The 72089-nt window shown below is 34.7% G+C and overlaps 3 protein-coding genes and 1 non-coding gene across 4 annotated transcripts; 1 reads left to right on the forward strand and 3 right to left on the reverse strand.

Annotated features, from left to right (window-relative positions):
* Nucleotides 1-21550: 21550 nt before the first annotated feature.
* On the forward strand, nt 21551-29524 carry LOC133305864 (COP9 signalosome complex subunit 6a-like). Its single transcript, XM_061506108.1, has 9 exons — nt 21551-22034; nt 22344-22432; nt 23834-23927; nt 24223-24284; nt 24385-24463; nt 24888-24980; nt 27010-27110; nt 28010-28065; nt 28885-29524. The coding sequence occupies exons 1-9, from the start codon at nt 21734-21736 to the stop codon at nt 28964-28966; spliced, it is 957 nt and encodes a 318-aa protein (XP_061362092.1). The 5' UTR covers nt 21551-21733; the 3' UTR covers nt 28967-29524.
* A 707-nt stretch (nt 29525-30231) lies between these two features.
* On the reverse strand, nt 30232-39847 carry LOC133305859 (ankyrin repeat domain-containing protein 2B-like). The gene is made up of 9 exons (XM_061506101.1): nt 39734-39847; nt 39589-39652; nt 38353-38501; nt 36176-36385; nt 35946-36094; nt 35658-35823; nt 32387-32479; nt 30761-30900; nt 30232-30595 (listed from the first exon to the last, which is right to left on the reverse strand). The coding sequence occupies exons 2-9, from the start codon at nt 39623-39625 to the stop codon at nt 30496-30498; spliced, it is 1044 nt and encodes a 347-aa protein (XP_061362085.1). The 5' UTR covers nt 39626-39652; nt 39734-39847; the 3' UTR covers nt 30232-30495.
* An 11626-nt stretch (nt 39848-51473) lies between these two features.
* On the reverse strand, nt 51474-61753 carry LOC133305855 (ankyrin repeat domain-containing protein 2A-like). The gene is made up of 9 exons (XM_061506096.1): nt 61641-61753; nt 61401-61460; nt 60154-60302; nt 59303-59512; nt 59073-59221; nt 58781-58949; nt 54479-54571; nt 51953-52092; nt 51474-51808 (listed from the first exon to the last, which is right to left on the reverse strand). Exons 2-9 carry the CDS (start codon nt 61432-61434, stop codon nt 51709-51711), a joined length of 1044 nt encoding a protein of 347 aa, XP_061362080.1. The 5' UTR covers nt 61435-61460; nt 61641-61753; the 3' UTR covers nt 51474-51708.
* Nucleotides 61754-71723: 9970 nt separating this feature from the next.
* On the reverse strand, nt 71724-71828 carry LOC133305872 (small nucleolar RNA R71). The gene has a single exon (XR_009750817.1). It is a non-coding gene; the product is annotated as a small nucleolar RNA R71 (small nucleolar RNA).
* Nucleotides 71829-72089: the final 261 nt, after the last annotated feature.

A 72089-nucleotide genomic window follows, 5' to 3' on the forward strand; every position in this document is an offset into this window, starting at 1 on the left:
CAAAATAGAGTATAGAGTAAGCAAACTTCAAAAATGGAAACCTCATCATAGAGTTATGACACAACCAAAAGCAAGAAATGTGCTATATTCATTCCAACACTTGTCAAACTTGTAAATTATCTTAGAAGTCATATATCTAATCACATAATGTTAACTCAACATATTGTTTTTCAGTAGAAGCTCTATCTTCCATATTTGTATAACACCTCGCAATTCTAAATCAAATATTAAAATATTAAATGAGAATTAAAGGGAAGGATTGTTGAAATCCTGAAAATAAGGCCAAAACACAAAGAAATGGCAAAATGGTAATTAGCCAACACGCAACCCTAAGAAGATACAAATTGAGTAGAAGGTCTCAAATTATAAAAATAACCCTGGAAATGGATTCAGAATAAAAAATTGAGTGGTTAGGCAAGATTCATAAAATTTAGTGAATAGTGTTTTTACCGGGTAAAAATACTGCGGTACAGTTGAACCGTAAAGCGTGCCGATTGAGTTTTGAGCTCTAAGTTTTGAATACAAGTTATAAATGGTTTATAGAACTAGGGAATATGATTTCTGATAAAAATTGATGGAAATAAGTAAGTTTGGGGAAGCGTGCCAACGGCTCGCGCAACAGCTTAAAACAGCATTTTCTCTGAACGACCGAAAAACTCCGGATTCATCTGATCAAGGGTAATTAAAGGACAATGGTTAATGTTAAAAATTAGAGTTTCTAAATAGGTTATGAAATTATGGACGTTTAGTGGAATCGGAGGGAGTTTTGAATTAGTTTTAAATCGCGTGAGGTGGCGGTGAGGCCCTTAAGTCACTTAAGACACATATGCATATGCACTATTCATCATCTCCCACCCTCACTCTCTCTCTCAAAACTGTGACTTTATCTCTCCTCTCACCATATCTCTTTCAAAATTTCTTTCTTCCATTACTCACTCCATACAACTCCGAATCAAGAAAAGTTTGTGAGCAAAGTTGTTGAAAATCATCATCCGAACACAACCCACCGATTAGTTTTTCTTGAAACCCTTTTATTTGAGAGGTATGGGGAAAAACCAGCCACGAAAATTGAGAGGATTTTTGTGATTTTGGAGTTGTTTGCTTAAGCTATTGCTTGGAGATCACTTGGAGGAGTCTTGTGACTTGATTGTGGGTAAGATTCAACACTTTTCATAGATTGATTTGATGATTTAATTTTATGAAAACCTAGAGCTTGTATGCTTGATTTATGGAGTTAGAGAGCTCAAATGGAAAATGTTTGCACATGAATATGTCTTAGAATGATGTGTAGGAGCCATAAATGCAATAAAAATTATTGGTGAAAAATATGATTTTTAACTTAGGAAAATTTTGATGGTGTCATGACTTTGTGTTTGGAATTGTTGTTAGGATTGTATAATGAGATTGTGGTATGGTTGTATGTTGATATAATAGGATTGTATGTGGTGTGGAGTGGTTAAAATTGATTGAAATTCCTTGGTGTGGCATTGGATGCAATTTGGCCATTTAGGGAGAATTAGGGATTTGATGTTGTTGACATTGTTTGAGTGATGTAGTATGTGTTAAATGGTAATTAGATGGGTTGTGTGGTGGTTGGAAGATTGAAAAACCAATGGAAAAATATTTGGTAGTGTTGAGTGGTTAAATGGGACATAGAGCAAAATATTAGGCAAAACGACGTTTGAAAGACGTAAAATAAAAAGTGGCACTTGATATGGCCTTTTGGTGACCTAAGGATGCCTAAGAAAATGAGAAAGAAAATTTAGAAAAATAAAATGTAAATTAACACCTTGTTGGCCGAACCTACATAGTGTGGGGGGTGATTTTTGACGTTTTCGTATTTTGATAGATTTGACGTATATTGATGATTCGTACATGGTTGTTGTAGGTTGTCGTACGTTGATTTGAACCCCGAACCGTGAGTTCGGTGGATTGCCCTTGGTCTTGGACCAAGTGGGATTGAGGTAAGTAAGTGGAACTATGCTTGTGTAATTGATAACTTGCATGAGTTGCATGAATTTTAAGTAATTGGGAATGTCCTCTGTGTAGGCCTTTCTGCTGTATAAAGAGCTCAAAGAATATATTATTGGCAGCTAAGTGAAGAGGACTATACAGGTAACCTCTTGGTACTAGGGCTTGATCCCCTTGTGTGTTCCACCATGCCCGTTGAGGGTGATGGTAGGAAATGTATGTAAGTAATGTAGAACAACATGATCATGCATTTAGTATATATGTTGGTACATAGGTACCGAGTCTCTGGCCAGTAGACAGTTTTGCCTTCAAGCGTTTCAGACTTCCACTGGATAGGTCTCCGAGAGGGAGTTCCAGTTGACTTAGAGCCTGTTTAGATCCTCTTATTTTTAAGCTAGAAGCTACTTATAAGCTAAAGCTAAAAAAGAGCTTAAAAAAAGAAGCTAAAAGCTGTTTGGAAATTACATAAAAACTTTAGCTTAAAAATTACTTAAAAGCACATATTTTAAGAAAATTATCTCTCTCTCTATCTTTATCACTCTTCATTTTAAAAAAAACACACAATTTAAGAAAAACAGATAAGAGCTTAAAAAAAAGCTCCTCCTAGGAGCTTTTAGTTTTCAGCTTTTTTCTTCATTATTAAAAAAAAAGCTTTTCGTTATAAGAGCTTTTCCCAAAACCTGTTTGGCCTAACTTATGCTTATAAGGAGTTTCTAGCTTAAAAAAAAGAGGATCCAAACAGGCACCTAGGGACGTGGTGTGTGATCCGGATAGGGCTCTCGGGTGTATGTGGGTGGGAGGGATACCTTGGTTGGATGTTCTTGGAACACGCCTTGGATGAGACCCGTAGGCTTATATGCCGAGCCATTAGGCAGGACGTTGCGTGGTATTGGTAGCTACCATTCCAGCTTCGTCATATTTTGTATCCCTATATCCCCCAGTTTCTCTAAATCCCTAGCTATATCCCGTTTTTTTAAAGATGTTATTGTATATTATTTATATGCATCGAAGTGAACCATTGAGCGGAGTTTTCTCTATAACCTCTGGGTTACTGAGATATATTCGTATATCTCACCCCGTCTTGGGGGCTTTATTTCAGGAGGTAGCAGTGGCACAGGAGCGGCGGGAAAGAAGCCCGTAGGATGAGTGTTGGAGGACATTTTTATATTTTTCATTTTGATGGTCATTGGGCCTAGGCTAGACTTAGGGCATGAACATTCCATATGTATGTAGGAGGAGATTCATAATCATATTTGTTCATGTCATTTTGCCTAAGCCTAGTTGTATATGTCATTTAAAGTTCATGTTTCAAGTTGTAATTTAAAGTTATGAAATTGTAAGTTGTAATTGTACATGGATACTTGATGTAATATCATGGAAGGGCCTTAGGCCTATTTTAGGATTATGATTATGTGTATGATTAGAAAATGCATGTAAATGGACTTTGATGATTGAAACGTATTAAGTATTAATCAAGTGAGCAGTATGATATGAATTGTATAATAACTATAAACTGAGTTGGGTTGTAAGTGCCCCAAGGCATTTTTGGTTCTTGTGTGTGCCACCCATTGATTATTAGGTACATTAGAGGTCTTAGAACACATTTTCAATTTGGGAATTTTGGAAAAACAAAGAAAACTCTAGCGAATTTTCTGTAGAATTGGCAGAATTTAGGCAAACTTAGGGAGAGCATATCTCCCTTCACAGAGGTCCGATAGGGACGTTCCATATTCCATTTTGAAGCTTGAGATGTACTCTATCTTGTGCTAAAATTTGATAGAATTATGGGTTGAGCGTAGTCCTGGAGAATGCAAAGAGTGAAGACTACCCATTTGCTCATTGCACTTGTGGCAGTTCTGGACCAGTTTTGGGAAATTTATTCCTGCTTCGTTTCTTAGTAAAATTAAGTGTATGATATGTCAAATTGAAGATTTAGGTGTCTAGTTTGTTGTATAAAAATTTGAGAGCAATTAGTTGAGTGTATTTTCTGCAGTAATTCGTGGAGTGAGGGATGTTTGGAGCTATTTTGGGGTTGACTGGCAGTTTTGCTTGTCCAACTTCAAACGGCGATATCCGGAGCAAACGAGATCGAAATAACTCGTGTGATAGCTTCCTAGAAAGGTAATTGAGTTTAGAATAACATTTCAAAATATGGGAGGCTTGTAGAATGCGGTTTGTCCGCAGAAAAAAAAGACCGAACCATGTTCAGATAGGTAGAAAACGTAAAATTGAGAAATTAGCTAAGTGGGTTTATGGGAACCCCTTAGTGACTTATAGTAAGTAAAATAAGTTATAAAAGTAGTCTAAATAAGTATTCTGCAAAGAGTTTACAGTTACGGTCACAACTTTTAATTATTACGCTTTTTATTGTTTTAAATGCTCGCGTAATAACGGAAAAAGTTTACTCGCATTTTTATAAATGAATTGCTGTGATTGTAACTGCGCTTAATATCATAATTAATGTTAACAATACTGATGTACAACGGACTGTTACAATTTGCATGAAATATAAATTGGATATAGTATATCTGGAATCAAAAAATCATATTGGTAATTTCAGAAAAAGGTTAAAAAAAACATCTTATTTCATCTTTCCAAATCTTCATGTGATGGTCGATGCTTATAATGTTAGCTTTTTTACCATTTTGATATAGAATGCAAGACATATTACCCGTTTAATTCGTTTGACAAATAATTATTTATCAATCTAATGAGAATGAAACTCGCATGAGGAGTGTGTGTGCATCTAAGTTGCACATCACCCCATGTGTGACTTGTACAAAAACGAAAATATGTCTGCTATGTATCGCGCTTTGCAAGACGCGTATTGTAACACCCCGTATATATCCGGTAATGTTATCATATCATCTCGTATTAAGCGCGCTTAATTAAAATTGCGGAATATTCTTTTTCTTTTCAATTATGACGTCATTATTCTTACCAAGTTGAAGTACTTAATTCAGTTCCAAAACATTGCCTGTATGTAAATGCAAAAGACAAACATCTATACTGAAATAACCTCATAACATAATTAAGATCATTAACTGAGTCTCTAGTCACGACACTACTACATGTAAGCCGGACAGCTCTAACAGTTTGTACAACCCAAATCTAATCAACAACATAATCCAATGTGGCATGGACAATCCCCATGCTCGCCAAATAAGGCAACAAGGCCCAAGAACAGTCTCAACAATAACAACATAATCATAAAGATAACATAACAACATCCAGCATATAATCATAACAGCAGACATCTAACTCAGGTCCGGCCTCCTGCCGCTAGAGGTCTCAACCCCAGCGTTACTTGAACCTGAAATGTGTGCCCCAAACATGGGGTGAGATCTCTAAAAAGAAATCTCAGTAAGACAAGGGGTCCTTAAGGACTCTTCCTCCCCAAGCTCACTTGCAAGTATAATATAAGTTCAAAAGCAGTAAATTCAATGCATGTTCATGTTAAGACATTTATATCATGATAGTATAATCTCTTGCTCGACGAGCTAGATACTACAACTCATTAATCATGTGATGTATGTAAATGCGGTTCGACTGGCCAGGTAACAGGATAGGGATTATGCACGTCTGCGACCCATCTAAACATAAGAGTCGCAGTCATATGCCTTACACACCAGAGTCGCTGTCTGATCGTGTAAGTGACAACATCACTTTCATACACTACATGTCTTACACACCAGAGTCACTGTCTGATTGGTGGTGGGAGGTAATCATGCGCTTAATAATTTATTTCTTTTAAGGGTTCCTTTTATTTAGGGTTTATTAAGTCTCATCAAACGCATATGTATTATTATCATGCTAGTCGTAACCTATGTCAAACATCTATCGGATTACACTAGTCGTATTTGGACGTGCACGATAATACATACAAACGTGATTTGTCCAATTCATGCATACTAGTCATTTAATAACATAAAAGCATACATCCGCGATACACTATCTCATGCATACTAGTTGTTTAAAAACATACAAGCATATAAAACAATTTTATTTGAGACGGTCATGGTGCTCGTGCATTCGTCCATCTTGCTTCTTAAGCCACGGCTCCTTGTCGTCTAAACGCCACTAGCCTAATTCTCTAATTACAAAATAATTAAAGAAACTCCAAAACATCTTTGGAGGGACAAATGAATATACAAAATTTAAAATTCAAATTACATCTTTAATTTAAAAAGAGCAAAATTACACCTTTAATTTAAAATTTAAAATTTAAATTCGGGCACCATGACCATCCCCTTCCCTTTTGCACCTGAAAAGTTAGACAACTTGCAAGCACAAAATATTATATTAAACATGTTCTCACATATATCTTGATAATTTAACAATTAAAATATGAAAACAATAATCAAAATTTCAAAATCTCCTAATTTTCCAAAATGGCCGAATCTTGTATCATTATACATAATTCAAATCCTTTTAAATTCTTCCTCAAAGAACACAAAAATTAAACCATAAACACAACCATATCACAATATGGCCGAACCACATATTCACATGTATGAGAAATTTTATCACAAAAATTTATGCTATGATCATGAACAATTCATCTAACCAAAGCCCAAAATTATCAAGATCACAAAATCAAGATCAAGAACCCTAATTTTATTCATGTGATCAAGATATGCCATGAACATTTCATGCATCTTGAAATAAAATGATGGAGAAAACCAGGCATTTGAATATTCACATCATGGCAGAATCATATTCCTTTTTCAAAAAAATGTTTCTTTTGAAAACCTTCACAAAGAATTATAAAGAAACTAAACCATGAGTACACGTAGATATATGAACACCATAATCATATTAATCAAGTTCATAAAAGATAATCTTTAACATTTTAAAGTATTGAAATTTATATCCACATGCAAAGAATCAATCTTTAACCTCTTTAAAGAACTTTTGACCGTGCGAAAACAAATTTCACAAACAAAGTACCATCACCCGCCAATAGTAAAGCAACCGGGCTCTGATACCACTTGAAAGAAAAATGGCCATGAAGGCCGTAGGCATGTTAGGATGAAAACAAAATTTTTCAAAAGCGGAAACACACATGCCAATCAAGATATGTACTTTAGGACATAATGATATACCTTATTCGTGATTAAAACTCCAAGGTGATCAATGTAAAGTTTGAAAGGGTTCAAACCCTCTAATGTTGATCCACACCACCCTACGTCAAGATGCAAGAACCCTTCTTGAAAAGCCACCAATTAAACACCACAAAGAAGGCTGGCTAGGTGTTCAATAGATGAAAGAGGAGGCAAGGTTAATGTGTTTAGATGAGTGAAATTTTCAACTTAAAACTTCACAAAAGTGGCGCATGGAATTGATGAGAAGTGGCTAGGATATTCTTCAAAACTAGATTAAGAAAAACCTAACAAAAGGATGACCAAAGGAGATGAGAGAGTCTAAGCATTCAAGTCAGATTTTTCACTTAAAAATCTGATCAAAGTGGCGCACACCAAGGGAGAAAAAGGTGGAGTTGTTGCAATTCAAATTTTCCCAACAACCTATCTTTTAATCTTCATGAGACTAGGTCTAAACCTTGTCAAAATTCTGACCTAATGACCATCATATGGCTAGCCATATGGTGTGCCCCTTTGGTCCACAATGCAGTCCAAATACATTGAGTAGTTGCATTCAAATTTGAACTAACTTACTCACTTATTCTCTCAACCAACCAAATCTGATTTGGAACTTATTTGGTGGACTAAATGACACTCATAGCAACCCAAATCAGCGCCCCAAACAACCTTGGATGATGCTCAAATATCTCCTCTTGATACTAAGGATCTGTTCCAACAAGATCTTATCTTATCCTTTTGTTATAAAACAACTTTTCATAGCCAATTCAAATTCAAATTCAAACATTTAAATTCAAACGTTCAAACATTTAAATTCAAAATTCAAATTTAAATTCAAAATTTAAATTATGAATTTTAATATTTGATAATTAATTTAACTAATTAAATTAATTAATAATGTCTTGGACCATCCAAGCCCATTACAATTACCATGCGCCCTTTCACTCTTAGGTGGGCTTCCAAACTTCTTATTGGGCTAACAACCTTTATTAGGCCCAATGCCTTTAATGCTATATCATCAAGATAATAAGGTGTTAGTGTGTGACCCATTAGGCCCAACATAGCCACTGACATATATGGGCTTGGGCCCAACCAGCCCACAACCCATTTAATGACAACACAAAGCACTAGCAATGCTTTGTTGCCCCAGAGCTAGTTAGGTTAATGACATGATCATCCTATTACATATATTTGGTTACCGTATGTATTTCCTTTCATCAAGGTTACCTTCCCATTAAACCTAGGGTGAGGATACGTATCAACCCTTGCGGTTTAGGGTAAGCTTTAATTCGAAATAAGGAATCTTCAATTTACTGACTCTAAAGGCAGATCATCTCATGATCTCTTTTACTATGCATAGATTCCCGAGTCCTGTAAATGTCATCCCGAGTTCTCCGGTTTACAGATAACCTAATCCCTTACAGAGATTTGACGATTTCCTTCAGCTTATCACCCTAGGCATGTGCTCTTTCAGGACATGCCCAAAAGTATACCTATGAGTCTCCATGTTTCAGGCAGACTAGGTATACAATCAAAACATGACTTCTAGAACACAGTCTAGGTGACAACTTATGGTCTAAGGAAAGACATACCCAAATACTAAGAGACTGCTCTAATGATACTTTTGTAAGATTTCCTCATAGGATCTATTTGTGGGTCTGTTCAGTGCGAGCTATACCCTTATAGGTCCAACCACGACTTTAGCTAAGACATCGCCATATCTGTAGCTCATGAGGTCTTTACCTTGTATCCGAATACAAGTAGATAAGTCGTGCTAGTCTTACCCGAGATTACTGATCCCCATTCTCAGTGTCTCTAGACTAAGAACATAAAATTAGGAATAAACATCTGGTATCCTTAAATCCTCGTGATCGTGATCTCATCACAGATACTCAAGAGATACCTATTTTATTCCAAGGGGTTTATCTAGTTACTTATATAATCTATTAACAATAATATTGAGACAAAATATGAAACAGGATAAAGAGTGCTTATTATTTATTTGCGACAATATAAAAAGGTCCACATATGTCCTAATCTAATCAAAAGATTGTCTCTAGGACATCCATATACTAACATCCTAACCCTCAAAGTCCTATAATTAGAGTGGCCAATTCTAATCAGGATATGGATAAATTAACATAGGAAGAATAAAACAAACTAACTAATTAAATTATAAAAACAATACAGAAAATATAAAGGATTCACATCGGGTTCGTGATCCCAACTACAAAAAGAAATTAGCCAGCTTTATTCATGCCCGACTTAAACAAATTAAATAAATAAAAAGTTTTCATGAAAGCAAGAAAGAAGAAGATGGAAGATCAATGGTCTTCGGTCTTCAACTCCTTCGGAATCCTGATCTCCAGCGTGAGTTTCCAAGAATTCTCTCCAGCTAAAGATGTCTGTCTCTAGGGTCTGAGTCTCTATTTATAGAGTTTGTGCCCTTGCTTAGAAATCTTGATCGAATCTTCATCGTATATCTTGATCCAATCTCTTCTTGATACCATCTGAGGTATGAATAAAAACTATCCCGCACCTCCCGCGCTACTAGCGTGAGTCCCGCGCTAATAGCGCGGTTGGCAAAGTTGGCTGGCACTGATAGCGCCACACCCGCGTCAGTAGCGCGGTGCTTCAGATTTGGGCTTCTTTTTGTCCTGTTTTCCTACAAAATTAGAAGAAAATCAGTGACAAGATATCTGATTGAGATTTAGCAATTGAATAATAATTCTAGCCATTTTTATCAAAGATTGATCAAGCTTCTTTATCTTTTTGGCTTAAAATCATATATATGATGGAGGCATATCAAACAATTCCCAGATTTGAACGTTGCTGTCCTCAGCAATGTACTAGATCAAGTAGAAACAAGGATGAATTCTGGGAAGAGAAAAACATGAAACACAATTATCTTAAGAGATCAGACTGCTATGCATGTATAACTTCCTTGTTAAAAAATTCAAAAAATGCTTTTCAGTTTTATCAAGAAATTCATATCATAACTTGAATGTTCCTCACTAGATAAATATATAACTCTCATCATTCTAGTGTTTGATGGTTTCACACTCATTCCATCAGTGTAATAGTAATTCTATAGGCTTGATCATATTCTCAAGTCCCTAAGATTGAGGGACCCATCTGACATGCATAAACTGATCAAAAGGTCTTTGATAGGTTATAACTTGGCTTGGTTTGGGGGTAAGAATATTTTGGACAAAGGCTGATTAATTTGAGAGACTGAAATACTAAGATTTTTGACAATACTTCCTTCTCAGTCTTTACTTCTGCCACTTTTCGTCATTTCGAGATTCTCATTCCCCTTTTCACTACCTTTTTCTTTTCTTTCCTTGTTTGCAGATGATTTCTTTCTTTTCTCTTTTGAGTTGCAATTTTGCAGACCATTCTTCTTTTTCCTTTTGAGAAGTACCTTGATTCTTTTTCTTTGAATCAACATTTCAATCTCTCTCAAGGTGTGTCAATGGAAACAGGGTTAAGTAAATTTCATCAAGTTTTTGAATAAATTGGTCTAAGGCTCAAAAGGGCTTAACAATGGACAAATTCTACTAAGTAGGCTATTTGGCTCTAAGTTAACAAGAATAAACATGCCTTTATCATGTCAGTAATGCATGCAAGCTAGAGAAACAGTTCAAGTTCTAGAAAACTACTACAGTGAGGCCTCTTTGAAAAAAAAAATTGTTTAGGCTTAATCCTCACAGTTATAATTCAAACAAGAATCCAATTTCAAAATTTCACATCAAGCATTATCTAAAAATTATTCATCAAAGCAGTTATTCAAACGAGCAATCATCACTCTCAGATTATCTAAAAATTTAATGCTCCACATATATCACATGTGCTTCTTATGATTGATTCTAATTAATTACTGAGTTGGTTTTTGCAAAAATCTAGGAATGCTTGTTTAGGAAATCATTAATTTTTTTGTATTTCTAAAAAAAAATTGAATTAAAAATAACAGAAATAAATAAAAAATTGAAAGGTTAAGATGTCTCCCCTTTTTAACAGAAAAATTTTCTGTTAGACGTCTTTGTTGTGCAATTTCGTTGTTAGCAAGTATCGCATATGGTATGCGCTGAATTCCCAGATTTAGAATGTTGTTGTCCTCAGCAACAACTAAACTAGTCGAGTGAAGCTACTTCTGTGCAGGTGGAACACACACACTTGTTAAACGTCAAACAGCATAATCAGAACAGTAAAATGTACAAAGAGAAATAACCAAAACATAATTTCCAAATAACAGAAATAAAATACTAAGTCAAAGTAAATGGTGAAGTGTGTGACATGGACTTTTGACTCTGGCGCTGATAGCGTGGATTTCGCGCTGTTAGCGCGGAGCTACTGTAAGATTTTGACCTTCTGGCACGGATTTTGCGCTGTAAGCGCGAATATTTCAAGGGATTCTGGCGCTAAGAGCGCCATACTGGCGCTGTCAGGGCGGATTTACTGTCTCTTTGCAGTCTTATAGCGCTACTAGCGCCAATTCCCAGATTTAAAACTTTTCCATATGGTCACTAATTCACCAATTACTTGACTTGTTAAAATTAAAACTACCTAGTAAAGATAAAATGAATAAAACAGAAAAATGACTATTGGGTTGCCTCCCAACTAGCGCTTGTTTAACGTCACGAGCCTGACGTAACCCTTGTGATTATGGTGGTTGGAAGCATGTTACCATTGATGATCCAGTCTTCTTGGTCCAGTATTGTGTCCTTCCATGATCATATGCAAGTGGATGAGGAGGAGGGTTCTCAAGAACTGTAAACTTAGTTTTCACATATTTTTCCTTACTCTTGAGCTTTTCCATCTTCGCCTTTGACTTGCTTTCTTCATGCTGCTGATGCACTTCATTCTTGTTCCTTTCCTCAACCTTTTTCTCTGCAATATAGTTAACTTGATCTTTAGGTTGAGATGCAAGTAATGAAGCTTCACTTGTAAGTACCTTGATTGTTGCTTGCTCTCCATCCACGCGCGTTATTAACTCACCCTTTGGTACATCGATTAGCGCTCCTGAGGTTGCTAGGAATGGCCTCCCAAAGATCATAGGCACACTGGCATCTTCATCAATGTCAAGAATAACAAAATCAAAAGGAATTAGAAATTTGTTTACCTTGACGAGCACATCTTCCACAATACCATGTGCTTGCTTTGTTGAGCGGTCGGCCAGTTGAATCTTCATCCTCGTTGGCTTTACTTCATCAATTCCCAGCTTCTTCATCAAGGTGAGGGGCATCACGTTTATACTGGCACCAAGATCGCATAAGACTTTCTCTATAGTCGTCTTGCCGATGGTGCATGGAATACTGAAGCTCCCTGGATCCTTCAACTTTGGAGGCAAGTTTTTTTGTATGATTGCGCTGCACTCTTCTATTAGTGTAATAGGTTCATCCTCTCCTTCAGGAACTTTGCATACGAAAGCATTTTCTCCAGAGCTTCTGCAAAAGGAATGTTAATTTGAGATTTCTTAAAAATATCTAAAAATTTAGACATTTGCTCTTTTGCTCATGTTGCTTGCTCTCCATGGGATATGGAGGTTTCTCAAAACGTGATAAATCCCATTGCTTCTTCTGAACGACAGGAGGTTGCTCTTTTGCTTTTTCCTTGCCTTCTTGAGTGTGCTCATTCTTGCTTGTAGGAGCTACCACTTTTTTTAGATCCTCGTTTTTAGTAGTGATGGCATTGCACCCTTGGTTTGATTATGGTATCACTAGGGAATGTTCCTGTACTTCTCTCAGCTAATTATCTTGACAAATGCCTAATTTGAGTTTCCAGATTCCTTATAGATGCTTCGTGATTCTTGAAAGCGGATATGGTCTCTTGCATGAACTCATTGGTGGTCTTTGTCAACTGTATCATCGCTCTCTAGCTCATATGGTTGAGTTTATGGAATTGGAGGAGGTTATAAATAATCATTGGATTTGTAATCCAATCTTGTCCTTTGAACTCTCCTTTGGAAGTTGTTCCCTGGAGCATTGTTCTGGTTTCTCTGGAAGTTCTACAGTGGTTTTGGTTCATACCAGACTCCGTTAACTTGTAATGCATCTTATCCTACCAAGGTTGTACACTCGTTGGTCTCATGCTCTCATTTGCAATACTCACAGTTAACTGAGTTAACTTGAGCTATAGAAAGTTGCATCTTGTCCAACTTAGCATTCAAACTGGCGATCTGTTGAGATAGGATCTTTTGTTCAGCTAGCAATGCATCATTATTTTCCAATTGCAGAAGTCCCTTCTTTGGTTGAACTGGTTGAACCGCCATTGATGCGTTCTCATTACTTGCCATGAAGTCTATCAGCTCTAAGGTTTGAGCTAATGTTTTCTTCCCTATGGTTCCACCGGCTGCACCATTGACCACCATTCTGGAATCTGGTGTCATTCCATTGTAGAAGACTCTGACCTTCTTTTCGTCTGGCAAATCGTACTGGGAGCACTTTCTGATCAGTTCTTGGAATTTGGTCCAAGCTGCGCACAACGTCTCTCCTTCCTGTTGAGTGAAGTTGGTGATTTTATTCACCAACCTCTTGTATTTCTCCCTGGAGAAGTGCTCTGCAAAGAATTTGGCTACCAGATCATCCCATGTTCTGATGCTGTTGGGAGCTTGTCTATCCAACCATATGAGAGTTTTCCTTGTTACAGCAAAAAGGAACAACCTTAGTCTAATTGCATTGTCTGATACCCCATGATTCTTGCTAGTGTCACAGATTCTTAGAGATCTATCCATAAAATCATGGGGGTCTTCATAATCTTCTCCGCCAAACAGAGTTTTCTCCACAAATTATATCAGTGACGGATGGATGTCAAAGTTGTTGGCTTCGATTTGTGGTCTGACAATGCTTGAATTCGGCCGCATGAAAAGAGGAGCCAGGATTGACTCTATTAATTCCTCCTATGGTGGCGGTGGATTATGAGTGGCCATCTCAGGTTCTGCTTTCGGCTCTGAACTAGAGGATTCCTCTTGCTTCCTTAGTTTGGTTAGCTTCCAGTTCTTCTTTGCAGTCTTCTCGATTTCTGGATCAAACTATAAAGGTTCGCTGTTAGCTTTACCCCGCATAAAAGAGAGAAATCGAATCAGTAACAAAATAAAAAGAAAAATTCCAATCTCAAAGATCGAAAGTTAAAACTAATATTGGCGTAATTAATCCCGGGCAATGGCGCCAAAAACTTGTTGCGAAATCGGCAAGTATACCATTTGTTTCAAGTAATAAAAGTGATAAGTAAAGATCGTTCCCTCGAGGATTAATGCACCAAGTACTAATTTAACTATTTCCCTTAAATTGGAAAAGAAAATTTGTTTGATTTGTGAAAGTGATTGATTTTTGGAATTTTAAAAATAGAATTTAAAAACAATTAATATTAAAACGCATGCAAGAGTATCAAGAATAACAAGAAAATATGTGATTGAGTAAAAATTGTAAAAAGATTATAGCCAGGATGCACTTCACCTCCGATCCTCCCTTATATTCCTATATTGTATTTTATAATTAACTAATTTGTTTGCTCAGACAATTCATTTTTCCCTATAAAATAGTTGAACCCTAATGTCTTAGTGATTTCAACCCTTTAACCCAATTAGAATCCTAGTGTCCTAGTATTCCCTCTTGAATTAAGCATTAAGGAAATGAATTAAAAGTCTGCAATCTGTGTAAGTCTATGTCTAGGTCATGCACAAATTGTTATTCTACCCTTGTCTAGATTAAAACTCCAATATGTCTATTGTGAGTCCTAACCTTCAAAGCCCTACAATTAGAGTGGCCAATTCTAATCAGGATATGGAAAAGTTAACACAGGCAGAATAAAACAAACAAACTAACTAAATTATAAAAACAATACAGAAAATATAAAGGATTCACATTGGGTCCGTGATCCCAACTACAAAATAAAATTAGCCAGACATATTCATGCCTGACTTAAACAAATTAAATAAAAAAAAGTATTCATGAAAGCAATAAAGAAGAAGAAGAAAAAGATGGAAGATCAATGGTCTTTGGTCTTCAACTCCGTCGGAATCCTGATCTCCAGCGTGAGTTTCCAAGAATTCTCTACAGCCAAAGATGTCTGTCTCTAGGGTCTGAGTCTCTATTTATAGAGTTTGTGCCCTTGCTTAGAAATCTTGATCAAATCTTTATCGTATATCTTGATCCAATCTCTTCTTGATACCATCTGATATATGAATAAAAACTATCCTGCACCTCCCGCGCTACTAGCGTGAATCCCACGCTGATAACGTGGGGGTATTGTCTTTGATACAGGAGCTTGGCGCTACTAGCGTGAATCCCGCGCTGATAGCGCGGTTGGCAAAGTTGGTTGGCGCTGATAGCGCCAGTTCCATGCTAGTAGCATGGAGGTTCTGTGTTGGAAAGTAATTCTGGCGCTGATAGCACCACACCCGCGCCAGTAGCGCGGGGCTTCAAATTTGGGCTCTTTTTGTCCTGTTTTCCTACAAAATTAGAAGAAAATCAGTGACAAGATATCTGATTGAGATTTAGCAATTTAATAATAATTTTAGCTCTTTTTATCAAAGATTGATCAAGATTCTTTATCTTTTTGGCTTAAAATCATATATATGCTGCAGGCATATCAATAATCTTCAAGCTTTTAGGTGCTTGGAAATCTTACAACCATCAAGTTTCCGGGTATTTGGTAACCTTACAACTTTTACCAAATTTACGGTATTTAACAATCTTCAAAAACTTTGGGCCTTTCTACCCCTAATCACCCAATCGCAATATCATAACGATATATGAATGGATATACACTTTCAAAATATGGATAATACAAATTGAATCTCTATGCAATACTCTCAAAGTGTCCTTAAGATGCGTAACGATGATTATTTTGATGTTGTAAAGTCGATGGGAATATATATGTAATATTTTCATTGAAAACTATAAGTTTATAGCCATTACTTTTGTTTCTGGTGCAAGGAGAATCAATTTTCAGCCTTCCCAATATGAGGGAAAATATTCCATTAGAAAGGAATCTATTCAAAACAAATAGGAATCGATTCTCAACCTTACAGAAGGTTATGAACTTTGACCAAAATCATCTTATTTTCAATCAAACATATATTTCAACACTTAAAAACATAAAATGACTCTTCAAAAAATGTTAATAAGATTAAAACATATTCAATTTATAGTTGAAAGCTTTTTCCAAAACTTTGATGCAATTTGAAATATGCAACTTTAAAAACACTTTGACCTCAAGCAATACAATTCAACATATGGCTTTATAGGTGTAAGACATAAAAGTATAATCTAATAAGATCTTGGACTTTACTTCTTATCTTGATTCTTGGACCTTATGCTTCTCATGACTTTTGCACTTGATTTGTTGGATTGATAATACTTAGTACTTTGTTTCACTTGACATAGACATTTGATTACCATGACTTGTTATATTTAGCTTTTCTCGAAGGTTCTCCATAGTTTGTTGTCTTTGATCTTGATTTTGCTCTTTTCATTCTTTCATATTGCTCTTGGTTCATTGAAAGTTTTCTTCAAAGCTACTTGAGTTCTTCCCACTTTAATATGTTATTAATATCCATGTATGGCTCCATATGCATCTTCAATATATACACATGTTTTATACTTTTTCCTCTTGATCAATTCTCTTCTTTTTGTTGTTGCCTCTTTATTATCATAAAAACATATTTTTTTTTTTGTAAATTCATAAAAACATATTTTGTATCTACATAGAACATTATAATTAATAGGTTATGTTAGTAAATTAATAGTTAATAATTTATTATATTAATTTAATTAATTAGGTTATGCGTGTAGTGTAATTAATTAGTGTAGTATTTTTTTTGGATACATGATGAAAAAATAAAAACAGATAAGAAAAAATAAAAAAGAACAACCTAAGCACAGAGCCTAGGCCAGTGAGTTCCCGATAAGTTACTCTGCAAACGATGCAAACACTCATGAGGTGGAAGATCTAGAAGCTGAACATTCCAAGAGAAGTTGCTAGCATAAGTAGCTAGCCAATCGGCCACTCCATTCCCTTCACGATAGATATGAGAAATAGTAGCATTCCAATCCTTGGCCAGAAGCTCCCTGGTACGACTAATCAAACCTGGAGATGGGTGAGATTGGCTACACCCCGTAAGGACCAGTTGTTGAACTAGTTGAGAGTCTCCTTCTACCCACACATTTCTAAAACTTTACTCTAAGCTACTTCTAGACCCACCAATAAGGCCTATAATTCTGCATTCAAAGCTGTTCTGCTACCCAGATTCTTACAGAAACCAATAACCCAATAACCCGAGCTATCTCGAAGGACAACACCACAGCCTGAATGTAATCCATCATTTGAACTAGCCCCATCAACATTTATCTTAATGCAATTCAAAGGAGGAAATGACCAAGCTATAAGTTTCTCCGTTCAAGTTGTCGACTCCACTCATGTCACCGAGAACATATCTTTAGCCAATAGAACACTATCCTTATAAGTCATAGCAGCGCGCAATATGCCCAAAGGACTATAGCTCGAACCATTAAAAACAAAATCATTTCTGTATTTCCATAAAAACCAAGTTGTAATACCGAAAGTTAGCTGCCATTGTGGATAACAGCTCCAACGATTGGCACCGTTGATATTTTGCAGAATCCACTCTTGAAGATCCAAATTCACAAAATCATGCAATTGGTTTTGGTCTACAAGTAACTCCCAAACCTCCCTGGAAACTTTGCAGTCCCTGATAGCATGCAAAATCGTTTCTCTATCAAGGTTGCATCTAGGACAAATCTTGGTTGATGAAATTATGCACTGGAATCTTCTATAGTTTGTCATGAGCTTATTCCTCAATACTAACCAGAGAAAAATTTGAATTCTCTTTGGACCATCCCATCTCCAAATACACTCCCAAGGAATGCTGATATTTGTGGATTCATTGTGAGTAAGAACCCTATATGTTGTTCGAACGGAGAAAAGTCCATCAGAAGATTCACCCCAAATAACTCGATCCTGGCTATCCATCGATAGGGGAGACACCATATTCATGATACGTCTAATGATATGACCCGGTAACAAGTATTGGAATTGATCCCAGGCTCATTGACCAACTTCATCAACATAATCTGCAACTTGAAGATTTATAGCCTCATTGGGGACTTGACCCAAAACCTGCTCAAGAAGAAGACCAACCCCTGGAAGCCACGAGTCTAACTAGAAGGAAGTTCTCTCACCATCTCCCAAAAGAATGCGACCATGTTTCAGGATAAGAGGCCAATAATGAACAATACCTCTCCAAAGAGCAGAACTATTCTTTGAAGCCTTAGTTTCAGGGAGAAAATTTGAGCCCATATATTATTTCATTTTAGGATTTTAACCCACAAAGCCTCAAGATTGGTAAGAAGATTATGACCAAGCTTCATGATAAAAGTCATAGTCATATCTCTCACTAATAGATTAAATAACTGAATAGTGTAGCAATTAATTTAATAATTTAATTTGTATTTTTGTATTGATTAATTTACTAATTATTGTGAATTAGGGATATGACATCACCTTTCGAGTTTCCTTATTAATCTCCTAATGGATCTCCTCACAAGTTATATATGCATTCCCCATAATCGTATTGACCCTGGCCTGAGTGACCTTAGTGGAGACTTTAGAGGACAAACTTGTCTCGACACTTGCATGGAACGAGTTACCTGATTGTATCATAAATGTTCGATGAGCTGCTGACTATGCATTCCTTATACGTTGCTCGTCTTCAACACAAGAGGTTTGTATAATAATCAACAAATTATTATAATTATTGATATTAATGAGAAAATAGTTTTTTAATTATTTTAATTTATGATTTATATTGTATTTTTGATTTATCATTTGCTCATCTGTGCGTGATTGGGCTAGAGGATGTGCATTATTTTGTTGGGTCTTCCAACAAATTGTGAACTCGTTATTGGCAAGACTGGTGGTCATGGACCTCATGGTGTTGGTTATCACAATCTTGATTGGGATAGACCCTAACTCATCATGTTAAAGGGGATGATGATTTGCATATTTGACGGGCCTATTTTATACAACAATGGTGCATAGAGATCGGTTTAGGATTTGCATGAGCACGATGAGTTGTTATCGACTTATTCTTTTTACATAAAGTGGTATAGTTGAATCACCCGATGATCGAAAATTGTTGAGGAAAAAGTTTATGGTGCACCTAGACCATCACGGTCCTTCAATTGAAATTTTGACATTTGCCTTAAAATATTTTTAATCTTTTTTCTCTCTCCTCTCTCATCAGCTTTTTATCTCTTTCTTACTTCTCCGCCCCACTGAATATTATGTGTTAGAGGAGCATTAAGTATGCTCTCATTATTGAGGGCACGTTGCCACATTCATCACCATGTTAGGTGAACATGGATCAACAACAAAATCATCTGATGAGTCAGTATCCAGAAGTAAAGTCTACTTCATCCATATCATTATCCACCACCTACACAGGATCGTCTTGTTCTTCCTCGGATGTGATTTAACTTAGAATTGGTGGAGGTGGAGGTGTCAATGAGGAGACATATCTATCTTCGTTATTAAACCACGACTGCTTATTAATATCTATTGATTGAATTAAAGGCAATGAAGACTCATAAAAGAGTGTTGTTCACTAGAGTTCACTTCGACATACAACTTTTGAATTTTCTCTACAACTGGCTCATAAGTACATCCTCCATCCACATTACAGCATCATCATCGACAACTTCCATACCAATAAATTGCCCATCTACAGCATCATGTCTAGCCGTCAAACGAGAAATGATTTGGCTGTCTTGTAACCCCAATTTCTTGTTAATTGTCTTCTTGAGAATAATGTAGCTACATTGACAACTAATACAAATCATTCTTAAATCACCTTACAAAATCATACCTTCAGGACCAAAATAATTTCTACTATCGTGGTATACAACCACCATAAAAGATTCAAAATTTGAACTTATATTTCGGATACGTGGGAAACAATATTGATTATTGGAAAATTAGAGTGTGGGAAGAGAGAGATATAGGTGGGAATGGGTTTACTTTTTATTTTCTGGATTACGGCCCATCACTGCCGCCCCTCAAGCCCACGCCCTAAGAAACCTTGGGAGGATGTAAATCGCGGGATGTGCACATCGAGGCAGGAATCGAACCCGATGCTTTGGTGTATTTCTACCACAAGACCTTAGGCTTCGACCCTTTCCACTACGTTTATGCCGGGGGGCAGGTGGGTATGGGTTATTGAATGAGGATGTTGTGGGAGTGAGTTCATATAAGGGAAGAAGGAAAGGGTTAGGTGGAACAGACGAACAAAATTATGTCACATGGTAATATCGCGTGAGTCTTGCTGAGTTTGGTAACATAATTAGGGGATTTGAGATGTCAAGTAGAAAAACGACTACTATTTAGCCATGTGACAAAAGGATGCCAACAAAAATTATGTCCTATCACGTGGCTAAATTGAATCCTATTAACCCAATAACGAGATTCAAACTTGACATTTTAATGGATATTATTTTCACCTTGATAAATAATTAATATTTTTGCCACACATGACCAAAAGAATGGTTGTCAACCCATAGATATGAGTATGACCTCTGATGCACGAACATCTTCTTTGAAAAAAAAATGCGTCCGTGTCGGATACTGACACGTTCCGACACGCAGTTAACATTTTCCGGCACGTGATCCACGTTTCTGACACGTTTTTATTTTTTTTATTTTTTATATCCAAATTTATTTTATTTTATTTTAATTAAATATGAAAAATTAATTTATAAATTAAATATTTTTTGTTATGAAATTTGACGAGAAAAATTAACAAGGAATGATTTTTTTTTTTATATTTATGTTATGAAATTTAAATATTTGATTGATTATATAACTTATTATGAGCTATTATATGTATTAAATAGAAACTATATTATATATTAAAAATATTATTTAATAAAAAAATGTGTCATAACATGTCAAAATTTAATATTTTTTAAAATTAATATATCGATGTATCATATCAGGTCTCACGTCGATCTAAGTGCAATGTAGGATATGACATTGTAAAAGTTGTTCTATAACCTACTTTTCAAATACGTTTTTTTTTTCTTATATAATTCTGAACCTATTTTAATTCAGTAACTATACTCTTAATATAAGTATATAACCTATGTTAAAGGATAAAGACGAGAGAGTGAGTATAAGTATTAATAAAGGGTTTGTTTTTTATCATCTTATTTTAGATAACTTTATCTAATCTTCATCAAAACGACATCGTTTTATTATAGAAATCATGGTATTTTTGTAATTTTGATTTATTTCAGGGTTATAATAGTCTTTATCACTTTAATTTTTTAATTTTTTAATCTCGAAACGACATCGTTTCAATAAATATTAGATAAAATCATCTAAAGTAATACCTCGAAAGTTTTTTGCCATTAATAAATGCAACTTCCTTCGTTTGATGTTTGGCTCGTAGCAATACACAAACACAATAACAAGAAAAGAAGAATAACACTCACGAGAAGTGGCGTGTTCACTATGATATGATACGTACTATAGTATACTAAACTCTTCCATGGACAAATTCTGAAATCCGAAGAAACCCTAATTCCCATTCAAGCTTTAAACCCTAAAACCCCAAATTCATCACAATCCTTTGGTTCTCTGTGACGATGGCTTCCTCTTCGAGTAGCGGATTGACATTCAAGCTGCACCCTCTTGTGATCGTTAACATCTCGGACCATTACACGAGGGTGAAGTCTCAGATGAACCCAACCCACGCACCTCACAACAACACTACACCCAATGGCGGTGACGGCGTCGTTTCCTCCCTTCCGCCGCCGCGAGTCTACGGTTGCGTCATAGGGGTGCAGAAGGGTCGCACCGTCGAGATCTTCAACAGCTTCGAGCTTCTCTACGATCCTTCTACACATTCCCTCGACCGTCCTTTCCTCGAGAAGAAGCAAGAGCTCTGTTCAGTATTCCTTTTTCAATTCCATCTCTCTGTCTAATTATTATTTTTTCTTCTTTTTGTTTTTTGTTTGAATTTTTGTGCCATGTTTAATTTTATTTTTTTTGTTGGGGGTTTGAAAAATATTTTGATCTAACAGTGGCATCGTTTGATTTGTAATTTTTATGCAAAGTTAAATTCTCAAGTTCGGTTAAAATGAGAATTTCTCTCTCTCTCTCTCTCTCTCTCTCTCTCTCTCAAAGTTATGTTTTAATTTTTATTTTTTTAAAATTGGGTTATTGGTTTTTATTGGAAGCTGATTGATTTTTCAGATAAGAAGGTTTTCCCTCATTTTTACATACTGGGATGGTATTCGACTGGGAGTGATGCAGAGGAATCAGATATGCATATTCACAAAGCTGTAAGTTTGCGTTATTGCTCCTTGTCTTAATTTAAGCACACCCATGATTGTTTTTTCTTCCTTTTCCTTTTTTGTTTTTGGCACACAAATTTGTTCCGTTGCTTAAGAGTTTGCAGTCATTTGCATTTAGGGATGTTATTATATATTGTTTTGTGTTGCATTTCTTGCTGATAATCTTGTCGTAGGTGAGGGAGTATTTGTCTTTGGTTTGAAGCTTTGAGTGGATATTTTGTTTTTGAAGCTGTCAAATGCTTAATGCAATTTTGTGTTTAACATGGGCAGTTTTAGGTGCCTTCAAAAGGCATTGGCACCAATCTGCTTTGTCATGTTAGTTTGGAGAAGATGAATACTGTTTGGGTTTTAAATATGTTTCCAAGATGTTTGATGCGGCAATGTTAACATAAGGAATGCTTGTTGGAGTTAGTATCGATGAAATGAAAGTGATAACACTAATGTGTTGCAGTGGTTCTGCATTGTGAGATAATATATATATATTTATATATATATATATATATATATATATATATATATATATATATATGAGTAAAGCCCCTTTTGGATCCCTAATAAAAAATTCGGCTCCCCACTTTAGTCCCTTACAAAAAAACAAATAGTCCTGAGGATCCTAAGAAATTCATAGTGGACCTAAATAGTTAAAATCGTGGTCCCTCACAAATTCAAAAAAGACCCACATTAATCCCTCAAAAGGACTAAAATGGATCCAATCTGAATTTCATAGGACCAGATGACTAATTTTTTTTTGTAAGGGACTAAAATGAGGATCGTATTTTTTGTTAGGGACCCAAAATGGGCTTTATTCTATATATATATATATATATTTGCTATCCTCACTGTGAGATATTTATTCAGCTAATGCTAAGGTGTTAACTAGAATTAAAATTTCTTACCGTCTTGGCAAGAGATTACCTTATTTATCTTAAGCTAGTGACCATTTTGTTTTTCCTTCTGATATGTTTTCTATAGTGCTTTAGTGGGTCTCTATGGTCTATTATAAGACCTTAGTGCACACTATTGTTACAGTTCAATCTAGTTTCCTTTTTTTTTTTTTTTTTCTACTATTTTCTACAGGGTGATGACATTTTCCTGGTTTAGATTTAGTTTACATATATATTTACATTTTTGTAAATATTTTATTTGGGTATCTTTTATTTGGGTTCATCTACCACAGACCCCAATTAATCTGGGATAAAGTTGATGTTGATGTTGTTGTTGATATATTTACATTTTTGTGCTTTTGATCATTTGAAATTCTCTTCCAGTGATTATTCAGAATGAGAATGCATTCAAGTTACTTTAATCTCTCTCTCTCTCTCTCTCTCTCTCTCTCTCTTTTGTAAGTTACTTTAATTTCTGATTCTATCTGATACTCTGCTTTAACAGTTGATGGATATCAATGAAAGTCCGGTTTATGTTCTTCTCAATCCTTCAATCAATCACTCTCAGAAGGATCTCCCAGTCAGCATTTATGAAAGTGGTATGTAATCTCCAATCTCCATCATTGTGTTTTTTTTTGGGTAGTTCCATTATTGTGTTATTTACTGTGCGATCATTCTACTTATTTTCGCAATCTCCAATCTACCAGTCAGCATTGTGTTGGTTTCTATTTATTTTTTAATTTGAACTTTCCGGATCTATTCCTTCAAAAGCAGAACCTTGTTTTTTTTTTGGGGTATATATTTTGGTCATTTTTTTTATTGTCTTTTTACATGCTTATTGTACTGAGGAAATGAATTCTGTGTTATTGCTGGTGCTTGCTATTACAACTACAGAACTGCATGTCATAGACGGGATTCCACAGCTTATCTTTGTTCACTCAAGCTATACTATTGAGGTTGGGTTTTTATGATTGCTGCCTTTCTTTTTCACATTCTAAAACACTGTTGCTCAATAAATTGACTGATGTGGCCCCTTCTCCTCTTGCTCTGCTGAAGACTGTTGAAGCAGAACGGATCTCAGTTGATCATGTTGCTCATCTTAAGCCATCTGATGGTGGTTCAGCAGCTACGCAATGTGAGTGCTTTTCTTGACTCTTCTTTCCATTATGGCATTACTCTCTTCATTAAGCTATTTTTGGAGAAGGGAAACAATTTTGGTTTCTGTTTTTATGATGCCTATGTTGTATTATTTTATTGAACTTTACATAGCGTGCAAAAGTTTGGATAAAGGGGGAGAGTTATGTTGGGCAGTTAACAGCCAACATGAAATTTTGTGAGTCTTACAGGACATGGTTCAACAAAGACCAATGAAGGTTTCAGTGAGAAAAATGGATTAAATTGGAAGATATTTAAACTAAAAGGAGTAGAGGAAGACATTAGATTACTGAATTTTGTTTTCTTGTTAGAGTATTGATTAATGCATGCAGCTGACTCTACCTGGTGGGATGAGGTTTGGTTTTTGTAGTTGTATCTAATTAAATAATGTTTTATTTTTGCAGTGGCTGCTCACCTTACTGGTATACACAGTGCCATCAAAATGCTTCATAGCAGAATAAAGGTGCTACATCACTATCTTCTTGCAATGCAAAAAGGTACGAGGGTATCCTTTCTGCAAAACTAGCATTTAATGATGAGATACTGTTTGTTATTAGAAATCTTTCCAGTTTTATCAACAATATTATTCTTTTGATTTGTGAACGAACGCCAATCTATGTAGCACCGATACTGACACAGGACACGTGACACGATACGACACGACACTCTGACACGTTAATTCTAAACAATGTTAGATTTCGATACGTTAGGACACGCTTTGATATTAAATAATATTTTTAATTTATGTAGTGTATATTATATTTGATATTCAATAATTTAGCAAAAAAATGAAACTAAACTTATAATATTCATCAATTTTGCAAAGAAACATAAGATATTCCAAGTATTTATATTAAACTCAATAAGATGAAAATCGTAATTCAACGAATCTAACAGTTAGAACTAAAAACTCAATGCAACGCAACCTTTGAACCTTTTTTTGAATTTTTATAACGCGTGTTGGAGTGTCGAGGATTGTCGAGAAGTGTCGGACACGACACGTAAGGATTTTTGAAGTGTCTGTGCTTCATAGATGCCAATCCTTTTAAGTTTCTATTCCTTTACTAATACATAATGTTTAAACAGTTAAATAAAAGCGAGAATGAATTATATGCGTAATAATAGTTACATGTGTGACAGATTTTTGTATTTAGAGTTATTTTTCTGTTATTGTGAAGACGTGACTTTCAAATAAAATCTTGTTAAGAATCACTTCAACCGAAAACCTTAAGGTGTTGGGTGAAGATCTTTTTAATAGTGTATATTATTCTCTAACACACCTCCTCACGCAAGAGCCCCTTGGGCTTGAAGCTTGGATATTACACAGGCTCAATTTTTGGTTTTACCTTGTGTATATTTTAATTCCACAAGTGGAGGGCAGTGAGGATCGAACTTGTGACCTTGTGGTCACTGAAGCTCTGATACTATGTTAATAACCACTTCAACCCAAAACCTTAAGGTGTTGGGTGAAGGTCTTTTTAATGGTTTATATTATTCTCTAACATAAAATGTAAAGAACCAATTCAACCTAAAACCTTAAGGTGTTGGGTGAGAGCCTTTTTAATGGTTTATATTATTCTCTAACACACACTCTCATGCAAGAGCCCTTTGGGCTTGAAACGTGGACATTACACAGGCTTAATTTTTGGTTTTACCTTGTGTTTATTTTAACTCCACAAGTGGGGGGCAGTGAGGATTGTACTCGTGACCTTATGGTCACTAAAGCTCTGATACCATGTTAAGAACCAATTTAACTCAAAACCTTAAGGTATTGGGTGAGGGCCTTTTTAATGGTTTATATTATTCTCTAACAAATCTTTACATTTAATAACAAGCTCAACAAGTTTGAGATAAGATTCTGATAGAAAACCCTAATAGATTGATGATAGCTGAAGTCACAGTACTAGTAGAATTTTCTTTACATCTATCTGCCATCTATCTTCGCACATGCCTACTATTTCCTCAGTTATGATATACACTCTAGACCACTTGGTCATAGAAGCTTTGATACCATGTTATGAACCAACTCTCCCAAATGTTTAAGTTGTTAGGTGAAGTAACATGAATAGTTTTATATTATATATTTTGTAACAGTATTGATGAGCACTCAATGAGTTTTTTAAACTTTGAAAAAAAAAAACCCACTTCTATATACATTTTTGTAGAACTTTTTTCATGAGCCACACTTTTTAACTTATGAGAAATGTACCAAAACTGCTTTTTTCCCTCTAAACTTTATATTAAAAAAATTTAGAAATATATTTTAAATAATAAGTTTCTTTTATCTTAAAGAAAGAAAAACACACAAACAAATGGGCCCTAAGTCATAAATCCAGCTTCAGCTGCAAGGTGTGGTTATAAGTATTTATGTTTATATTTATCCAAATCACAGTTTCAAAACAGATAAATAGGTGTTCGGTGATTCTGTGGGCAGTATTTCCATTTCCTGCTTCAACCATAAATATAAGTGGCGTACATATATTGAAACCCTGAAATAATATCTACTGAACCTTTGTGTAAAAGCAGGCGATGTTCCTTGTGAGAATTCACTATTAAGACAAGTGTCAAGTCTCCTGAGAAGATTGCCTGCTATTGAATCTGGGAAATTTCAAGATGATTTCTTAATGGTGAGTTTGTTCAATCACTCTGAAAATTAGCTTTTGCTAGTGATGGGAAAGGAGTGTCTTATGATCGGTTCCTCCTGTGTATGGTTTTTGTGATTTGTTTATTTGGAACTATTTGTGCATACATCATGAACTGTGATAAATCACTTTTCTTGCAGCTAGAGAGTGGGCTTGTGGGTTCCTAATTATAAAATATAGAGATATTTGGAAATACTGAATCCTATGTGGGTGCAGGTCTTTATTTATATTGAGTAAATTAGGTTAGCAGTACAATGTAGTACAATATAGTACAGAGGATGTAAATATCCTCCGCACATTAATAATGTGGGTATACAGTTAACTGTGAACACTCTACCACAAGCTAAATCATCAATGTTAATCATGCCCAACTTGTTTCAAAAGTTGTCAACCTTGTTCCCATTAAGTGCTTACTGAAGATGTTTGCTATCTGGTCTCTAGTTCTGACATGTCCAGTGGGTACAAGTCCTTGTTAAATCTTTTCTCGAATGAAATGGCGATTGGCTTCTAAGGGTTTTGCTCTTCTTGAATGGAAAAGGACTGAATATTATTTCTGAATTGTATTACAGTACATGATTTCATTCTAATATATAGGCCTAGCTAATTGATTACTTGCCTAAAATAATTTCTAATCGATGGTACTTCATGGTAATTGTGCTATCTAATTTGTTGAAAGGAATTAGACACCTGCACAATTTTATAAGAACACTTTGTACAAGGAATTTGTTTGTTATTGCTATATAATAATATTATAGTTGTTTGTGTTAAGGTTTCATGTTGCTGCAATGTAATATCTTAGCTGGGTTGTGAGCCTAATATTAGAATTAAGGTAATATAAATGCTTATGTGAAAATTTATTTAGCTTACAATATCTTCTCTTGTAGGAATACAATGACACCTTATTGATTAGTTACCTTGCTATGCTGACCAACTGCTCAAGGTATGGCATACTTGCAATTGTTGCCTTGGTCCGGTCTCTTTTTGTTTCTGTAATTTTGGTTGAACTTTTTTTTATAACCAAAAAGCTCCAAGTGTTCTTTTAGCAAAAATATCTTGATTTTCAAATGTGGTGGGACCATCTTTGATAGTTATATATGGAAGCAAATTGGTAGAATAATATTTCAAGATTGCAGTGTTTTTCTTCCATTTTACTCTGCTCCCATTACCTATACCTGCACACATTCCCTAGGACAATCAGAAGCTTCTTCAGTCAGTGGTACTTACTAGGGGAGGAAGTTTGAGTAGAGTCTTCAATTATATCTGAATGTATTCTAGTATGCCGTTATGCTCAATCTTGCATCATAAATTCATGAAGCCCCATCTGCTGTAAATCCTTCTTTTTAGTCTTCTCCCTCGATCCCCCTCTAACAATCTTAAATACTTTTTCCACTTTTTCCTACATACAAGGCATTACAGCCTTCACTCATGATCTCATCATTAATCTTATCCACACTAGGATGCCCACTTATCCCTCGCAACATCCTTATTTCTGTGGCCTTAATCTTTTTCTCATGGATACTATTTGGGTAAAATGAGTAGAAAAATGTTGATGGGTTAGGACTGGCCAAAATATGCACACATATATCTTTTAAGACAAAATGTTGATCAGTATCGTCATATGATTCCCCATATGTCTCTCAAGATATGCACACATATATATCTTTTAAGACAAAGGAATGTGAACACTATTTCAGCTCAGTAGTGTAACCTTATATCCATGTTATTAACGTTCTTTTTTCTTTTCTCTGTCTTCCTGTAGTGCAATGAATGAACTTGTCGACAAATTCAATACTGCTTATGATAGGCATAGCAGAAGAGGTGGACGAACTGCTTTTATGTGAAAGCTGCTTGGTTGCTTATTTCTGGTTGTCTTGCTGTAGACAGCCTCGAAGCACTTTTCCTACTTTGTAGGAATAGATTTTTTTGTTTTTTTCCCCCTTTGTTGCTTAGGCATAGGTAATTAAAGCTTATAATTGCTTGGATTTGAAGAGAATAGAGAGTAAAAAAAGAGTGGAAAGTCAAAATATTACCATGCCCCCTCCATCGAAAAAAGGAAAAAAGTATTTGTTTTTGCATTTCTGTAACAAGTTCTTTGCAAAGTTGAGGGGGACAAAAGAGTTCAAGACGTGATGTGAATTTTCAATGTGATTCTTTGTTGAGTCGCCATCCTCATCCTTAGTTTTCGTGCTTACTGGGTCCGAATTCTTTTGCATTTCTTGGAAGCACAGAACTTTTACCCGGTTAAGGGGATCATACGGTGGAACAATTACTTGTTACTGCATTGAGTCAATTTGTATTTATTTTGCTAAACAAACGATATGATAGTCATTTTTCTTTTTGTTGAAATCGTGTGCGCACCAACACCTAAATGGTTTTAAATTTGATGTAATAATTATTCCATTGGCAATTTTTTTGAAATTATGTCTGATCCAATAAGTGCTTGGTGTGTGGAAGTAGTTGTTGTGTCTCTTTTACATTATTATTTAAAAAAATAATGTTAAATTCTTATTGTGATTAATTTCTAGAAATTGATCAATAACAAGTGATATTAGGAAGTTATCAATTTTGTAAAATTAAAGTGACTTGTGAAGTATAGCAATTATTAGGAAATGATGGTCTAATGAGAGGAATGAAAGTGATTGACACGAGTTTTATAGAATTTGAAAGTGAAAACCACTATTTTTATTTGGTGTAAAGATAAACCGGAAGAAGATAGGATTAGATGTTCATTTTAGTTCATGTTTGACTTGCTTAGTTTTGTTTTTGCACGGTTATATTAATTCTTTCGAAATAAATTTGAATTTATCCTAGACTCATGGAATTTGATGCAGTTTGATCGACTGAACCATTTTTCAAACAGTGAATAGAGTTATTCAATGTCCATAGGACAGGGAGAAAAAAGTGATGTGAAGTACGTTGGGTGAGAGGGAACACGTTGGACAACCTATATCGAAAGGGGGGAAAACACAAAGTCAAGATGAGGAGCATTAATCGGGAACCTAGACTACTAGATCAAACTTTTCAAAACCATGAACCAAATTTTTTGACTCCCCTGTTTCTTTGTGTTTCAGATAAACGTGTGACTACTAGAAATATAATTTTGAAATGAAGCAATGTAGTTATTGTATAATTTGAGTATAAAATATAATAATTATATCATGGCACAGGCTGTAGAACAATCCGTGCATTATAAATCACATAGATAACAAATTTACTGGGAAATGACATCCAACACACTTTCAAAGGAATATGGTTTAACACACTAAACGCTTGGAAGAAACCAGAAGATAAGTAAAGTCATGCCTCATTTTACACCCCCGTCTCTCCCCTTTTACTTGTTGGTGACCGCATGCCAACATGCCCTTTCAAACTAGAGGAAAGCATCTTTCTCAAGCAGCTTCAGGACATCATTTTGATTGTTTAGCTTTGCAACATCTATAGGAGTTTTCCCGTCCATATTCTGGAGGGTACTGCAAATTGAACGAGGGAAACAAGAATAAACGATGTATAATTAAAACAAATTAAGCACAAACCACTATATGCTTTAGGAAGGCATTCGTATGAGAACATTTGGAGCTTTTCAAAACAAATAAGCTGAAAGGAATACTAACAAATAAGCTGAAAGGAATACTTACACTGCAGCACCATTTTCAAGAAGAAGGGCCACACACTCCTTCCTGCCATAACCAGCCGCATAATGAAGAGCTGTGTTCTTATTCTTATCCAAAGCATCGACTTTTGCTCCAGCCTCGAGGAGAACTTGCACACACTTCACCTGGAATGATATCAGGAGCATCTTTTCAGCCATACTTTCTTGTTAGAGCCAAGCTAGAGTCCTAAAATTCTAATTTCTGATGATCTTTCTTGTTGCTTATAGCACGACACCCTTGAAGGGAGAGGGCTGGATAAAACTAGTAACTAAAATAACATCATCCACTCTCCCTTACCCCATCATTGCCACTATTCACCATCACCACTACTACTATCACCGTGATTAACACCAGTGCCATCAATGCCTTTGCCTACACCATCACTACCAATGTATTTATACAACTGTCACTGCTATCTTCACAACCACCACCCACGGGCAAAAATAAGAAACTTCATTATTTATACATCCAATTTTAAAATAATGGTGACACTTATAATTTTTTCAAAAGGCCTAGATGATATTTCCAAAGATAAAAATTAAACAAAATTTTAAATTTATTTCATTATCGCTTTTAAGAAAAAGGAAACTTTCATGCTAATCCCAGCTTTAAAATTATGGGGAAAATATAACTTAGAAATTACTTGCTCCAAATCGTGCTTTATATTTCTTCCTCAAAAGGTAATTCTAAGTTCTAACCAATTAGATTGATCTATATTAACTTAAACAAATCTAATGTTTTTTATAGAAAAGAAATTTTATTTGAGGAGCCAAAAATACCAAATGTTCAATCTCTCAGCATACCAAAATGTGAAACTCTCTTGAAAGTTGAAACAGCTATGAACTGAACACCAAAGAGACATCCATAAAAATGTTCACCATTCCAACCAAATGCACCAAACAAGATTTTTAGAATATAAGTGTTACTTATGAGTAGGGAGTCATGTTATGTCTACAGTCTTATTGGGTTGGCCTGGTACTAGTACACATACCCAAGCACATGACCTAGAATATTCATATCAATAGGAACATTAGCTTAGTATTTATAAAGTATGAAGACTCCAATGTGGACTCCACTGGCTTGCATGGGAGTCTGAGGATTTTGTAGGAATAAATTATGGACAAGTATCATTGCTGTATCTTATATCACATCTGAATATCAGTCTAATTAAATCGATATCATACAATTCAAAGTCTTTGTCTGTTTTCCTCCTTTTCCAACTAATCTATATATTTACAACATAGCCAAACACCAAACAGCAACAAAATTTTAGCCTCATTGTTTTCACCAAAATCTTTACACCAAACCATAAAAAAAAAAAATCAATTGTTGAATGAGACAGTCCATGCTTACTATGAACCTTAAAAAGTTGTTGTAAGTAAAAGTGGCTGCTTGATATTGCAAATATATACGTGTTCACCATGGTGGGGAAAAAAATCAAGGCTATTGAATCGTTAGTAAAGAATAACATCTTGAGCCTTAATGTGTTCTTTATTTACTTCTCACCATGTTTATAAAGAAAACCCTACCCAGCAACATAAGTAGAAATTCTAAGAAACAAAGAAGAGGTTTAAAAGATGACAAAAGCATTTTCTCTGAATAGTTGCATACCTCTCCATATCCACAGGCAAAATGCAAAGCGGTTCTTCCCTCTAAATCTTCTTCATCCTTGTCAGCACCAGAGGCTAGTGCATTTTTCAAGCCCTAATAGATTGGTGTAAAATTTCAGCTCTCAAATATTTCCTCAAATCATAACCATAAACATTAAAAACAATGGCTGAATTTAACTATTGGAGAACTAGCTACATGAAGGTTAACAATCAAAGTATCAAACCAACACTTGATAAATAAAAAATGTTAATTCTGTTTATTTTTCTATGCGTTCAAAGTTCAGAAAAGAAAATTAAGCATTACAACCCATGTATAGGACATGCAATTGCTATAATAAATGATTAATTTCCATTAGTTTGAAAAGCGATTCTTGTATGACTAATTTAAAAGTTTTTAAGCCTTCTAATTCTAGAAATGATTTCCCAACTTACTACTAAACTTCCTGTTTTCCAAAACCTAGTAAGACAATTTTTTTGAATAAAAGGAGGAATTTGGAGGATAAGGCATCCCCGTAGACCAAAAAAAGGGAATAATAAAAACACAGCAATAAAGAGAAAACACTTATGGAGAAAAGCTGCCCAATTAGCTGCTCAGCTAATGAAATGTCCTTAAAAATACAAGTGTTATTTATGCTCCAACCAAATGTACCATACAATAGCATGGATTGCATGTTGCCATAAAAGTTTAGCCTATTTACTTCTGCCAAACCCACTAAACCTAATCAACTGAAAAATTGTTTAAAGACCTAGGACAACACATTATTAACCAAAAGAGCAGAACAACCTTTTCCATAAAGAGAAAGCAGTAAAACAATGTAGGAACAAATGAGGAACTAACTCTGAACAAGCACAAGAATGAACCCTTATATGGCCGGCAAAATTGCAAAAAGTCGCTAGTGTTAATTTTATAAAGAATCGTTGTCCCAATAAAGAACTTGACATTAGAGGGAACTTTGGACATCCAAAGGAGTTTAGCCAGATAGAAAGCAGCTCTATTCAATGAATGAATTAGAAATTGGGAAAATAATTTGCAAGCAAACAACCCAGAAGGGTGAAGAAACTAAATCCTATGTTCCAAATTAGAAGAAAAATGAATAGTGTTAATGACACTCAAAGAGACTCTAATTCATAAAATTCCATATTATTTAAATTAAGAAAATAGAGGAAAGAATCTCTAAACAAGCATTATCCTATCCATTGGTCCTCCCAAAATTTAACATGAGAACCATTACCTACCTTCAAGGAAAGCAAATAGCTAACGGAAGCATATCCCTCTAACATAAACTTCTGGGAACTTATATGAGAAGCTCAGATTGCTGAACTGATCTCCAACCCATTTTCAATTAAACCATACTTAGCTCGGTGATCTGACACCAAAGGGAGTAAGGTTCAAATCCTTTTCATCTTAGGACAACAATAAATCTCTCCATTCACCAGATAAACATGTCTATTCTCCACTACACCTGACCATATAAAATACATCATAATCTTCTCAATTGTTTGGATTCCTCCCACAATGATATGGAACAAAAATAAGTAGTAGAGACTCGTTATGGAAAGACAAGACTCAACAACTGTAACGTGTCACCCGAAAAAAAATAAGCTCCCATCCTATTTTCAAGGCACTAATCTTTTAAACAATTAGATCCCAAATAGAACCAGCTATAGGTCTACCATCCAAATGGACTCACAAATAAACAAGAGGCCACACCAAAATCTGACAACCAGCAATAAAAGGAAAAGAAGAGAATTCAAGTATCTACACTAATACCAGCTAAACCACTCTTGGACAGATTATTTCAACACAGATGTTATCTCATAAAGTGTTACGATTGGGATTGGGATTGGATTGTAATATAGCCTTAATTAGGGGCCAAGTTAGGTAGAATGATGGTTGTGACAGTTGAAAAACAGTTAGGAGTAGTGACGGGGCAGTTTCCTTGTGAAGCTTATACATTGGTATAAAAGAAAAGAAGGAGGGCGGGGGTTACACTCCTCTGTTAAGAGAGGTTAGAGAATTAGTGAGTGACTGAGTCAATCTCAGGGAGAAGGGAGCATTTCCCTTTGAAGAGGTTCTCCTCTTGTAATCTTTCTGTAAACTTTCAAGGATAAAAGTGTTCCTCTCTTATTCATTTTCCTATCTTTCCCTTCCCCATTCCCACCACTGCTGTAGTTTTCAACTTCTGATTTCCAGAGCCGTAATGTAAAGTTGAAAACAGAGAGTGCTTTCATAAAACTATGTCTATCCTCATATAAGAACAAGATGGTATCAACTATCAACAACAAACTTCAAATGAGAGATCACTAGCACATCTGAACCCACTTTCACTCCTTTTATGAAATCTCTCGCAACTGCTCTAGAAATTAAACAATTATCAAACTCATGGGAGCCTCTTATACCAAGTCAAGAACCAATTCTCCTATAATAAGCTTAAGCTATTAGCTGCATGCCCAAGAATGGTTTTTTTTCACTACAATAAATCAGCCTCTTTGATATGTTGCTCATGGGAGTCTAGGAAGTTAAGTCAGTTTAAAAGGTTTATTTGTGGTCTCAAATAATCTTCTATAGTTGGGTTCAAAAATTTTAGAAATCTGTGTCTAATTTGGGACAAAAAGACTTTACAGATCATTATATTTTTAGAGGCACCAACATAGTGTTACTATAACACTTGTGGTCTTCGTGGATCATATTGTTATCACAGGTGATGACTAGAAGGGTATTTTAAACCTCAAAAGCTATTTAGGTCAGCATTTCCATGCCAAGGACCTTGGTAAGATTATAATTTTTGGGACATAGAAGTGGCCGGATCAAACTAAGGATTTTTTCTTCATCTGAAGAAAATGTGTTACTAATTTATTAGAGGAAACAGGTACTCTCCAAAGCTAAACCAGTAGTTACTGAATCCTAATTTGAAAATTCATCCCAATATAGAATGCTAGTTGGAAAACTCATTTACTTGATTGTGACTCAACTAGACATAACGTATTAGACAATCCATATAGAATCCAAGAGTTTCAATTCCAATTGTTAACTCATTACACTCCAAGTCTGGTTTCATTGCTTCAAATTCCCTATGAACTCAATATAATTCGTGTATTCCACATCAGAACCTTCTACCTAAAAATGTCCCGCATCTGCATATCTACAGAATTTGTCTTTCACTGTTTCATCTCAAATAACTTCAATCATAACCAAAAATTCACAATGTCTGTCAAAAGGAAAAAAAAGGTTTATAAGCAAATGCATGTATACAAAAAGTGATATGTTGTACCTCCACATCACCAACACTAGCAGTACGATGAACAATTGATTCATCTTCATTTCCCAACTCTGTCTCATCTAGTCCAGATTTTTCAGCAGAAGCAGTAGCATCTCCAGAATTTGCAACGCCCATGGCTTGTCCCAACTTCTGCAAAACCTCCTCATCATTCCAGTATCTGCATGAAAAGTATCACTTCAGAAAGTATATCCATATTTAATACAGCAACATATTATGGGGGAAATATGGAAATGTCAAGACTGTAAAGGATAACTAAAAAAAAAAAATTAGCATCTAAACCTCATCATAGCAGAAGGACCACCAGTCTCTATCTCATCTAAAATATGTTTCAAAGATGGATCTTCCTTGATGCGTGCCATTCTCTCTTCAAGCTGATCTTTATTTGATGGATTAGCAAAACCTTCAAGCATGGCAGACATAGATGGATCCTGTGATAGAGAGCATATCCATTTTATCAACCAGTAGAAATTTCTTGTAACAGAAATAAAATGGAAAGATTTTATAAATACCTGCATCAATGCATTACCCAGGCGCTCAGCCATGGTCATAAAATTAGGATTCTGCATAACCTGTTGCATGGTTGAAAGATATTGCTGATTATCAAAGTTAGGGATACCATCTGGTGTAGCTCCTTGAAAAGTTTTCTGAAGCTGCTCAGCCATCTGATTGAACGATGGATCTTTTGCTATCTGCTCAGCCAAATCCTTGATACTTGGATCCTACGCATTCCACATTTAAGTATTAGTAAGCCTATATCAACAAAAATCAATATTGATTACAAATTCACAATCGACTCCAAACTTCTGACAAATGACATTCCCATATGCGAGAAAAATGAAAGAGGGAAGACTCATGTCAAATCATATGATCATATGACAAATTCAAAAGCCACTATCAAGCAACCAACTCTCCCAAAAGCTTAAGGTGTTAGATGAAGTTAAATGAATAGTTTTATATTTTTTATATAAAAGTTCTAACACACCCCTGTCACAAAAGAGCCCAATGGGCTTGAAAGGTGGATAATGCATAGGCTCACCCACTTTGTTAAGAAATTACATCATATTTATTAGAAGAATAGGGGCGACAAGGACTACTTGGTCATAGAGGCGTTGATACCATGTCATTCAACCAACTCTACCAAAAACTAAAGTTGTTAAGTGAAGATAGATGAATGATTTTATATTTGTATATTATTATAGTTCTAACAGCCATCAAATACTTCTCATTTAAATTCTTCAATGGATTTCAATTATTAACTAGACAAAAGATTAATAAGATATGTTGAAATATGAGAAATTCTCAGTCTGAACATTATTACTTAATAGTTCATGTACAGAGGTTTACCTAATATAACTAATGTAGGTAATCACTTTCCTAGTAAAAAGCTAATCGATTATAAAGAAAAAAATACGAAACAAATCACACACCCATATATCTTTGCTATAACCTGTCCTCTCATAAACAGTCAATAAAAGAGAAAAACAAATCTACAATATTTACACAATTATTCATTCTAAATTTACAAGATAGCAACTATAAGAAATCAAACTATCTGTCATTTGATCCTTGCGGAGTACTTTCATGCAAACTTTTTTTCAATTTCAAAACTCATTAATTGAATAGAGTAAAATTTCATCTTTACAAACTTCTTCAGAATTACATAGTTCCCATTAAGTCAAATCTTTTATTTTGACTGCAGTGCCTGATAGAATTAACAACAATGACATGTTGCAAGTGCGTAGGCCACATTTGGCCATTTCCGCTAATATGTGTGTTATCATATGTGTGATCCAAGCCTAGAATCAGTTTCTCTTCTGTTCTTACAATGTTCTTTGGTTTCTTTATGGAATTTTTTGTTCGTAACTTTTGGAGAATGTTGGGCGTGCCCTAGGTCCTTGGACCATATTTTGATGACGAGCTTCACTAGTTTTGGTAGAAGTAGAAAAGCATAATTTTTGTGGCTATGTGAAACCTGTTAAACTTCGGTACATTTAATTGAACTATCTTTAAGGATAATTCTTTGGATGAGCAGCTACTTTGAGATAAGATTAGGCAATTGGCTTCTACATAAAAATGTAAAAGGCATGGTCTTTTTAAAGGGATTTCCGTTATTGATATGTTGAGGGATTGGGGAGCTTAACTTCAATTGTGTTTTCCATGACATTTTTGTTTTATTTTCTTTTATTATAAGGATGTATTATTGTCCTAACCCTTTGTATTAATCTTTCCTTTGCCTTAATGAAAATTTTCTTTCCTAAAAAATAAAAAAAAAATTCAAACTATATGCCACAATCTTATCGACAATTCCAACATGGCAACAACTATGAAAGGTTCACTTCTCTACTTTCATACAGCGGAAAGCTTTGAAAGAGAAGACAACTGAATTCCTAATGAAGGCTCACTGCCAACAGTGAAGATCTCTGAAAAAATTCAGAATTTTACTCCTCACAAATCCTGGCATCGTTGTTTAACCATAGGCTTGAAATCCAGTGCACCACTAAGACTTGGAAAAACATGTGTACAAAAATAATACTCTGCAAGACAGTAAATGCTCATAAAGCGCATGCAAACATACTCAACATTATTAACAATTAACATGACCTAAATATTAATAATAAATACAGAAGACATCATATCATATCATATATACCATACAAATATGCAAAGAAAGGAGACAACGATATACATTGATCAAACCAGACATTGCTGAGAAATCAAAAGGGTTGGCTGGAAACCCAGTTGCAGGTCCAGAAGCAGCTCCTTCTCCTGCCTGCGAATCTTTAGAAGACGTTTCATCTTTGGAATTTTTACTCTCTGCAGTACCAGCCTTATCATCTGAAAAAATCTTAACAAGTGTGAAACTAAGGCACTTTCAAGATTCAAGAATCTAAAGCAACTTGTTAACATTACAAGCACTAAAGCATACAAATGATGGGGGAAAAGTAAAAACAACCCAGTAATAAATCAACAAAAGAAAGCACCAATAATCAGATACCAAAATACTGAAATAAAACCTTCAAATAGTGGCTTGTTCTACAAGTAAAGGTACTCAAAGCAGATCCCAAAGAAATGAACACCAGGCTCTGTAAACTATCGTGACAAAATTTATGATAATAAGTGCAATATTTAAGTTTATGCAAGGGTTCATTAACAGCATATGTCAAGGACTAAGTAAAGCTTTCTGTATAATAGATGCATCGGCAGTTGCATTGGTGTTTCTAAATTAAAAATAATTTTGAATATTATAAAATATTAGTCATTATCAAATGCTGACTTATGTATTTATTTTAAAAACTGCAATTAATTTGCTATGAGAAGAGTGTATTTCACAGAAATCAATAACATTTAAATTCTTTTCAACCTGTGCATCTACAGCACAGGTTACAGGACGCTATATATAATGCTAAGAACAATAATAAAAGCATCAATAATGATATTACTAATTTTTTGTACTAAATTACTAACACATCAAAAAAAAAAAAAAAAAAATGTCATCCACACCGGGTTTTACGAGGAGAACTTATTTTTAACCTCTTACATGAGATTCACTAAGACATGCTTTGAATTTTCCGTTTTCAAATACATTTTGTTTATATATATATATATATTCCTCGTAACCTCATCATTCTTAACTTCTCTCTTTCTTCCATCTCAAATTATGCAACGCAACATATAATTGACCTTCATTTCGAATAAATCCTATCCCTAATTTTCGAATTTCCAGGACACTATCTCTTGATATCAAACTCATATTCTAATTTTGATGTACATCAAGCATGTTCTACACAAGCACAGAGACAAAAATACCAGAGATCCTATTGACCAAAGCGTTTACATACTGAATTCCAAGCTTTTGCTTATGCTTTTAGTAATAATATAATTACATAGATAAATAGGGCACAAAAAACAATGATATACATACCAGCGGGGGGTAAATCCTTTTGCGAATTAGAAGCCATAAGAGAAGGAAGGAACAATGAAAATAGCTGCAACAAACGCAGAGAGATAATTAAAGTTTGGAATTATCAGAGAGAAAGGGGAAGAGAAAGAGTTTGCAGAGTTCAAACCTAAATCTGATTGAATAGAAAGGAAGAGTGAGAGAGTGAGTGAGAGGAAGGAACTGTAAGAAGAAAGAAAACCCCTTTAAAGAAATGAGAAATAGTACAACACAATCGGTGACTTCAGTGGGGCCTCTCAATCCAAATGAATGGTTGATTGCGTTGCTGTTACCGGTGATTATGTATACCATCCTTTTGGTTTGTACATACTTAACTCTAAACAGCGTTTAAAATTTTTTTTATCAGAAAATTATAATTACTGGGATTATGGTACGAAAATAAGATTTTGGAGAAAGTTAAAAAAATTTATTTTGTAGGTAAAAATATGATCGAAAAAATTGGTTTAAATTTCCTGAATCAATATTTAATTGAAGGTAAAATATTACTGAAAAAATTGGTCGAAATTACCAAAGTAACCATTGCCTATTAAATTTTGACACATTATTTCAGGAATATTTGTATCCAAATTTCACTTCCCAATTTTTGTTTCCCAGCTAAATCAAAATATCACCATCTGGGTGATATTCTCAAGTGGTAATCTAGATAAAATTTTACACCTAATGTCATATTCTCATGCAAATTAAAACCTTAGCCAAATTTTTTAAATACCCTACCAAACATGGTTTTCTTTGAATTTCATGTGAATTTTTCTAGGCAACAAAATAAAACTGGCATACCAAACACACCCTAAGTTTATCATCTTTTGTCGTCAAATTTTAATAGTTGATTTTTGCTAATCTAACAGTTATAATTAATTAATATTTGTTATTCAATAAATTATAACCGTCAGATTGATAAAAATTAATGATTAAAAATTGATAGTAAGAAATAATAAACTTATCTGGTGATAAGTGGATCTCTCCCTTAATTTAATAAATAAAATTAATAATTACTTTGGGTATTGAAGGGATATATTTATCATGGGATAGGATATCGTTATTACCAAATAATATCACTGACCAATGTTAGTATGTTACTATCATATCTTACTGTTATTTTTGTCAATTAACGATTATCATTTATTATAAATAAATATAATTAATGAGTTTGATTTGTGAAAATAATAACCGTTGATTAGTGAAAATGAAAAGTTAAGACATGGTAGTGATAAAAAAAAATTGAGAGAAAATGAAAGAAATTATGGAAGATACTGGAAAATAATTTATATCAAATGAAAACATGATTTGATTTTATCTAACGGTTACAAGAGAGGTAATAGTTTCTGGTAAATATAACATCTCCTGTTGTTGTTTAGAAGAACTATAGATGCTTTTAAATTAAATTAAATATTCAAAAATTTATATTTGAATAAATTATTTAAAATATCATCTGTCTGTTTTTCCGATTCAAAATTTTTAAAACCTCTTTTTTCTTTAATTTTCTCTCAATTTTAAAATAATGAATAATGATTCTTTTAACTTTTATTTATGGAGAAAATATCATCATGCATTTAATAAATTTATTAATGTAATATCATAATAAAAAATATTATTTACATAATAATTATTTTAAAAAAATATTTCCATGGCATTAAGAATTTCATGAAATTTATCCAATGAGTGCAGATCAGTTGGTAACTTGGCGCTGAGTTAGTGGGGTTAGATGTGTTTGATTCCCGCTAAATGCATTCTTGGGGAGGGGGCTGAACCTTTAGCCATCACTGTTCCCCCGCACTCCGGATTAGTTCCATAGCCGGCTCAAAGAGTCGAAGCTCGTGGGAATACCGGAGGGAGCCAACTCGTCTCAAAGAGATAATTAGGGTTGGGTAACTTCAAAAAAAAAAAAAAAAAAAATTTCATGAAATTTTTTATTTGCACAATAATTATACTTGAATAACATATCATGCCGTGACTACATCAATACACAATCAAATTTGGGAAATCATAAAATTAACACTCCTCTTTTTATCACAAGCTTCAATGGAGTCATTCAACGTGGCTTCATATCAGTCATCCCAATGATCTTTCTGTCACAACATTATTGGAAAAGAATTGATGATTCCTTGTTGTGCACATTTATGTTATAGTCAAATGGAAATAGTAGCACGCACAAGAAGTAAATTAAAACATGCTCGTATCAGTACGCATAACTAAACAGTTTTAAGAATTAACCTGCACCAATATGAATCCTAATAAACAGTTTAATAAATTTAATCAGTTTTCAAAACACTGGATATAGAAAATCATCCAGTGTCCATAAGATAAAAAGAAATTACGATATTCAAATGAAAAAAAAAAGTTTTGAGGAGCATCTGTTGGCAAATCTTTTTCTCCCTCCGGTATCCCCACAAGCTTCGACTCTTTGAGTCGGGACTAATCCGGAGTGCGGGAGTTAGTGATGGCTAAAGGTTCAGCCCCCTCCCCAAAAATGTATTCAGCGAGAATCGAATACATGTCCAATCCCACTAACTCAGCGTCAAGGAACCAACTGAGCTGCACCCATTGGGTGTTGGCAAATCTTCCAACCGTGGCCTATGTTTTTTATTCCCCTTTTCTTTTTCTTTAATAAATGAAGGAATAAATATTTCTCATGATGTAAGAGAGAATTTTATCTCCTACACGTAAAAGTGTATACCTTGGGTCTATATAGAGCTATATGAATAGAAGAGAGAGAAAAATAAAACATATACCTCAGATATTTTTATGTGTTTATAGGATATAAAATTATATGTTATAACATCATAAATATTAATCCCATAGATAGATGTTAGACCACTTCAAACAAAATTTTGCGTTAAAGCAATGTAGTGATTGTAACATTGGAGCACTGAATAAAGGGAAAACTTCAATTACCCCCTGTAAGTTTTCTCATAATCACTTACTCCCTTCCCGAATTTTTTATCATTTACACTCCTATCTAAATTTTTAATCATTTACACCTTTATCTTCATTTTCCAACCAAAATTAAAGTTAACCTATTAAAAAATATCACAACTACCCTTAAAATCAAAAAAACAATAAACAGAGAATAGAGTCCGGGGTTCCAAATTTTTCACTCATTCCAAAGGTTTCATTTTCCAATTTTCTTCTTCGAAGCCCCTTGCATGTGGGTCTTGAGTGTTCACACTCTGACAATCAAGAACACCAACATCATCGAGCACTGGTATCTTATCTGTCTCACTTTCGTCCTTGAGTGTTTCCTCCTTGTTTCAAAATATTATGTGTATTTAAATGAAGAAATGAGAAGAAAATGTCAATAGGTAGTTTTCTTTATATGTAATCATCATATTCTACTAATTTTATGGTTCCCATTTCATGATTATATGATATCTTTAGTGTTTGGTTTCCTTCAAAAGTCATGTCATCTAAATATTAATTTATTAATTTATTTTGTAATGAAGGAGGGGCAAAGCCCAAAAAGAAACAACTACAAAATAGTAGATGAAGAGTGACAGTGAGAAGCGTCCTTAGTCAGGAGCTCCAAAAGTAGGGAAAGGGATTGTGAATAAAACTAAAATTCCTCTGACCATCAAGAGGTGTCGTTGCTAGCCAGTGGGCACAAGTACTGTTCTCCCTCCTAGTATGACTGCATATCACAATTCAATCCATTGAAAGCCATTTCTGAATATGGAAAACAACCTGGGAATGTCTGGGATTGTTTTGAGCGTCTTGTATAGCAAAAATAGCATTCACTGCGTCACATTCCAACTCTACTCTCCTTGCACTCATTCCCCAAGTCAGCTCCAAACCTTTACGAATCCCTCAGAGCTCTGCATCTAAAGGATTACAATACCCAATGCCAAATGTAAATCCTCCTAGAAAGTCTCCATTGAGATCTCTAATGAGCCTACCATAACTAGCTTGCTTCCTTGAGGAAGATGAAGCTCCATCTGTGTTGATCTTCAACCACCCTGGACGAGGAGGCTGCCAGTGGCTGGATTGATGGATTGTGGCTATATTCCCAAGAATGCTTTTCGTCATCTTCTTAGCTACTTATATGTGAGAGATAAAGTTTGAAATCACAATCTTACCTTTTTGTGGCCTACGAAAGTTTTCATCATGGATACTTTGATTACGCCAGGTCCACAAATACCAACATGTGATGAAGAAAGTATCTCTCCAATCTGAAAATGCCTGCAAGTTCCAGTAATAATTCAAGTTCTTGTAAAGCCAATCATGAATGTCTAGATTGAAAAAATCATAAGGCATACGGTTCCAGAGCCAGTCATTCAAAATACTTCGTGCATGAAAGCAATCATGAAGCACATGGATAAGGTTCTCTTCCTTATTGGGACAACTGTTACAGGCATTAGGACCTCCATTCCAATTACAAGTTATACTTCTCACAGAGAGCTTGTTGAGCAAAGTCAGCCACATCATAGTTTTAATTCTCTCCAGACCTTTCCAATTCCATATCTTCTTCCAGTACGCATTATTATTGGTAAGAGGAAACTTCATCAAACTTTTATAAGCAACCTTAACCAGCGATGCTGATACATGATTCTGTTGCCATACTAACTTGTCATTAATATTATTCAACAAATGAATAGGGAAGGATGTTACCTTAGCTGCTAAATCTTCACTAAGAAACTGATTGATATACCGAGTATCCCAAACCCCTTGGGGGGCAACCTCTACTAAAGTTTTATGCAGATCTAGCGCAAGAACCATAGTCTGAGATATAGAGCTAAGACAATCATCCAAACGTAACTAGTTATTTTTCTAGAAACTAATAGTTTCACCAACGAAGACCTTCTAGGAAATAGTCACAACACTTGCTAAGATCACGCCAAAGCTTTGAGTCATAAGTTTTAGCAGTGATTCCTCGCCTTAAGTCCCTTCTTATACCATACTTTGCTATAAGAATTCTAACCCACAGTTTCTCTTTTTCGGTGAGAATTTTCCAATCTAATTTGTGCATGTAGGCCTTATTCTAGGCACGAAGATTAGTAAGACCCAAACCCCCTAACTCCTTTGGTTTATACAAAGAATCCCAAGCTACCAGATGGGCATTTCTACTACCCTATATGAATGAACGTTGGAGCTGCTCTATTTCATCACATAAGGTAACAGGTAGTAGCCCGTTTTGCATATGAAAATTTGGAATTGCACCAATGACGGATTTGGCAAAAGTTGCCCTTCCTACAAAGGATAGACTTTGACTCTTCCAGCAACCATCAAGTTTCTTTATGATTCGATCCATTATTTTAGAATAATTAAGTTTTGTGTCACGACCTTGTCGAATAAATGAACCAAGGTACCGACCAATACTGCTCATACGTTTGAAACCTGTAAGAGTTGAAATGGAATCAACTATACCTTCGCCTGTGTTGGGCAAACAATATATAGTCGACTTTGGAATACTGATGCTCTGACTAGACATACTACAAAATAGTTTCAGGCATTCCATCATTATTTGAGCTTGCTCTATCGAAGCATCTGAAAAGAGGATAATTTTAGGCAAGAATGAATGTCAGGTTTTAAATTTGTGCTAATCTATAATTTTCCATGAAGCTAACCTCTGCACTTAAATTTGTGTTTTTTTTTCTAAATTTCTACCTAAATTTTTAAATTTATGGTTTTTGCTTTGATTAGATACTCTAAAAGAGTGAAAACTGAAAACAGAAGTACAATGTGTTGTTGTCACTTCAACACATACACTATGTGAATAAACTGAGCATTCTTGATTGATTGTTCTACTTGAATCCTCTCTATCTTATATATTTGCAATTGCTTATTTTCTTTGCCCTTGTGTGCAATGCAATACAACATTAGATTGGTTTGGTGAATTTATTTTTCTGCTAAGACTCCTATCACTAACATTAGAAGCTCTATTGGTAATTTTTCTACTAAGACTCCTGCCAAGACTTTTTCCTATTTTATTTCAATTTGTTATTTATGTGTTCTTAATTGAATGGTCTCTTGTATTAATAGATGGCTACGAGAGGAGGAAAACATATCAGCCCCCTTAGCATCTTATGAAGGTTCATTGATTTAAAGCTTGTGCTTGCTGTCCAAATTTTTTTTGAGATTAACATGCTTGAAAAGAGATTTTTTGAAGCTGCTTGTTGTTGTCTATAACACCTTGTATATTTGAAATATATATTAAATGCTTAATTATAGGTTAGAGAGTTGATCTAGCGAAAATCCTAAGTTTCGGGGTAAAATACTTTTCAAGGGCAAAACGATAATTTGCCAAATAAGTAACCCTACACTGTGAAATGTTAAATTTGAGCTTAATTTGATGAAAATAATATTAGAAATTGATTCAGAACGAAAATTAGAGTTGATAGGTATGTTTTGAGAAATTTGATGAATAGTAATTTTTACCGGATAAAATACTGCGGTGTAATTTTACTGGTAAACATGAAAAATGAAATTATGTTCTAGGAAATAGAAATATATGGAGTTTGGATAAAATTAATGAATTATGAATTTAGTGATGATTTGTAAGTTAAAGTGATGATTTAAGTGAGTTAAGTGATATGTGGGATCCATTTGCACTTAAAGAATAAAGACAAATGGCAAGTTACTTAAGTGAAGAAAAATCACATTTTCTCTCTCCTATTTCAGTCATACTGTTGACCCTCTCTTTCTCTCTAAGTTTGGAGCTTGAACTCCATTGATGGACCAAGGCCAAGCTTTTACACATTAACCAAGCCATTTTCTCAAAAATACTATTACACTAAAAAGTTAGTTTATGGTCTTGTGAATATAATGACAAAGTAGATCATCTTGGGAGGGCATATGGGGTGAGTTTCCTCCCCTTGAAGATTGCGACCTGCACTTGTGTTTGAAGGAAAAATGAAGTTTTCTTCATGGTGCTTGCATTAGAGAAGCTAGGGTAGGTGTCTTGGAAGCTATTAAAGGTAAGAGGCTTTGATTTCAATGGATTGATATTGATTTGTAAAGTTGATATTCATGGATTTTAAAGGAGTTTCATGTATGTTTCATGATGATTAATTGATATGTTTGGGTTGTGAAATATTGGTTGATAGTTAATTGTTGTTGCAAATGTGTTAAAATTTTAAGTGAAGATGTTGTATTTGGAGAAAAGCCATTGTCCATGAAGTGTTAAAAGAGGCATGCTAGGTGTTTGATAAAATTCCTAAGTGATACTTTGATGGTAGTTGGGTATTTAATTTGTTGAGATAAGTGATTGTTGGTGTTGAGTTAAAAAGGAAGTAAAGGAAAAACAAATTGTTATCTTGACTTGTTGGGAAGATGAAAGCTTGTTGTGAGTGAATGAGTAATGGTATCATGTGTTAATGATATCATGGCAAACTTAAAATGAAATTAAAATCAAGAATTTGGTTATTTTGGGAGGTACAGACCGATGGGTGTGTTACATGAAATGTGTGATTTTCATGTGTTGGATGCTTGTGTTAGCAAATAGTGTGTTGATACCTTGATTATGTCCTTGGTTGTAGAGTGGAACCAAGTGAACAATTAAGGAGGGATCAAGAAATTGGTGACTTCATGGAAATGGATTGAACCTTGAATAATTCAAGAAGTTGGTAAGCTACTAAATTGTAAATCAATGCTATGTAATCCATTGGCTTTACGTTGATGTATATGCTTGGTTGATGGTGTTCTCTTTACATCCTTGTGTAGGTGAACATTGGATAGGTTACCTTATGGTAATTTTCAAGTGTGACTACTTTTGAACGAAGTGAATTGTATTTAAAGCTATCTTCGATGGAAGCTTCAATGAGGTAAACTTTTGTTGTCCTGGGGTTAATCCCCTTGTGTGTTCCACCTTGCCCAATTTGAGAGTAGTGGTTAGATGTATGCTCTTTGATAATATATGATAGAGTATGTTCATATACTATTGACATGTTGATTGACATACGTGTGACATGTTGTGTGATATTCTATTTGTGATCTATGGCTAGTAGATAGTTTGGTTTGGACTTTCGCTGGAAATAGTCTCCTTTGGGGAGATCCAGTCGGGTTTTGTCGTGGGGCCGTCTCTGGGAGCAGTACTGAAGAGATCTAAACGTTGTGGGACTTTCGCTGGATAGGTCTCCGTTGGCAGTTCCAGTCAATTTTTGCCATGGAGTCGTCTCAACTATGGGAGAGGCGCCAAGAAGGTTCCTGGGAGTTATAGGATGGGGTCCTTGAACGAATCCTCGTGTGGATGTTCTTGGATGTGAGCCCAGTGATTGATGTGATTTTGTATGTTATACTGTTCATATGTTTATCATAGCATGCACATTGAGTGAGCCAGTGGGTGGAGTGACCCTCTAGGACCCTTGGTTTACTGAGAGATATATGTATATGTCATCCCAAGTTTGGGGCACCATTTTAAGTACTACTGATCATATTAGAGCATCGGGCAAGAGGCCTTCTTAGAGGCGGAGATGGATATACGGAGTGCATATGGATATAAGCATTTTGGATAGATTTCATTTGATGATTGTGATAGCATTATTTTGGATCATGGACTTAGGTTATGAACATGGTATTGCATGAGGTTGTACTTGCCATGCATTGGTTGTTCATAGTTAGTTCTAAGTCATTTGATCATAGTTTGTATTTTGGGTACATGTATATATATGCCTCACGTGTTATTTTGAATTATTGATGAGCATGAGAGATGTCCATTGCCACTTTTGGTTATTTTTAAGATATTAGTATTGAGGCTTATGTAAAAACTGCCAATTAAGGTATCATGGATATGTAATCATATGGATAATGTAAATGATGTATCTATGGAAGGATATATGCATAATGGAAGGGCCTTAGGCCTATTTTAGATGTTGGATGACAATTGATTAGGTACATGATTGAAAAATTGCCAATTGGTGAAAATATAAATAGAGTGTTGCCTAATTTTCTGACCCTATATGATAGAATTGGATCCGTTGACCTCTTGGAAGTTATAGATCTTTCTTTTAGCTTTCCAACGAGACCAAAATTGTGTCAATTGGACTAGTATAACTTAAGTTATCGGTGAAATACCAAAGTAGGTTAAGATTTCATGTTTTGGTGTTTGTCTCCAGACCTGCGATGCTTTTGACGCTGTGGTGGCCCAAAAAGCGCCGCCAAACAGTGGGAAAAAGCACTTGTGGCATTGTGGGCACCAGGTTGGTGCTGCTGGGGCCACAAGACAGTAGGAAATTCATTTTGTGGCGCTTCTGGTGCCGAGCTAGCGCTATCAGCGCCGGGCCCTTGTGAGTTTCAGTACCCCTTTCTTAGAAAATTCATAACTTGAGTTACGGTGCTCCAAATTGAGAGCGGTTTGAATCCACGCGTAGCTAACGAATAAATATATAACATAGTAGGAAATGAGAATCATGGAGGAAGTATAGAATGTCTAGATTAATAAAAAAAAAGTGAAGACATTTAGTGTTGAAAATGAGTAAAATGAGCTTTAAGCTTGGTTAGTTTAAGGGAACCACTTAGCAACCTTGGGTAGGTGTTGTATGATAGTTAAGCATTAGAAATTATGTTTCCGCATTTATTTTCTGTTACGATCACAATTTTGAAATATTGCGTAATACGATGGTTTTAAATCACAAACGTTATAAAAAAAAAAATTCCTTTATTTTTTAAATGAACTGATGTGATTGTAACTACGCTTAATATCATAATTGATGATAATATTACCGGTACGTAACGAGGTGTTACAATGTCCATATTTTTTGAAAACCCACTTTTTTGGCACAAGAATGGAGATTTTGGCTTCATTTTGCTATCATGGAATGTCCAACAATTTGCACTGTATTGAAAGGAGATACTTGATGCATAACAACATGCTCTACCATTATATAATCGAGTAATCTATCGAAAGCAGTATTGTATTGAGAATATTTTCATGCATATTGATAGAAAAATGATCTTCAGAAAATGTATATTATAGCCAGTGACGGACTCAGAAAATTTTATTTATGTCTGCACACTTAGTAGCGAGAGTTCGGGGCCAGCGTCCCCGTAAAGAATTTTCTTAATACATTAAAAAATAAAAGAATATAAACAAGAAGAAAAAAGAAAACTATTCGCATATATCAAGTTTTGCTAAAGTTATTTCATGCATATCTCATTTTTTGTAAATGTTATTTCAAGCTATAATAAAGTATCTTTTGGGTCCTCAACAAATATCACAGGACCCAATTTAATACCATAGAAAAAAAATGTCGGCTCGTAATCCCTCAGATATTCAAAATAGACCCATCTTAGTCCTTTTGAAGGACTAACGTGGGTCTTCTTTGAATTTCAAAGGGACCACAAGTCTACTTTTTTTTTCCAAGGGATTAAAATGAGCCCCGTAATTTTTGTTGAAGACCCAAAAAGTACTTTACTTTTCAAGCTATTAAAAAAACTTAAATATTATTTCAAGCTATTCACATAGCAAATCCTGCATTAGTAGAGATGGCTGACCAACTATTCACATATATTAAGCTTTGCTATTTTAAATGATTTTTTTTTGTCTGCACACGCCCATATTGGCAACCATGTAGGTCTGCCAGTGATTATATTTACAGCTGATGATATAAAACAGACTCAGTGAAGATTTATTATTTTTATTTTGTTTTTGAATGAGGGTTCCTCAGGCCTATTCTGACTTGTACGAACTCTCTAGCAGAGCTAATTTGTCTCATCTAACACAGAGTGACTTTTGAACTTTAACCCTTGGTTCTGATTTGAATGATATATGTGGAAAAGATTGGGAATTTGAGGGTGATGGTGACCCAGGTATAATATATACTTAGGAGATTCGATTGTTATTAAAAATGTTATCCTTTTGTGGTTTTGGCAGTTAGAAATCATGTCAACTGTCAAAACTGGTTTTTTTTTTCCTCCTTATTGATGCTAAATAATTGGTTCTTTCATTTCAAATGCTTGTGTATGTTCACCAACGTGTCTTGGTCCAGGTGGAAGGGGCTGGGGTCCTTAAGCAGGTGGTATTGCGTTGGATTGTGGGATGAAAGCATTGCTCCATGGGATTTCAGAAGGTTGGGTGATGAAGACAATAGAAGCTTGGACGATGAAAGTGCTCTTTATTCACCAGAGGCAAAAGGTACAACAAGAGCCTTTACTTTAGTTGAGATTTCAGAAGGAAGAGTTTCTATGATTGCAGAAATTTGGGTCTCAGTTGCCGGAACTAGGGCCACTTTAGAAAAAGAGCACATATTATTTGAAGGCAGCTAGGATCCTCATCCTCCACATTTAGTTTTCTGCTTCAGTCGCATGGTATTTAATGCATAGATGAATACAGCCCGAGGTGAAGTATGCTTTGATACTAATTCCCTATCCAGATGAATACATCTTATTTTAGTTTTGATACTACTATGTAGATTTGACATATGCTTTATACTAATTCCTTATCTAGATGGTGGTTTATTATTTGTATCGGTCCTCCATTTTATATGGTAATTCAAATGTGCACGGTTCATGTCATTAATTTCTTTCTAGCTAAGAGGATACCTTTTTGTTTTGCTTGTCCTTGCACATTTGGATACATATTGAATGGTATGGGTGGGTCTATTAGATTATCTAGGATGTTCCAACCTGCCGTCATGGTGCATATAATTTATAACCTGGCACTGTCTCATGTGCCATTTTATTATCCAAAATTTACTCTCTTGCAAGCATCGGGTTCTGCACTTGATAGGTTCTGGACTAAATCATTTTCACGTTTAGTGTTTTTTTGGTTTTAAGGGTAGTTGTGGTATTTTTTTTATAAATTAACAGAGTTAACTTTCGTTTGGATGGAAAATGAAAATAGGAGAGAGTGATAAAAAAAATATTCAGATAGGGGAGTAAATGATTAAAAATTTCGGGAATGAAAGTAAATGATTATGAGAAAACTTACCAGGAGGTAATTGAAATTTTCCCTTGAATAAATCATGATGGCACTAATCTTCAAAATCATGCAGTTTAACAATCCAAGTACATAGACATCCAACACTGTTAAACGGATTTGGTTTAACACACTAAATGCTTGGAAGAAACCAAAAGAAAAAAATCATCATGACTTCTTTCACCCTCAGTTTCCCCTATTCTTGTTGGTGGCACAGCAAGCCATCATGCCTTACAAAACTACAGGAAAGCATCTTTTTCAAGCAGCTTTAGGACTTCGTTTTGATTGTTTAGCTTCGCAACATCTATAGGAGTTTTCCCGTCAGTATTCTGGAGAGTACTGCCAATTGAACAAGAGGGGAAACAAGGATAAACGATGTATAATTATGTCAAATTAAGAACAAACCACACTATATGATTTAGAAAGTATTAGCATGAATAGTTGGAGATTTTCAAAACACATAAGCCGAAAAAGACTACTTACACCGCAGCACCATTTTCAAGGAGAAGGGCCACACACTCCTTCCTGCCATAACCAGCTGCATAATGAAGAGCTGTGTTCTTATTCTTATCCAAAGCATCGACTTTTGCTCCAGCCTCAAGGAGAACTTGCGCACACTTCACCTGGAATGATATCAAGAGCATTGTTCAGCCATATATTAGAAAAAGCCTCCCTACAATTTAATATTCTAATTCCCAGTGAGCTTTCGTTTTGCTTGCCCACCCTTTGAAGGGATCGGGACCTGAAGGTAGATAGTACCTAAACAGCACTATCCATTCTCTACAGCCACTGGTGTCACTCTCCACCACCGTAGCACTATGGCCATCATTGCCAATATCCACTTTCAACACTACTACCACCATTATTACCACTGTGCCGGTCTTTTGCATCTGTCACCCCGACCAATTTTGTTACACACTGCTATTGCTATCTCCACAAACCCCATCCGTGAACAATATTTAGAAATTTCTTTGTTTATACATCCAATTTAAAAATTATGGCAACATTTATAATTGTTTTAGAAGTCCTAGATCATACATCCGAAGAATTAAAAAAAAACTAAGAATTTTAAATTTATTTCAAAATCCCATTAAGAATAAAGGTAATAAAGAAAGTTTTCATGCTAATCCCAACTTTACAATAAAGGGGAACATAAAATTCAGAAAAGACTTGCTCCAAGCAGCACTCTTATATCTTCCTCAGAAGGTAGTTCTAACACAGTAGATTGATCGATATATTATTCTACAGAAATGTAGTCCACCAAGAAATGGAACTTTATTTTAAAGAAAAAAAAATTTATTCAGAAAAGAGCAAAAAACTACATGCTGGAGGAGGAAATGATATCCTCCAAAACAGAAAAATCATATAACAAGCAACACTTACAGACTCTAGCAAAGCTGCTAAATTTCTATGCATGACAGAAAGTGAAACTCTCTTGAAAGTAGAAACATCCATGAACAGAACACAGGGGAGTAGCCATAAACTTAACCCTACACCATAACAAGTTTAGGGGCAAAGTGGCAAACCCAAAGATGCATCCTCAAAAACGTGAGCATTCAATTCCAACCAAAGGCACCAACCAAGATTGTTAGAACATTTTATGTGTTGGGAGTCTTGTTATGTTAATAGTCTTATTAGGTTGGACTGGTACTAGTAGTACTACACTAGTAGTTGACCAAGAATATTAGCATCAATAGTAATACTAGCTTAGTATTTTATCTGAGTAATAATACTTGCACAAACTTTATCGTTACGAACTCCTAACAGACTCCAAGGTAGACTAATGTGGTTAAGAGTTGGTTGCGAGGTTAGAGTTGTAATGACAGAAGCTTAGCTTAAAAGCTTAGTTGTAAAAGGGGAAACCTTTCAAAGGAGAATTCTGTCCTTTTCTGTAAAGAAATGGACATAACATGGAAGTATTAGAGTTTGGAGAAGTTTCTGAAAAAGAAAACCAGCAATCATGGAGTGTGGTTACATTGTGTGGGTTTGAATGTGGCAGACAAATGGAAGAACATAGGCAATATTGAGGGAACCTGGCAACCACTGAACAAATGGGTGAAGTAACTGGGCATTAGCCTTGAGGCAGAGGAAGATAACAAACAACCAATTAAAAAAAAAAAGGTTAATTTCCCTGCCGAAAACGCGGGGAGTGAAAACACTGCTGGAAAACAATTCAGAATCCATCGTAGATGAATGCTGGTTGTGGGCAAGAAAGGTCAAATTGCCAAGTTTTGACGGCGGTGACCAAATGGAGTGCATTGCTCATGCAGGCAATTTTCTTTTTGAGGTACAACAGACAAAGCTGAAGGCAAAGGTGCAACTTGCATTTGTGAGCACAGAAGGGCCAGCAGTACATTGCTTTCTCTTCTTGAAGAAGAAAGCTCTCAATTTAATGTGGGAGCTGGGAAGGGTTGATGGCGAAGAGATATACAAGAGGCTCAGTACCCAGCAACAAATGTGATCAATCGATGAGTATGTCCAAGAATTTTAAATCTTGCTAGCACATGCGTTGAAAATTTCAAAGTAGCAGCTTATGTAGTAGGAGAGAAGAGGATTCATTCTGAATATTCTTATTATTGGAGAACTGAGCAATAGCATAGTCGTAAAAGGGGAACCCTTTGTTGAAGGGGGAACCCTTCAAAGGAGAATCCCATCCTTTTCTGTTAAGATTCATTCATAAATAACAGATTTGTTGCTCTTCCTCTCTTCCATAGAATATCCATCTCTCTTTCTTGCGAGTTCCTAACACATACCCCTGATTTTAGCAATGATTTAGAAATTCATTCTCAGAGTATATCATGTTCGACCCTACATTATGAATATTGTCTTAGTTCAACATTTAAACAATAACAATATAATATTCTGAGCCTTAATACACCATTTCCTTCCCACCATGGTTCTACATAAAGCCCGCCACCCAAAATCATAAGTAGAAATTCAAACTTCTAAGAAACAAAGAAGCATGCGTTGTAAAAGATGAAAAAATATTTACTCTGAATATTAGCATACCTCTCCATATCCACAGGCAAAATGCAAAGCAGTTCTTCCCTCTGAATCTTCTTCATCCTTGTCAGCACCAGAGGCTAGTGCATTTTTCAAGCCCTAATTGATTGGTGTAAAATTTTAGCTCTCAAATATTTCTTCAAATCATAGCCAGAAACAATAACGACAATGGCTGAATTTAACAATAGGATAACTAGATATACATGAAGCTTAACAATCAAATCAACACTTAATAAACAAACCATATTAATTCTGTTTAATTTTCTATTCTTTCTAGTTCAGAAAAGATAATTAAGCGTACAACCCTTATATCGGGTATATATGCAACATGAAACTACTTAATAAATGGTTAGTTTCCATATATGTAAAGAGATTATTGCATCACTAAGTTAAAAGTTTTTCAGCCATCGAATTCCAGAAATGATTTCCCAAGTTCCAACTTAGACTCTTTTTCTCCAAATCCTTAAAGACGACTTTCTACAATTGATGAGAGGAGAAATTCAAATGTAGAAGGAATTCAGAGGATAAGTGATCCTCCATACAAAAGAAAAAAGGGAAAATCAAATAAATGTAATAAAGAGAAAACATTAATGGACAAAACCCACCTGATCCCTCTGCATATCTATCAAGGATACTCCCTTAAATAGACCATGCACTTTGCACCATATAGAAACAAATCACCTAACTTATCAGATATCAACCAATGAGCCAATAAAATGTCCCTAAATATACAAGTTTAATGCTTCAACCAACTCCACCAAGTTTCACATTGCCATATAAATCTAGCCTCTTTGCTTCTACCAAAAGGTCCAAAACCACTAAACCTAGTCAACAAAAACCTGTTCTAAGGACCTACGGCAACCCAGCATTAGACAGAAAAACTAAACAATCTATGCCATAAAAAGACAGCAGTAAAATTATGGAACTGATTTTTATAGAACAAAAGAAACAGTGGGCATAGACCTTACACTAAGAAACACAGAAATTGCAGAAAAAAAAAGTGCCCAGAGGAAGGACTGAGACACTACACCAAGGAAGCACGGACACTGGTAAAAACAGGGAGAGTCGTGTCCGACACGATCCGACACGCTCTGACACGGTGTCCAACACGCGGTCAACTTTTCCGACACGTTGACCATTCTGACACGCGAATTTGACCGTGTCTGACACGGTCAAATGGCATTTTCGTAAAAAACATTTTTTTTAAAAAAATCATATTTTAGAAAAATTAAATATATTAATAAAATTAAATATTATTAAAAAAGAAATAAAATTTTATAAAAACGTAATCCTAATCTGAAAACGTAAAAAACGTAAACCTAAGTTCTCTGATCTATCTCTCTGCCGTGTCTCGCGTCTCCTCTCCTTCATTATCGTCTGGTCTCTCCTCTCCTTCATTATTTTCTTTCTTCTCTTTCTCTCTCGGCGTCGCTGTGGTCACTGGTCTCTTTCCCTCTCTCGCTGAGTCGCTAGCCTGTGGTCTCTTCGATTCACTTCACTGGTTTGAAATTTATTTTTTTTTGTTATATACTGCTACTGGTTCGATTTGCTGTTTGGTGTTTTGTTTTTGCCATTTACTTTTTTCTTTTTAATAAACTAATAAGTTATTGGTTTATTGATTATATTGGTTATTTTTTCTTTCGCTCTTTTGATTTACTGGTTTGAAATTTCTTCTTTGTCCAGATTATTGCCTACTGAATAACTTCTAATTTTACCTTATAAGGCACCTTAATAATTTATCTCTTTTTTTGTTTATTTATTTTAGACCGATTGTATCAAAATGTATGAATAATATTGTTTGGAAAATAAGTGTTAGGTTTGGATTAATACTTGGGTAAGAACTGACATTTATCAAAATTTCTTCTTGTATTTCGGGCACTCATAGCAATTGCCTTTTTCTTTTGTGTCGAATGGATGAGCGTATATGCATCAAGTGAAGAAAATGTCACCTTCCATTGTCAGTTTAGGGTTATTAGTTTAGTTTAGTTTTATTTTTTTGTTAAATTATTGAATATTAAGTGAAATATACACTATATAAATTAAAAATATTATTTAATATTAAAACGTGTCCCAACGTGTCGAATTCATATTTTGTTAGGATTGACGTGTCGGAGTATCGTGTCACGTGTCGCGTGTCGAGTCGGTGCTACTTAGCACTACACAATACCCCTGGAGGTACACCAAGGATTCTCCACTACCAATAACCAACTATTACAATCAGCATGATTTCCCCCTTCCCACCACGTACATTATATACACTCAATCTCTCTCTTCTAACTAACTCCAAATACCTAGACTTGGGCCCACTTGTCCTAGCCCATCATTAAATAATGTAGGAACTGATCAGGAACTAATTCTGAATAAGCATAAAACACATATCAAAGCAAAGAGACTTATGTAGCCAGAAAACTTGCAACAAGTCTTTAATTGGTAATGATTCTATCAAGCACTGCTGTCCAAATAACAGACTTGACATTAGAGGGAGCTTAGGACTTCCAAAGGAGTCTGTCAAGATGGAAGAAGTTCTATTCAACAAATGAATTAAATAATGGGAAAAGGATTTGCACAAAAACAATCCAGAAGAGGAAAGAGACCACATCCTCTTTTCCAAATTATAAGACAAAATGAACTGAGTTAATCAGGCCCAAGAGAGACTTCAACTCAGAGAATTCCCCATTATTTAAATCATGGAAAAGTGGAATATAAAAAAAAAATCTTGAGTGCTATAGAAATTGTGGATAGCAGAGTTAAGCACAGAAGAAAGACAATGGAGAGGGAAAGCATCTCTGAACAAGTATTATTCTATCCAATGGTTCTCCCAAAATTTAACATGAGAATCATTACTCACCTTAAAGGAAAGCAAATAGCTATTAGTAGCATATCCCTCCAAAATCAACTTCTAGGAACTAAAATGAGAAGCTCAGATTGTTGTATTGATATTCCACCCATTCTAGTCTAAACCATACATCAAATAACTTGATGCCAAAAGGAGCACAATTCCAAAGGAAAACACCATAGCAACTTACCTGCTAGAGCAATGTTTTTTAGACACCAAACTACCAAGACCAAAACCCTTTCATTATTAGGATGACAATAAACCTCTTAACTCAAAAAGATAGTGTTATCTCCATTACACCTGACCATAACAATTCCTCCTAAACTTCTTCATTGTTTGGGCTATTCCCACAAGGAAATGGAACAAAAATAAGAAGCCGAGAAAAGTTCTGGAAAAAGAAGCCTCGATAACTGCTATCAGTAATCCATCCCCCAAGAGAAAATCCAATACCATCCTAATCACTTTTGGACAGATTATATTTCAACCCAGAAGTTATCTCATGAAGATGAAAACAGAGAGAGAGCATTCAAAACTACCTCCATCTTCATCTAAGAACAAGATGATATCATCAGCAAATTACACACGAGAGACCACAAGCACATATGAACTACTTTCACTCCTTTTAAGATATCTCTTGCAACTGCTCAGGAAATCAGACGGTTATCAGACTCGAGAGCCTATGATACTATGCAGAGGATCAACTTTACTATAATACTTGCAGTCTGTGTACAGGTGATGACTGGAAGGGCATTGCTAACCTCAAATGACAAAAGCTATTTTGGTCAGCACTTTCATACCAAGGAAACTTAGATATTGCCGGGGCATAGAAGTGGCCACATCAAACTACGGATTTTATTTTCCTCAAAAGGAAATTGCGTAACTAATTTGATTGAGGAAACAGGTACTTTAGAAGCTAAAATGGTATATACTCCATAGGATCCCAATGGAAAGTTTCTGAAAGCTGAAGTTGAATTGTTTGATAATCCAGCCCAATTAGAAGGCTAGTTAGTAAACAAGTTTGAGCGAAAAGGGAGAGAAAGTGTGGGAAAACACAAGAAAGAAAGAGAAGGAAAGAGAGAGTTTGAGTGTTCCATTGTATTCTACCGAGTTGAATAAACTGTGTACAAGGAAACTAATATAGTAGTTGGAAAACTCATTTACTTGACTGTGACTTAAGTTGACATAACCTTTGTTAGACAATTCATACATAATCCAATAGTTTCAATTTCAATTGTCAGACAATTCATTACGACCAAAGCATGGTTTCATTTCTTCAAATTCCACATGAACTTAATTTAATTTATGTGTTCCACATCTGCACCTTCTACCTAAAAATGCATAATGACAAATTTTGTCTTTCACTGTTTCATTTCAACAACTTCAATCATACTGCAAATATTTATGATTTCTTTCTAAAAGAGGAAAGATCCAAGGGCATATGTATGTATACAAATTACAAAATGCGCTTATACCTCCACATCACCAACACTAGCAGTATGATGAACAATTGATTCATCTTCATTTCCCAAATCCTCTGTCTCATCTGCCCCAGAATTTTCAGCAGAAGCAGCTGTATCTCCAGAGTTTGCAACGCCCATGGCTTGTCCCAACTTCCGCAAAACCTCCTCGTCATTCCAGTATCTGCATAAAAAGAATCAATTTAGAAACTATTTACCTATATAGTATAACAACATATTGTGGTGGAAATATGGAAATGTCAAAACAGTAGAAGATAAAAAACAGAGATTTTTCAAACATCTAAACCTCATCATAGCAGCAGGACCACCAGTCTCTATCTCATCTAGAATATGTTTCAAAGATGGATCTTCCTTGATGCGTGCCATTCTCTCTTCAAGCTGATCCTTATTTGATGGATTAGCAAAACTTTCGAGCATAGCAGACATAGATGGATCCTGTGATAGACAGCATATACATTTTATCAACCAGTAGAATTTTTTTGTAACAGAAATATAAAGGAGAGATTTTATAAATACCTGCATCAATGCATTACCCAGGCGCTCCGCCATGGTCATAAAATTTGGATTCTGCATAACCTGTTGCATGGTTGAAAAATATTGCTGATTATCAAAGTTAGGGATACTATCCGGTGTTGCTCCTTGAAAAGTTTGCTGAAGCTGCTCAGCCATCTGACTAAACGATGGATCTTTTGCTATCTGCTCAGCCAATTCCTTGATACTTGGATCCTATGCATTCCACATTTAAGCATTAGTATGCCAATATGAAGAAATATCAGTATAGATTAGAAATTCACAGTCAACTCCAAATATCTACCAAATGACACTCCCTTGCGAATGAAAAATGAAGATGGGAAGACTCAGGTCAAATCATATGATGGGTTCAAAAGCCATCAATTGCTTCCTCATTTAAATTCTTCAATGGGTTTCAATTATAGACAAGCCTTAAAAGATTAGTAAGAAGACAGCAGCTATAAGAAATTAGACTATCAGCCACAATCTTTATCTCAATTAGTGACAACTACAAAGGGCTCACTCCTCTAGTCTCATACTACGGAAAATGTTCGAGGAAAGGCAAATACAATCCTAACGAAGGTTCATTGGCAACAGTAAATGTCTCTGAAAAAATTCAGAATTTTTTCACTCACAAATCCTGGCATCATTGTCCAACCATAGGCTCCAAATCCAGTGCACCACCAAGACTTGGAAAAACATTCATGTACAGAAACATATATAAGATGGCACAAACTCATAAAGTGCACGCAAACATACTCAATATCACTAACAACTAACATGGCCTGATTATCAATAAATACAGCAGACATAACACATAAAATTCAAATAACAAAAGAAAGGACACAATAATATACATTGAGTAGACCAGACATTGCTGAGAAATCAAAAGGATTGGCTGGAAATCCAGTTGCAGGTCCAGAAGTAGCCCTTTGTCCTTCCTGTGAATCTTTAGAGGATGTTTCATCTTTGGAATTTTTATTCTCCGCTGTACCAGCCTTGTCATCTAAGAAAATCTCAACATGTGTGAAACTAAAGCACGTTCAAGATTCAAGAAACTATAGCAGCTATGCTAATACTACAAGTAGGAAAAATATGAATGATGGGGACGAAAGTAAAAACAATCTACAAATAAATCAAAGAAAGAAAGCACTAATAAGCAGATAACAAAACAGAACCTCCAAATAGTGGTTTGTTCTACAAGGAGAGGTAATCAACGCAGATCCCAATGTAATGAGCACTGGGCATTATAGAATAATATGATTTAGTAAGTGCAAAAATAGTGCTTTTGTATGGATTCATTAATCCAAGCTCTATACAGCAAGTATTTAGAGAATAATGAAACCTCAAATTGCCAGGACATTTCCTATTCCTCTTTGTCATGCCTCCATCCAAATCTAAACTTTCCTAGAAGCAAGGGAAGAAAACAGGAGGACCCACAAGGTGAAAACTAATTTTCCCCTTCTAGTTCTGATTATAAGAAAGAAGGAACCAAAATATAGTGAAAGTAGAAAAGTTTTAAATTCGCATAAATAAATAACTTTATTTAAAGATTATCGCAGAATTGAAAAAGTTATAAAAAAAAAAAAAAACACTCCACAATTAAACCAGACTAGCGAGTGTAGGGTGAGGGCAATATTTGTACGCAGTCTTACCTTTGCAAATAATTGCAAAGAGACTGTTTTTTGGATTTGAACCCATGACCTTTCAGTCACTAATAGTTTTACCACTACTCCCGTTCGCCATATTTTGGAATTGGGAAAGTTATATTGAATTAAAAAAAAACAGCTAAGTTCAGTACACCCAAAGTAAAGAATAAAGGGTATAAGTTGCTGCACTTTGTATCTGTATAAATACAGGTATAATTCACATATATGAGGATAATTATGCAACTTGAAAATACCAAACTGATAAGGCTTTAATTCCCAGTACACATCTCTATAGAGACAAACATACATCTATTGAGATCAAAGTTTAAGTTTCAAATAGATGGGGAAAAATAATCAAATAACAATAACATCATTAATATTACTACTATTATTATTACATCTAGAAATCTACTTGCAGTTGGAAGGAAAACATAGAGCAAATAAACGCAACGTACCAGCAGGAAAATCCTTTTGCGAATTCGAAGCCATAATAAGAGAAGGACTGATAAAAATAGCTGAAACAAACAGAGAGAGAGAGATAATTAGGTTATGATAAATCGTAGATTCGAATTGAGAGAAAGATCACACAAAATCGAAGTTTTGAATTTTCACAGACAGAGAAACATAAAGAGCGAAAGGGAAATGAAAGGAAAAGAGAAGATGAAGTGTTACGAGGGTTCGTTTGAAGTTCACACCTGAATCTGATTGAAAAAAGAAATGAAAGGCTTCAGAGTGAGAGGAAGGAACTGCGATGATAAGGAACAGTGTATGCGTGTGTGTGTGTGTCTGTCTCTCAGTCTGTGTATGAAACGAAAACTAATCAAAACACTTTTGCTGTCCCCACCGAGATAATATACTACAATATGGGATTTCAGTGGGACCCACTAATCTCCATCCTCTCAAAATGAATGGCTCTATTCTATGTCTTATATATCGTATTACCGATTTCCACGCATTTCAATTTGAGTTAGGATATTTTTTATTCATTTTTTCTACAACCACTTCACTATCACTCTAATCATCATTGTATTAGAGGAAAAGTTGAATGAAAAGAGAGAAAAAAATAACTTTTGAATCCAATGATATTAAAGTGATAATAGAGTAATAGTAGAAAAAATTAGTAGTAAAAATATCCTACCTCTTTCAATTTTCAAAGATTTTCCATTTATATTTCAGGAGTTGGTAATTATATTGAGTGCGTGGAAGAGCGAAAAATTTAATATGCTCCAAACTCATCATTTATTCAGTGGTCCATTTTCCATAAATGGAAAATTTTCTTCCATTTCTATCCCTTTCGTTTTTGATTTTTTTCCCTCCGTCCCTCCTTTTTTCTATTTTGGGAGGGACCACCGTGGTCCCGGCCCACGAAAAATCTTCTCGTGGAAGAGATACAATAACATCGTAACCACAGAATAAATCTTTGGTACTACTGTTGGACCAAAGATTCAATACATCCCACCAATAAAAATATTACATATCAGTTAAAGTTTTATTTTCTCTGCCAAATTTTTCTTTCTCCTATGATGTGTAATGCTCTTATTGGTGGGATGCATTGAGTCTTGGTGCAACAGTAGCACCAAAGATTTACTCGTAACCACAAGATGGAGCTCATTTATTGTGGGCCTGGACTTCATAGTCCTTGACTAAAAATGGGGGAAAAAAGGATTGAGAGGGAATTTGAATAAAAAAGAAGAATTTAAATGGAATTTTTTTTCTTTTTTTGGAAAAGGTGCACCTAAAAGACTGTGTGTCGGGTCTATAATAAAAAAATCCCACGAGATGAGGTGTGTATGCGGTGAAAGCCAAAAACAAAAAGGTGGAGAATAAAAAATGTGCACATGGTAGATTATAGTCCTATTGAATGAGATTATTACGATGGATAGGGCGTTTGGTAGAGAGAGAAAAAAATTTATTCGGGAATCTCAATTTTTAAAAATATGATTTTTACATTCAGTTTACGATAAATATCCGAAAATTAAAAATTTAGAAAAATTCAGTTTTCCGAAAATTCTAGAAAATACAGCGTACCAAACGCCGCCCCTAAGTGATTTATCCTTTATCCCTTAGTTATTGGATGGTGGGTGTAATATTTTAGAAAAATAATACTAATTTATAATAATAATAAATTATAAATTAGTAGTAATAATAATAATGTGTGTGTATATATATATATATATATATATATATATATATTATGACGAATGATAAATTGTGATTAATTGAATTATTAATTGGTTGATCATTTATGCATTAATGTTTGATTGGTAATGTAATTGGATTAGGATGAGTTAACAATTTTTATTTGATTAGATATGATGAGTCAGTAATGAGTTAGCGATATTCTGAGCCATAAGAAATTAAGAATAAAAAGAAAATAATTGTACGAAGCACAACTCATGTCTGAGCCCTAAATTTCAGTAATAAATAGAGGCCTAGTCTAACCCTAACCAATCCTCAGTATTTCTTTTCTGCTCCTTTTCTCCTCTGCTACTCTCTCTTCTTACTTCAAAATTTTATTTTATTTTATTTATTTTTATTTTATTATTTTTCTTTGCATACCAACCGCTTCTCTACTCAAATCACTCCTCCTTCTAGGGCTAGCAAATACGGAAACTAGATAATCCTAATCTCTAGGTGCTCTTAGGTTAATTTTCTATGAAATTTGTTGAGTGTATCCTAATCTAGAAGTAATAGATTAATTATATATGATTTATGTTTGGTATAATATTGACCTTTAGGGAGTAATATATTAATTTTATGAGAATTCTTATATGATATAATCTCAATCTTGGTAATCTGTAGGTAGTTTTATTTAAAATTTATTATATGTAATCATAATCCCTAGAGAGTCATAGGTTATATTTATATGAAATTTTGTATATGTAATCCTAGTCCCTAAGAAATATGTTAATTATATGAATATTATTCAGAACATCGTTGGGTTTAATTTTTAGGTTAATTATATTTTAATTATACAATTATTTATATTTAGTATTTGATCTGGAAATTATGATAATTGATTTGTAAATTGTACTCTTGGATAATTGATTTAGAATTATACTCTTGAATATTTGAAATTATAATTATGATATTCCTGGATTTGGAAATTATGATATTCTTGAAAATTTGAATTTGGAAATTATACTCTTAATTAAATTGATGTGAAAATTATGAAAACTATTTGAGGAAATTTTCCAATTATAAGAATTGTGACAAGATTGAATTTTGATGATTGTGTGTGATTGTAATTAATTAATTAGTGAGAGGATAGTTTTCGGATGGTACCTTCTAAAGTGATGAACACAACCTTTGGTCTTTATGCCTCTGATATATTTATACAATGTGAACAGATATTATCTGTTCTTTTCAAAATGGTGTCTGACAGGATTTCCTGGGATACTAGTAGCAACTTTGGGAAGAAGTGTCCACACTAGGAAGAGATGTTTTGATTATGACCAATTTGATTATTTGTGACTGGCAGGATTTCCCGGGTCACAGAGTAGACTGGCAGGGTTTCCCGGGTCTACAATGGCTCTCTTCCCACTAAAGGAATTTAATAAAGATAATTTATCATAATAGATTTAATTATATATATATATGATGAATATTGAAATTATTATGTGATTACATTTTTTATTTGATTATTATATTTGAATTATATAATTATGTTTTGATTAAGATTACCAGCTTTGCTGACTTTTGTGTTTGTTTGACTACAATAATCCGTCGGGTGAGCAGATTTTCAATAAATCAGGTTGCAAGGAATGGGGCTAGCAGTGGGCAGTGAGGACAACAACTTAGATATTTCTAGCTAGCTCTAGAGTTTAAAGACTTTTATGAGTCTCAATAAATATATAAGACATGTTTCTTTCAGTTAAACTTTAGTTTTTTGGTTTTATTTTAATGTAATAAAGTTAGCCTTGCACTTGTCCATGTACAGGTGCGTCGATAACATTTCCTCAAATTAGTTTTAGATTATCTTCCGCGGTATTTATAAAATCCAAATAAAAATAATTATATGTAAATTTTGGCTATTATATTATTATAAGTATATTTTAAAATTGTTAGAAATTTGGGGTGTCAGAGTGGGCTTATCTTTATCTGTATAGCTTGTCACTTGCTGTTATCCTATTGGGAGATATGGGCCCATGGATCGTGTCCAGAACATTTTCCCCCTAGTCCGATATTCTGAGCATTTAATACTGCTTTGCAGATCTTGATTGTGTCCAAGTCATTTGCAGCTAAGGTCCTATTTGTCAGTGTGGGTTTTATGGCCCTAGGTTGCCTTACGAAGTGTATCACAAGGACAAGTCTTCAATTCATCCTAGTATAGCTCAAAAGGTACATTGGATTTTAAACCATGGCGTGCATGTCTAGGACATTTGTGACCTTGCTGGCGAGTGTCTTAGTCGTGTTATGGCTTCTGGAAGCGGTCTAGGTTTGTTTGATGCCACGGGTCGGCCTAAGCGTCGAGTTGTATGCCTTGCAGTGCTTAGCATAAGCAACTAGTGTGGTTAAAGGTAGGGGTGTTCGCGGTCTGGATTGGATCGGTTTTGGAAGCAAAACTCATCCGATCCAATCCCTTCGGTTTGATCATGTAATCATCCATTCGGTTTAGATTTTTTTTCAAATCCGATCCGATCCAATCCAATTTTTTTCGGTTTGAATTGAATCGGTTTTCGGTTTTTTGAAAATCCTAAAATAAGTTTCATGATTATTGTGCAAATAACATCTTTTGTATATATTGGCTTTGTAAAAAAAAATGAAATACAAAAATATCAGTAAACAATACCATAGTTGATGAGACGTGACTAAGTTTTTTTTTGGGTTTAGTTGATGACTTAACTAGTTTTGGGTTTAGTTGATGACTTAACTAGTTTTGAGTTTAGAAATTTTTGGGCTATGATCGGAGAAAAGACAAGTAGGTAAAGAATAATTAATATATTGGATCGGTTTGGATTGGATCGGTTTTCATCAACCCATCCGAAAACCGATCCAATCCAATTAAAATTTGCGGTTTTCTTTCGGTTTCCAATTTTTCGGTTTTCGGTTTATTCGGTTATCGGTTTTTCGGTTCGATTTTCGCGGTTTGAATCGGTTTGGATCGGTTGATGAACACCCCTAGTTAAAGGATATTGTGTTGTGCTCTTATGGAATTTGAGGAGTATGCTCCTTGGAGTGAGGTTGTACAAGTCGTCTCTAGGTGGTGACTCTTGACTTCCTCGAGTTTGCCTTGAGGATTATGTCTTTACACATGTTGTGTCCCTATTGGCGCGTCGTGCGTCAAGATATGTATGCCACCTTCGCATTTCATGCGCAATGATAGTATGCGCAAATGTCTTTTAAAGGCACATTTCCAAGGCTTTGTCCTCTATGAAGTTATTAATTTGCCCATGCCTTTTCAAATTCGCGCCTAAAGACTGTTACATGTTGATTGCCACTTCCCAATTTACTCACGTTCATTTCACCCCTCACTTTGTATTTCCGTTTGTTCTAGGTTTTTATTTTTGCATTTGTTTTTCTAGGTACTTAGAGTGTTTTCCCTCGAATAATGTCCCCTTCAATCGTGAGTTGGGTGTTATGGGGTTGTTTGAGTTCCTTAGCTCTCTTCACCACAGATTCTTATTGGAAACTCTTGGGTTTGCTTGGACTTTGACGGTACTGCTTCTTTTCCTGGGATTCTGGGAAAAGTTTAAGTTTTGCTCTTTCTTCAACATTATATGTTAGGAATGTGGCTTCCATACTCAAAAGGGATGAATTGAGTATTACAATATTTTTTTGCAAATGCCTCATTCTTATTTCTAAATTACCTTTTTATGCTCACTTTGATATTTGAAAGGTTTTTCAACACATTCAACCAAACCAAGAAACACAATTTCTCACAATTAAACAACCTACACTAGCATATAAAAGATATCAAAGAAGCAATTGATGTAAGAATAAAAAAACTAAGGGATAGTGAGATTGCAAACTAAGATTTATCCTGGTTTGGTCACCACTAGTTGTGACCTACGTCCAAATTGAAGTCGTTCGATCAAATCTTTCACTAACGGTCAAGCTTCATAGGTGCTTGACAAACCTCTACAATCTCTAAGCTTCTGGTACTTGAAAACCTTACAACCTCTAAGTTTACGGATACTTGGCAACCTGCAAATTATCTCCAAATATCCCTAGGTATTTAGCTACCTTTCAAACTTAATGGGTCTCACAACCCTTTCAACACAAGTATATAAGAAGGAAGTGTTTGGAAATGAATATACACTCTCAAAGTATGGATACATATAACTTGAAGTACTATGGGTATATGTATTTTCACAATATGAGCTCAAATATGTATAATCTTTGAAAGATATGAAAGAATATGCAAATGTTAAGTAGAAGCTCTCATATTATCTTATGATGTATAACAATGATGATCAAACTTGTTTAAAGCCATAAGTAATGTATATATAATAATTTTGCCCAAAACTAATTGTTTATTAATATTATTTTTATTTTTGGAGCATGGTCAATCGATTCTCATGCTTTTTAGTAGGAGGGAATCTGTTCCCATCAGGAGGGAATCGATTCCCTTTAAGGAGGAAATATGTTCCCAACAGGTGGGAATTAATTCCCAACCTTACTAAAGGTTCGAAACTTCAGTTAAAATCATTCATTTTCCATCCGATAATGAGAGGAAGAAAGGGTGGCTCCCTCATTCCAGATAATAGTTGTAACAACCCTAAATAAACCTCAATAAGATAGTCTTACAAGATTGTTTGGTAAACAATTATAAGTATCTAAGTAATGTTATATATATGCTAGGAAAGTTATCAATTACATTTAATTATAACGACAGGTTAATGAGTTGTATTATGAAAGTATAATAACAATTAATTAAATATTCTCATTATTTTAATGTTAAATGCAAACTTTAATAGTTTATTTAGAAAATTTTATAGGATTAAACATTTTAATAATAGTTAAAAGCTATAACATTGTAAGTAAATAAATTTTGTGAGGTAGAAATATAAAATATATATATATATATATATAATAATAAAAATAATGATAAGAAAAATGAGGGTTTATAAATAATAAACATTAAAATAACCAAAATTCATGAGTGGTATGATAACCATAGGAAGGAAACAGTTCGAAAAGTAATATTATATATATAAATATATATATATATATAGAAATTTGAAAAAAAAATATTTTTCGGTTACAATAATGAGATAAGCAATGTAATAACAACTTGTACAAGTGTAAGAAATCTAGTGGAAATATCTAAATATTAACTTAGAAAATTTGTTTACTTCCACTATAAAACTAAAGCTTTGCAAAGCCAATAGAAGACAAAAAATAAAAAGAAAATCCAAGTTTTCAGAAAGTAGAAGAAAGGTGTGTCTAAGAAAATTTATTGCAAGGTAGTCATCTTGGGTTGATTAAATCCTTCTCATTTCCCCTTTTCCTACTCCGTAACTCTTATACATCAATTGTTGATTTTAGTTTTTTTCATGTTTTTGTCAAGTTCTATTTGTTCTTCCCTGTCCCTATCCACGTCTATGTTTATTCTCTACTCCTGTTTTAGTTACTTTATTTTTACCTTTGTTATTGTTCTCATTAGCTAGGGGTGTTCATCAACCGATCCAAACTGATTCAAACCGCAGTGACCGAACCGAAAAATCGATAAATGGATAAACCGAAAAATCGAAAGAAAAAAACGCAAATTTTAATTAGATTGGATCGGTTATCAGATTGGTTGATAAAAACTGATCCAATCCAAACCGATCCCATATATTAATTCCTCCCTCGACCTACTTAGGCCTTTCCCCAATCATAACCCGAAATTTTCTAAACTCAAGACACATTAACCCATCAACTAAACCCAAGAAAAAACTTATTCACATCTCATCAACAAAATTTCATCTTTGTAGTGCTTCATATCTCATTGCTAAAACAAAAAAAACTACATTATCGTTTAATGATACTTTTGTATTTCAAAAAAAAATTATAAAGCCAATATATAAAAAGATGTTATTTGCACAATAATCATTAAACAAATTTTAGGATTTTCAAAAAACCGAAAATAGATCCAATCAAACCGAAAAAAATTGGATTGGATTGTATCGGATTTGAAAAAAATCATAACCGAAGGGATTGGATCGGATGATTTTTGCTTCCAAAACCGATCTAATCTAGACCGCGAACACCCCTATCAATAGCTAATTACTGGTTGATGCTGAAAAAATAAACAGTATATAATAATAATAATAATAATAATAATAATAATAATAATAATAATAATAATAATTACACTTTGAATAATTAAGACCTGGTAGTTTTTCCTTTATTTTTGAGTTATTCTGAACTTTATACATAAACTTATTTGGCCTATACTTCTGATATGAGCTTTTTGACTATTGTGCCCCTCATTAATTAAAAAATAACCAATTTGCCCCTAACTCAAAACATTCCACCAATCTGCCCTTGTTTGATCGTTGACTGAAAGTTTAATCGATTACATCACGAGCGTAACCAATTAAACCTTCAAAAAAATTGACCATTGACCTGCAATGATATTGTTAACTCTCCCAAATGAGAGTTAATTTGGTATTTTTATGACGAATTTCCTGCATAAATTCCAAATAAAGTGTCTTAATTGCATGATAATTGAGCTAAAAGTGCATATTCATGATTAAGTGCTTTGAGAAGACTAAGTATGGAAAATGAGACAATATTCCTTGATTTTGTGTAAGAAAAGATGACTTGTTAGTGTTTGTCTTTGCAGAAAAATTGACGTTAGAATGCTGCAGCAGAGAAGCTAATGAAGTAATGATATAGCAATCGGTACAGCATGACAGCGTGGACAAGGGAACCACTGAATATTCAAAATTCAAAAGTTAGTTATTCCCCAAAAAATGGATAAAACACCAGCAAGCAAAGATCAAGGACGTTCTTGAAGATTAGTTCTTATCCTAAAATCCCAAAGATTAAGGACAACAACTCGCCTTTAGTCAACAACAACATTGTCACAAGAAAATCAAGAAGATAAAGATCTTATCCAATCAAGTACCAACAGCCCAAGAAATTAGGGATAAGATAAGGCTGCAGCAACACGATTCATGGAATCTCACTCCCAAACCTAAGGCCCAATTATCCAACTACTTTTCCTATTTAAAGAGGAGTCCCCCACGGAATCCATAGTTTTAGTTTTAGGTTAGACAAAGGAGGGAAGCGAAGTCAAGTCAGAAGGGACGTTTTAGAGAGAGAAAGTGAGATTTTTGGAGGAAGAAGAGCTGCTGGAGCAAGACTGTGACAGAGTTTTACAACAACATTCGTTTTCATCTTCTTTTATGTTTTTCAATGAGTTCTTTCTTCCTCTTCTCTGTTTTATTTAATTCTATTATAAGCTAAATTGTTCTATAGGTTAGGTGATAAAGTACTTATGTTGTAACATTGAGATGTATGCCTAAACTTTGTTTTTATTAATATTTAATTAGTTTTTCAATGAGTTTGCTTATTCTTATTCATGTATGCATGTCGAGAGATACATATATGATACTGAGGAGCTTGGGGCCGAGAGGTTTTCGAATCCAGACCCTTGTTGAGTTATGTTGATTAATTAGGTTAAGAATAACTTGATTAAGTTGTGGGTAGAGAGATCATTCACACCACATAGCCTTTGAACTTAAACTTTAACAATTCAGTAATTAGTTTGGCCATAGAGATGTGGGAATTAGTTATTGGGTATATATGTCAGGTTGGCCAAAAGCTCCAACATACTTTAGTGTTCGGTTACTAATTAAGCATTAATATATCATAGTTAAAGCATCGTTTCAGTATTGCTGTATCTGGAAAATTGAACCTGACCTATATCTCATCCATCATCTTAATACCTTTGAAATTTGTTTAATGTTTTCTTATTTTTAATTGTCTTTTATTTTATAAATCCAATCTTCAAAATCCATCCTTTTTCCTATTTTCTTTACTTGAATAACTCAAACTTTATAAATCATCTTCGTGGGAACGATACTTGACTCACACATCCCTTTATTACTTGTGACACGTGCACTTGCGTATTTGAGTGATTAATTTAATTGATTTCAAATTGCACAACAAGTTTTTGGCATCGTTGCCGGGGATTATTTTATAAAGTTATTTTTATTTGAGTGAAGAAATTTTCTTTCTTTTATTTTCTTTCACATTTCTTTCTTTTTTGTTTTCAATATGTTAATTGCAGCGTATAAGCAGTTCTTCATCTGAACAAGAAGCAGATTTTGATCCTAAGATTGAAAGAATGTTTCGAGCAAGAAGGAACGATAAAAACGCAACAATCCTATAGCAATACCTGACATGGCAGAAAGGCTAAGAAACAGTGAAGAGGATGGACCTTATCATAACAATGAAGGTCCAGCTCGAGTTGGGATTCCAATCAGAGCGCATGCAATTCCTACACTCAATGATTTGCATTCTGGAATCGTTCAACCTGATGTAGCATCAGAGGTATTTGAGCTGAAGCCAGTGATGTTTAACATGTTGCAGACCATTGGTCAATTCAATAGACTGCCTAGTGAAGACCTTCACATTCACCTCAAGAATTTTATGGATGTAGCAGACACTTTCAAGATCAAAGGAGTTACATCCAATGCTCTAAAGCTGAAGTTGTTCCCACATTCCCTCACCAGCAAAGCTAAAGCATGGTTGAGTTCTTTACAACCACATTCAATCCGAAGTTGGGAGGAGTTGGCGGACAAGTTTTTATTGAAGTTCTTTCCTCCCATGAAGGCAGCCCAATACAGGAATGATATTTCAACCTTCAAGCAATTGCAAGAAGAGTCATTTTGTGAGGCTTGGGAGGAATTTAAAGATCTGTTGAGGAAGTGCCCAAACCATGGCGTTCCCGAATGGATCCAAATGGAGACATTCTACAATGGGCTTAATGGACCAACAAACAGCATGGTTGATGCATCATCTAGAGGAGCCCTTTTAGAAAAGACATATACAGAAGCATATGCAATATTATAGAGGATGTCCGTCAACAATTATCAGTGGCTGTAGAAAGAGCAAGTTCAACACCAAAGAAGGCTGCTGGAGTTTTGGAACTCGATGTTGTAACAACACTGTTAGCACAGATCTCAGCTTTGAATAACTATATTAAG

Source organism: Gastrolobium bilobum, unplaced genomic scaffold (genome assembly GCF_033153095.1).
Source record: "Gastrolobium bilobum isolate Gb01-03AN ecotype WA unplaced genomic scaffold, APGP_CSIRO_Gbil_v1 utg20561, whole genome shotgun sequence".
Classification (NCBI taxonomy): domain Eukaryota; kingdom Viridiplantae; phylum Streptophyta; class Magnoliopsida; order Fabales; family Fabaceae; genus Gastrolobium; species Gastrolobium bilobum.

Bases quoted from the DNA above. Each gene is read 5' to 3' on its own strand.
- LOC133305864 (XM_061506108.1), top strand. From the start codon at position 21,734: ATGGCTTCCTCTTCGAGTAGCGGATTGACATTCAAGCTGCACCCTCTT. The intron at 22,433-23,833 runs GTAAGTTTGCGT...CTGCTTTAACAG, and splicing joins ATATGCATATTCACAAAGCT to TTGATGGATATCAATGAAAG. The intron at 24,981-27,009 runs GTACGAGGGTAT...GTGTAAAAGCAG, and splicing joins TCTTCTTGCAATGCAAAAAG to GCGATGTTCCTTGTGAGAAT.
- LOC133305855 (XM_061506096.1), bottom strand. From the start codon at position 61,434: ATGGCTTCGAATTCGCAAAAGGATTTTCCTGCTG. The intron at 60,303-61,400 runs GTACGTTGCGTT...AGATTTTCTTAG, and splicing joins GCAAAAGGATTTTCCTGCTG to ATGACAAGGCTGGTACAGCG. The intron at 54,572-58,780 runs GTATAAGCGCAT...CCAATCAATTAG, and splicing joins CTAGTGTTGGTGATGTGGAG to GGCTTGAAAAATGCACTAGC.
- LOC133305859 (XM_061506101.1), bottom strand. From the start codon at position 39,625: ATGGCTTCTAATTCGCAAAAGGATTTACCCCCCGCTG. The intron at 38,502-39,588 runs GTATGTATATCA...AGATTTTTTCAG, and splicing joins AAAGGATTTACCCCCCGCTG to ATGATAAGGCTGGTACTGCA. The intron at 32,480-35,657 runs GTACAACATATC...CCAATCTATTAG, and splicing joins CTAGTGTTGGTGATGTGGAG to GGCTTGAAAAATGCACTAGC.